The sequence below is a fragment of the Benincasa hispida genome, unplaced genomic scaffold (assembly GCF_009727055.1).
Source record: "Benincasa hispida cultivar B227 unplaced genomic scaffold, ASM972705v1 Contig425, whole genome shotgun sequence".
Classification (NCBI taxonomy): domain Eukaryota; kingdom Viridiplantae; phylum Streptophyta; class Magnoliopsida; order Cucurbitales; family Cucurbitaceae; genus Benincasa; species Benincasa hispida.
The window spans coordinates 586,171-658,259 of NW_024064845.1; the positions used below are offsets into that span (position 1 = coordinate 586,171).

Genomic DNA, 72,089 nt, shown 5'->3' on the forward strand with positions numbered 1-72,089 from the left:
TGCTACCTTCTACTTCAGCTAACTCCTCAAAGTAGTAGCAACTATTGTAGTCAACTACAGAAAGCTCCTTCTTAGGAGAAATTGAAAGAAACAAAGCTTTGGGAAAGATGAAAATTGCATAGAGACGATGAAATTCTCTATGCAATTTAGAGTGATGGTACCCAATCATTTCTTCTTCGGGCTTTTGTACTTGAGATCCTTTTGCTCTAAATATTGGCACCTTTGCTTTTCTTTTTCTATTCATTTTTTTCCATACTAAAGTTATGATAGAAGATGAGGGTTTCATTGAATGAATAGATGAAATCAAGAAGTAGCCTCAATGGAGTTCCAATGCAGATGTCTTGTTTCCAAGTTCAAGAAGCCATTAATTTCAAGAACACAATGATGAGATAATTCGATAGTCAAATTAAAATTATAACATACAGAAATTAGTATCATTAGCAACCAGTATAAGATAACAATCAATATTAAAGTATGACCATTATCAAATAATAATTAAACAACAATCAGATAATAATTTGTATCATTAATAATCATCATCAAATAGTAATAAGATAACAATCAAATAGCAATCAGTATCAGATAGTAATTAGACAATAATCAAATAACAAATGATGGCGATCAGATAGTAATCAAATAAGAATCGATATTAAATAGTAATTAGACAACAATCAGATAATAATCGATATCATTGGCAACTAGTATCACATAGTAATCAGACAACAATCAAATAACAATCGATATCATTGGCAATGAGTATCAGATAGCAATCAGACAGTAGTAATCAGACAACAATCAAACAACAATCAGTATCATTGGTAAAATATTGTAAGCAAATGGTAACAAATAACTTATCTTAAAGTAGAACATGTGTGTGTTTCACTTTATTGATATTTCAAATATTTATTTATAGTAAACTAGACATCAATAAGTCATTATTTGAAGTAAAACATGAATGTATCAAGTATATCAATCGTATATCTGGAATAGACTCATTATACTTCTTATATATTGGCTTATCAAGATGGTAAAAATAGTGAAAAGTTTAGAAGTATCAAAAGAAACTAACAAGGAAGGTGATTAAGAGTGGAAAAGTAAGAAATTGAAAAGTATAAAAAAAAAAATTAAAATTAAAATTAAAATTAAAAATTAAAAACCCCATATATACAAGTAGGCGAAAACTCTCCTGTAGAGAATTTGTAGTTGGAAGACAAAGAATGTGCATATCAATAGGAAAAGTAGAGAGAGACGTACTGAGAGTGTTTTGTTGCCAGTTTTGCAAAATTAAAAAATATGAGACATGGACTCAATTTTTAATAATTATTTAGCTTCTATTGCAACGGTCCCTCTCGAGCTTACCTCTTTAGCCCAAAAGAAGGTATGCGGATGGCAGATATCGTCCCTTTGTGATACCTACTGTCCACTCTTACTAGTTTTTCTTAACAAACTCACACCCAAGGAACTATAACAACAACCCTTGGCTTAACTTATTTTATTATAAACGATATAATGTTTACACAACCCTAGTTCCAACTTTAGATAACACTAACTCCTAGTTTACAAAACTCACAATAACAAACTTAAGTCCGGAAGTGTGGCAGGTCTTGACCTCAGCAGCAACTTGGAACTCCACTCTTGCGCTACTTAGAGGAGAAGGGGGGGAGGCAAAACATATTTTTTTGAAATTCATTTGGAAAATATTTACATAGACAATCAGTCATACAACATTACCAAAATATAAAAATTTAACCAACCCAGTCTAGTAACTGAGATAATACTAGCATGATCATGTATTTTTTAGGGAAATCCAGTTCGACCAAATGCAAGTTCAAGGAAACAATCCCAATACCCAATACAATCTGCCGAATGTGCACATGTCGACAATATTCCGTTAGACATACTCGGACACACTGACAATCCCAGCCAGATGTCCACGAGATATGCTAACATTTCTAGGCTACCATTTATGTTTCTAGTCAAATCATTATAAAACATTCTTTCAAGTGAAACCAAAGTTAAAACAGTCATCCAAGTAAAAGAACAAAAAAACCAATTATCAAAATCCAAGAAATCATATTTCTGATCATGCCAAGGTTTTCAAAACCATACACATATATAACCATATATGTATATAGATTCAACCAAAACATTTGAAAATAAACCATTCATAGTTCTCCAATAAGGGTTTCCCTTTTCTCCGAGTTCCCTAGTTTCCTCGTATTTTTTCCTAGATCCTGAGCCTATATTATTCCGCTAATCAGCTTATAATCCGATAATTAGAACTAAAGTAACCTTAGAATACCTTTTTGACCCTAAACTTAGTTTACTTACTCCAACGGGCATGAAAACAAGCTCCATATCAACTCAGGACAGATGTGAGCGCAGGGAAGGTTAGGGCAATTGGGCGCATGGCATCTCTCTTAAACACCTTGACTGCTCTGCTTAATGCATGGACATCAAGTTGGGTGCATGGTCCAGTATGCTCAACGCATAGGCCACCCCCAAAAACTCTAATTCTCTCCAATTCCCTCCTTTTTAAGTCTTCTTTGAGGAAACTTGAGTTATAAGGTAAAATGAGACCTCCTTAGGGTACTTATAGGCGTCCAAGTTAGTTGTTGTCATCCTCTGCGTGCTCACAATGCATGACACCTCATGTGCATGGAAATCTATGTGTCAACACCATGCAAGACCCAAGGCAATACTTTTTGACACCTCTTACTTGTATGCAAGACTTAGATGTCTTCACCATGCATAAGCCAACACATAGCTCTACCATGAGGTGTCACTTCCACACTTTAAATGCCCTCCTATGCGTCCACCTCCTTCTTGGCTCGACCAAGACTTCATTTGGTTGAGCCATGTATCTCACCTCACTATCAATTCGACCTTGATCCCCAAATAACTCAAGTCAATGCATGTTATCCTCATGTTGGGCGCATGGTTGCCTCACCATGCGTTCAACTCTACTTAAATTGTTCTCCCTTTGCTCTTATTTTCTTCTCACAATATGGTTTCCTCCCATGAGAGTTCATAGCACACTTTTACTCATCTCCAAGTCCTTCTATGCGTCCACATGGCCATCTATGTGCCCAACACTCCAATCTTTAGGATTTTCTACACTTATAGTGTCATATGTTGTCCAATACTTAGTCAAATTCTCCCCTTTGAATACCCTATACATTACTAACCTTACTCTATGCACCCAACCCTATTTTCTCTTTTGGTTGTGCATATAGCTCAACACATGGTTCACTCAACATTTAACCAACTCTTCCCCTATGCTTTCACCCTATCCCCCAACTCAACACATGGCTTCTTATGCTCATAGCATAGCTCCTCATGCTCATAGCATAGTTCCTTATGCTCACAGCATAGCTCCTCATTCTCATAGCATAATTTCTAAGATGTCTTTTATGCATCCAAGGTAACTTTCTTCCCCTTATAACTAGGGTTTCTTGGAAGTCTCCTATGCACCTAACTCACCTACATGCGTCCAACAGCATGCATCCAACAGCATGCGTCCATGCTAGTCTTCCTATGCTATGAGTTGAACTTCTTTATTTATGCTACGAGTTCATGCTACTATGTTATGACCTCTCTTGCTATGCTATGAATTTACCAACTACACTATGGCCTTTTCACTTATGCTATGACTTACTTCCTCAACCATGCTATGAGTTGAATCCCCCTATTAACACTTAACCAAAATTCTCCATTCTTTTCTATGCTATGGTTTCAACTCTTATTCTCATAGCATAGTTTGGATACTTAGTCAAATTTTGACTCCAATCTACTATGCCTCCAATACTTAGAAATTTTTTTAAGTACTTTTACTTACTCCAAGGCATAGTTTATGTGCTTAGCCAAACTTTTCCCTTCCAAGGCTTGGGTTCATCTCTTAACCTAAAGAATCCCGTGAGGGTTCGGGTGTTACACATATATTGCTCTTCCCAAAGCATGGACCTCAGTGACTACTGCCGCACATAAAAGTCTCTTATTAACTCCATAAAGTGAAGATTAAAAACTAAATCTAAAAATAATTATAAAAAACCATAAAAATCAATATTTTTAAGATCAAATATAAATTTACCATGTACAAATGATTTAATCTTTAATAAAAATTAAATTGGCAAAACTTTTGAATACAATAATAATAAGATCTTAAAATCAAAGATTTAAGGTGATGGTTACAAATGTTTAATCTTTATAATGAAAGTAAAATTATTTCGTATATTCATACACCCATATATCCATAAAACCATAATAATTTGAAAAAAAAAATCATGATAATTTGAAAAAAAAAATATTTGTATACTATTATATGTTAATAAAATACTAATAACCTATTTGTATTAAAAACAACTAATAACCTCAAATTCAAATCTTCCTCTCTAAGTTAAAAATAATTTTTTATTTGAATGATTTTATATATCTTGATTTCAAATTTTTATCTAAACCAAAAAATAATTTTTAAAAATTGTGATCTTTTGAAAAAAAAAATAATCATGATAATCCTCCTCTATTTAAAAGAAAAATAGAGACAATTGTCTTTAGTTAACTTTCTTTAAAAAAAATTATTGGGATGATTTGATTATTTTGTAAACTTTGATTTAAACTGATATTTAAAAAAAATCATGATTATTTCCTTATTTAAAAACAAATTTATTTGTCGATTTGATTACAATTTAAATTTGAATAAAAAATATTATTATTCTTTTATGCCGGCATAAATCCTTTAAATTTCTTAAAATTTATTCTCTTTTGATAGATTTGTAATGATTTGTTGTTTGAAATTTTTAAAGACGTGAATTAGTGTGTATTTACCAAAAAAAATAAAAGTAAAAAAAAAGGTATAAAAGCATGAAAATTAGTAAATTATTATAAACCAAACTTCTGCATTTAAAAAATAAAAAACTGGAAAAAAAAACTACAAAAGCATAAAATATAGAACAATCAAGTTTGTCCACCTCTTAATTGATTGAACTAAAATATAGAACAATCAAGTTTGTCCACCTCTTAATTGATTGAACTTTGACAAATTTATGTGACCTTAAAAGCAAGAAGATTGAACTTTGACAAATTTATGTGACCTTAAAAGCAAGAATAATCACAAGAAATAAGAACATGTTAAACAAAAATAAATAAGTAAATGTGATATCTCCTTTTTGATCTAATGCTTCAAACAAGAATTACAAAAAAATTAATAATAAATTCTTTCATATGTGAGAACGATGTTGCTATTAATGAAAAAAAAATACCATAATACTACAAACAAAATTTCTAGTAAAAAGATTAGAGAGCATACAAAAAGGGAGAAGTTGTTTGAAAATTAGAGGTTTAATTTAGTTATTTACATAGAAAATGATGGATTATTTTTCTTTTCATAACCTCTTTTAGATTTTAGATTTAGATAGATTTAGATTTTAGATTTAGAAGATTTAGATATAGATAATATATAAATTATTTATTTGTTTATTTTTGTCTAAACTACGATAATCCTTTTTAGATTTTAGACATTAAATAGGGCACATCTTTTATTATTATGATTATTATATATTTTTTTAATATGTGATGCCAAAAAAAATAGGGTGAAGTCTTTTTTGTTATTATTAGTTAATTTAACGTGTGTATAAAGATAGGAAAAATATATTTTTTAAATTTCGCGTGAGAACGACAAAAAAGGAGAAATTTTTTTTAACCATTCAAATATAAAATTATCTTAGATATCTCTGTAACCATCAAATAAAATATAACTTTTCTTTTCTAATGATAAATTAATGAAATAAAATATTATAATTAAAGGTTAGAGATAACCAAATTTTAAATCAACCTATTTAATTTTTACGTGAATGATATAAGAATGATATAATTTTTTAATGATTTAAATGTAAAATTACAACATAACCAATCACTAAAAGAGGCAAAAGAGGAAAACAAATGTTTCTCCTCCATAATCACTAGATAGTATATATATGTGTTCTTACGGGCTCACAATGCGTTTTGACAAACTTTTTCTCCTTGATTTTTTAGTATAATGAGATAGGAGATTCGAACCATAAACTACTCGATCGTCAATACACCACATACTCATGCTAATTGAGCTAAGTTCATTTTACTTTCTCCTTCCTTTTCATTGACACATTGATATAAAATAAGTGTCAACTGTCAACTAATTTTTTTTTTATAATTAAATTTATAATATAATTTCCTACTAAAGTTAAATTCACATTCTATTTCAAGATATAAAATTTTCATGCATTGATCAAAGTCAAGAGAACGACTTCAAGTAATAAAGATGTTGCTTTAACTTTTATGTTTACTCAATAAATTTTAAAATATATATTTTACTCGATAACAAATTAATCTTTAACTAGGTTTAAAACTAATCTAAGTCTTATATATTTGATATGGTTCAGATTCTCAACTTTCAGAATCAAACTTTTCAAGAATAAATATTTTGGTTTAAAAAATTCAAAATAACTATTTTTAACTAAATTTTAGAAAATATATAATTATTTTAGTCTTTAACATAATACAATATCTACTCATCAATATTCATCTTAATTAAAGGACAATGATTAGATACAGTTCGTTTTCATTTTTTTACCCACTATAAATAGAATAAAATAATTCATTTTTTAAAAAAAAATTGTCACATGACACATTGTTATTGGATGCGACGGGAAGACTTCCAACGTCTGCTTGGAGAATTACAAAATCCAGGGGCATAAAATATAGATGTAACCTATCTTTTTCTTAGCCAAATGCCATAGCATGCATATTGCTTCTTTAATAAGTTCCGTAATTCAATCTCAAAATAATAATAGTAATAATAAGTTCCTTCTCAATACAATAATACACATTTTTGAATTCATGCTATCCACTTAACAAGAAAAAAGTAATAAAGATAATAAAATGAAAAAGAAAAGGAAAACTAAAAAAAGATTATTTTATGATTAAATTAAAATTTTAGTTTTTATGGTTATTTTATGATTAAATTACAAAAGTACAAATTTGGTAAAGATTCAGTTTCGTCACTGTGATTTTTAATGTTTCAATTTAGCCGATAAAATTTTTGAATTAGTTTTATTTTGATCTCCATGATTTTCAATTTAGTCTCATTAGTTTCAAGAGCTTTAATTCATTCCTTATGATTTCAGTAAAATATATATATATATACAAATAATCATCTTTACGGTTATTTTTTATTTTTATGCAGTAATCATCTATTTGGATAATTATGTTAGTTGGTCAATCCAAGCATAACTATGTTCAACCTCTCATCTCCTCATCTCCATCTCATTTAGCCCGTGGAAAAAAAAATTCTTCACCTTAGTTCCATGGGTTATAAATGAAAAAAAATATACATTTTCTTAAAAATGAAAACCAATCAAAGCTAGAAAAATTTTAATTATAGATTAGAATAAGCTTTTTAGGTATCTTACAACATTTTCCCTCTTTTGTACAACTTTCGTTACTTAACATGTGAAATAAAAAGCGAGGCAAGTAAAGTTGACATACCAATGCATTACCTAACGTATTCAAAACAATTAAAAAAAATCGTGGAAATGGAAGATCGAACCTTCAACCTGTACAAAGGAAGGTTATGCAGTTAAACTATGCTGACTCTGGCCATTAAACACAAAATTAAGAATGTTAGAGACAATTGACTCAAGATATCTGATAGTATGATATTATCCATTTTGAACACAACCCTCGTAACTTTGATTTTGGTTTCAAACAAAAAGTCTCATATCATTGGAGATAGTTGGTCTCTCTCATAAACTCATGTTAATCTCCTTATTTAAATATGAGACTTTGATGACCTAGGAAGCACAAATACTTCTGATTGAGCAGAGAATTGGTATCAGATACGAATACGTCCAGATACGCGACAGATACGTGATTTGAAGTATCTGATTTTTTTTTTATTTTTAATTTTCAGATACGCGTATCTGCTTTCTGATACATGAAGGGGATACGTGGGTCAATTTTTTGTTTCAAATTTAAGTTCAACCTACAACCCATTTTATTTTAGGGCATGTTTAGGAGTGATTTTAAAATCATCAAAAATCACTTTTTCTTTTTATTTTTAAAATCACTCAAAAACACAATTTTAATTACTCTAAATTAATTTAATTGTCAATTTTACACTTTTAAATGTAATTTTCATATCATCAAAATTAGTTTTGAAGAATTATACATGTTTCATGATGATTTTAAAAATGACAAAAGTGATTTCAACCATTTTAAAATTACTTCCAAACATAAAAGTCCACTTAAATTGATCAATCCAAAACAAAATAAATTAAAAATGATAAAACATAAAAAAAAATTAAAAAAAACCCAAAACGTAATTAAATCTTCATTCTTCCCATCTCTCTCACTATTTAAATCATGATTTACACCTCCTTCATTCCCAACTTCATTATTCAATCTTCATCTTCTACTTCTTTCCTACCGTCTACTCTAGTCACTCAACAATCACTTGACGTTATTGGATTTTTTTTTCAAGTTTTCACTCTCTTCTTGAATATATTCTAATCTAACTTAAAATATGTATTATAGCAATTAATTAAACATTATATATATATATATACACATATATCTTCAACGTATCCGTATCTTAGTATTTTAGAAATTAACGTATCGTCGTATCGTATCATATCCGTATCATGTATCCGTATCTGTGTCTGTGCTTCTTAGTTGATGACATTCTCAATTTTAAAAAAAAAAAAACTTTATGGAGTGTTTGTTTCAAGAGCTAGGCTTGGGATGGGTAGGCATCCTAAGCCTAATCCTTATTTGGGATAAGGGTTTAGGAAGGCAAGACTTCCTACCTTCTTTCTCATGGGTTTGAATAGTAAACACTATTCAAACCCATGAGTTACATTTTTTTTTCTAATTTAATTTAGGAAGTTTGTCGGCCAACTTTCGGATACCACTTCTGGAAATTGTTGTCGGCCAACTTCAACCACAACTTTTGATGACCGTCGTCGGCCACCTTCGGTCACCACTTTCAGCAACCCTGTCGACAGACTTTCGGCCACCGACTAGCCACACTTCAACCGTCATCGGCCAATTTTGACCACCAACTCCGCGCGACCACTGTCGGCCAACTCCAACAACCACCGCCCACAAATTTTTGACCACCGACTCAGGCCAAATTTCAGCTACCACCGGTCAACTTTAGAAAACGTTGATAAAAACACTTAGTATATAACAAACAAAAGAAACTTGTATATAAAAATACTTATAAGAAAGAGTTGTGAAACACATGTTTTTTCTATTTTAAGTATTTTTTTAATCAAGAGTGTTTAAATAAATAAATTTCAATTCGTTTCAAACCGGTCTCTTAATTTAATTACAATAATATTTTTTTAAATAAACTTTGTCTTTCTTCTAGTTCTTTTTTCATTTGGAGTTTTTTCTTTTTAATTATTATTATTTATTATATTTTTAAATTTTCCCTTCTTTGCTTATATGTTTCCTTTATTTTAGAAGATTTCATTTATTTTTTCTATTTCTCCTAGTTATAAATCAAACACTACAAGAAACATCCCTTATATGTTTTTTTTTCATATTATTATTATTATTATTATTATTATTATTATTATTATTATATAGACACATTTTAAATAAAAATTGAATAGAAAATAGGGCTAAAAAGTAAATTAAACTAGATTTTTGTATAATTAAATATATTTATTTAAACTATATGTATAGAAAATCTTAATTTAAATTAGTATAATAGACAAAAGTCTATATAACATTTTATTTCAAAATCTAGTAAAATCAAAATATCAAATTATTAAAACCTATAAGGCACTTACACAGATACAGATATGGAATATGGATACGATAAGATACGTTGATACGTCAATTTCTAAAAAACTAGGATACTGATACGTTAAAGATACATTTTTTCATTAAAAAAACTCTAAAATATAAGTAAATTTAATATAAAATACTAAATGTAATCCACTAAGTCTACGAAAAATCATAAAATGTCAAGTTAACAACAATAGTACAAAATACAATATAAACATTGAAATACAATACAAAAAAAAAACATTAGAGATATTGAAGTATACTAATTGTTGAAAATAGGGTTATTAACCTAGGGACATTTATGTAATTGTGTAGAGCCCTAGGGTTTTCTTGTTTATTTATACAGTATGTCCTTGTGTATTCAGTGTATCAGATAATAAGAAAAGTCTTTATGTCGTAGTTTTTCTCCCTGTACTAGGGTTTCCACATAATCTTGTTGTTCTTCTCTTCCCTTCTTTATTTTTAACATGGTATCAGAGCTAGGTGACGAAACCCTAGCCGTTATGGAAGAGAATCAACCCCAATCTTCTATGTTCAGTCCGAGGTTTTGCGTCGGCCGATCCTTCTTCCTTCACAGCCTGACCCGATGGTCCTTCCACGTTCAACGCTCGAAATCTTGAACAGCCCGGCCGACCAGCACCTGTTTCAACCATTTGTAGTTCAACCCGTTACCCAGACGATGTGAGACAACGGTTGGCTTACATACAACAGCAAATTTCTTATTTGGAAACAATGTTCAGTGCAAATTTTCAATTGGTTTATTCAAAAAATCCGGTAAACTCATTACCTATTGTGTCTAATGTTTCCTACTTATCTGGTTCGATAGGTAATTCTGTAGGATTTATCGTAGGGGAAAAATTAAATGGCCAAAATTATTTCTCCTGGTCCCAATCAATCCGGATGGCCTTGGAAGGGCGTCACAAGTTTGGATATTTTTATAGTGATGTATAGGGTCCCTCACCGGTTACTACTAGTACTTCTTTTAATTGTGATGTGTGTATCCATGCCAAGCAACATCGTGTTTCTTTCCATTCTCAGCCTTACAAACCCTCGAGTCCATTTTCTCTTGTTTATAGTGATGTATAGGGTCCCTCACCGGTTACTACTTCCACTGGAAAACGATGGTTTGTCACATTTATAGATGATCACACTCGTCTCACCTGGATTTTTCTTCTTACTGATAAATCTAAAGTGTCCTCTGTTTTCCAACAGTTTTACACAACTGTCGAAACTCAATTTAAATCAAAGATTGGGATTTTAGAAGTGATAATGGGCGAGAATTTTTTAATGCCTCCTTCAGGGATTTTCTTGTTTCTAAGGGTATTGTCCACCAGAGCTCGTGTACTTACACTTCGCAACAAAATGGAGTAGCTGAGAGTAAAAATCGGCAGCTGGTTGAAGTAGCCCGGTCTCTTATGTTATCTGCCACTCTTCCGTCATACCTCTGGGGAGATGCAGTTCTCACTGCTGCTCACCTCATTAATCGGATGCCCTCTCGTATCCTTAATCTTCATACTTCTTTAGAATTGTTTAAAGAGTCCTTTCCAACTACTTGATTGATCTTTGATGTTTCTCTTCGGGTTTTTGGTTGTGTTGCCTTTGTTCACTCCCATAGTCTAAATCGCATGAAATTTACTCCTCGTGCTTGGAAGTGTGTCTTTGTTGGATATCCACTCCATCAACGTGGATATAAGTGTTATCACCCGTCGTCTCGGAAATACTATGTCTCCATGGATGTCACCTTTCTCAAGGATCAGTCGTTTTTCCCTGTTAGTCATCTTCGGGGGGATAACATAAATGAAGAGACTAACTAGTCATCTTATGCTATTCCTTTAGAGTCAGCGTCCATTCAAACCTTGTCTAACCCTAGTGCTGAGCATGATAGTCTGGTCCTTCCTACCAATCAAGTTCCTTGGAAAACTTACTACAGGAAGAATCTCAAGAAGGAAGCAGTGTCACCTGTTGAACCAGAACTATCGGCTCTAGTGCAGGAGTCAGACCTGTCATTAGGTCTAGGTACGTATATTCCTAATGATGTTGATATATATATGGAGACTAATGAAGGCAGGCAAGACAAGGGGGAAAGTAGCAGTAATACTAAAAGAGTGATAGAAGGGGAAACTGCAGAAGATGAAATGATTGAAACTGCAGAGAATGAAATGATCCTTGCTAATGATGATGTGGAAGATACTATTGAAGTTTCTGATACACAAAAATTCAATCATGGTGAGGAGCCTGGAGAGGTGAAAGAACATGATGCATCACTTGATCTTCATATAGCCTTGAGAAAAGGTACTCGTTCATGTACTAAATACCCTATGCATAGTTACATGACGTATAGTAATCTGGCATCCGAGTTCAAAGCATTTACTACTAGCTTGGACACTGAGGTGGTTCCAAATAACATAAGTATTGCAATGAAAAAACCAGAATGGCGGTCTGCTGTTATGGAAGAAATAAAAACCCTGGAAAAGAATAGAACCTGGGAACCGGTGATTTTGTCTGAAGGGCACAAGACAGTTGGATGTAAATGAGTGTTTACTATAAAGTACAAGTCAGATAAGACAATTGACCGGTACAAGACTAGACTCGTTGCAAGAGGCTTTACTCAAACCTATGGAGTAGATTATTCTGAAACTTTTTCACCTGTGGCTAAACTTAACACGATTCGAGTGCTTTTGTCAGTTGCTGTGAATAAAGATTGGCCTCTACACCAACTTGATGTTAAAAATACGTTTTTGAATGGGGAACTTGAGGAGGAAGTCTATATGAGTCCCCCTCCCAGGTTCAAGAATTAATTCAAACATAAGGTGTGTAGATTGAGGAAGTCACTATATGGATTGAAATAGTCTCCGAGGGCCTGGTTTGACAGGTTCACAACTTTTGTGAAAGCACAGGGATATGTTCAAGGGCATTCCGATCACATTCTTTTTATAAAAAGATCAACATCAGGGAAAATAGTTGTTTTTATTGTCTATGTTGATGACATTGTTTTATCTGGGGATGATGATGTTGAGATCACGAGGCTAAAAACAAAGATGGCCAGAGAGTTTGAAATTAAAGACCTCGGGAAGCTAAGATACTTTATGGGAACGGAAGTGGCTCGCTCAAAAGAGGATATATCAGTTTCTCAACGAAAATATACTCTGGACTTGCTAAAAGAAACAGGTATGACTTGGTGTAAACCTGTTGACACACCAGTAGAATACAATGCGAAACTCGGTGATAAGAATGATAGAATTCTCGTTAATAAAAAAAGGTATCAGCAGTTAGTTGGAAAGTTGATATACTTGTCTCCAACAAGACCAGATATTTCTTATGCAGTAAATGCTGTGAGTCAGTTTATGCAAGCTCCTTGTGAGGATCATATGACAGCAGTTGAACGTATTCTTCGGTATCTGAAAGGAACTCTTGGTAAAGCCTAATGTTCAGGAAAACCGATAAACGATCTGTTGAAGCCTATACTGATTCTGACTGGGCAGGGTCTGTTATTGATAGAAAATCGATGTCTAAGTATTGTACGTTTGTTTGGGAAAATCTAGTCACCTGGAGAAGTAAGAAACAAGGAGTTGTTGCTAGAAGTAGTACTGAGGCTGAGTATTGGGCCATGAGTTTAGGGATTTGTGAAGAAATCTAGTTGAAGAAAGTATTATCAGATCTCTAGCAAGATAATGAGCTTCCAATGAAATTGTTTTGTGATAATAAAGTTTTCATCAATATTGCAAATAACCCAGTTCAACATGATAGAACTAAACACATAGAGATAGATAGACACTACATTAAGAAGAGGTTGAACAGTGGAAACATATGCATCCCTTATATTTCTTCAAACCAACAAGTTGCTGATGTACTTACAAAAGGGTTACTGAGACAAAACTTTAATTATTGTGTAAGCAAGTTAGGCCTCGTTGATATCTATGCTCCAACTTGAGGGGAGTGTTGAAAATAGGGTTATTAACCTAGGGGCATTTATGTAATTGTGTAACCCCTAGGGTTTTCTACTGTCTATTTATATAGGGTGTCCCTGTGTATTCAATGTATCAAATAATAAGAAAAGTCTTTATATCGTGGTTTTTCTCCTTGTACTAGGGTTTCCACGTAATCTTGTTGTTATTCTCTTCCCTATTCTTTATTTTTAACACTAATTAATAGAATGCAATAGATAACAAACTCATATTGATCGAGAAGAAGAAGAAGATTATTAGAAGGAGATGTATGAAGATAAACGAAAAACTTTTTTGTTGAATTGTTGAAGATATTCAAGTTGGATTATATTTTGGAGACTTTGTGGGGATTCAAGTGTGAAGATGAAGAGTAATGATTCTAGGTTTTGATCTTTTATTATTATTTTTTTCCTTTTAGTTTTGGATTGGGACAATGAACCTTTTAAATAGGCCACTTAGTTTTTTGTTAGGAAATATTTGATGAGTTGCTTATCTTTTTTCTTAAAAAAGGTCGACATAAAAATAAATACGTCAAATCACGTGTCTTTGGGAAGTATCTATATGGATTTTTTTCATCGCATAAAGTATCTATGCTTCCTAGGTTAAAACAATAAATTAAATAAAATTATTTTTAGTAAAATCCATATTCTAAAATTCAAAAAACAAATATTCTTCTAAATTTTTTAGATTATTTAAAATTTACTATATTAAAATAATTAAGATGACAAGTTTGAACTAATCTAAAATCTAAATACGGATTAAATACAATAAAATATTTTACAAACTTAAGATTTATAAATTTGCACTTAGGCTTCCTAAACCTGCATTTCAAACACAGGTTTTTAAACCAATACTTCTAAAACTTGTACTTCAAATACAGTTTTCTTAAACTTAGGTTAAACCTCTCAATCTATTCCTAGACTTGATATTTCTAGACTTAGCATTCCAAACATGCACTACAAACGCCGGCTTAAGAGCTCATGAACATATTTTAAATTAAGAGATAAGGAAACAAAATAAAAATTAGAGAATTTTAACCAAAAAAGACAAAGCATTCATCGTACCAATGAAGGCACAGTGTCATATTCACAGGAAGTATATTCGAATTGGAAAAGCGAGCGTCGAATTTGCACCATCCAGATAGCGAGTCACAGCTCACGGGCACGTTTATCCCTTCGACTCGATTCACTTTCTTTCCCCACTATCGTCACTCACAATGCTTCCTTTGCAGCAATTCATCGCCCTCCTGCTTCTCTTCATCTTCGTCTCCTCTTTTTCCGCAGCCTTAGCTCAGAATCATGAGGACCCAACAATCAGAACCATGGAAGCTTTCTCCGGATACCCTGTTCACCATCCTTCCTCTTATGTCTTCTCAAACCCCATTAGTTCTCTGTCCGTTGATTCTGATACCTTAGTGAAACAGGTACGGAAGTAAAATGGATTTCAATCCTACTGAGTTTTTAATCGGTTGTAATTATATGTTAACTTAGTGAGTCCATTTTGATGGGTTCTGATGAATTGTTTTGCGGATTTGGGTATTTAGATTGAGGAGCTTTCTACTTTCTCGGATTCACCAGCCCCATCGGTTACCAGGATTCTTTACACTGAGAAGGATGTATTGGCACGAAGGCATGGACTCTGTCTATTCAGCTAATTATGTATCTAACCCAAATATACATTTACTGTAGAGAGGACATTTCCATTAGGTGAACTCAATTTGTTGCCTCATAATTTTTTTATTTTCTAATACAAAATGGAGAATAATCTTCGGTTAACATGATCAAGTTCAATGAAAGGCATTGGTGCAATTTTGTCAATCCTTTCGCAAGTGCAGTTGATTAATGGTGTCTACTTTTATAGCTGATATGGGTGTTTTTTTAGTTACTTGGAAAATAGCATTTCATAGCATTAGATATTACGAGTCCATCTCAAAACCAATTGACAAAAAGAGGAGTAGCCCATCTATCTTATAAAAAGTGTGAAATCCCATGATTTTTCCAAATGGGATACTCAACATTATTGAATTGCCATCAAAATCCCAGAATCTCATGCTATTCTTCTCCCAAGATACTATCTGAGTTAAAGGAATGTGCTCTGTGCACTTATTTCAGAAAAGTAGAATATATAGTGATACCTTTGTTCCACTATGTGCTTTGCCCTTACTGCTTTCTCTGCTTCCAGGTTTGTCAAAAACTTAATGGGACTATCTGGTCTCTCTGTTCGAGAGGATGCCGTTGGTAACATATTTGGTAGATGGTGAGTAAATCTGCAACAGTCACCCATGTCATTTTGTAGTATCATGGATAAGATCGATGTTATCAAAGGTATTTGGTCTTATTTTTGTACGGTTGATGGACTATTTTCTTGTTTAGGGATGGCTCTGAACCAGAGCTTCCCGCAGTTGCCACAGGTTCTCATGTTGATGCAATTCCATTCTCTGGGAAGTATGATGGAGTTGTTGGTGTTTTAGGTGCTTTAGAAGCCATCAACGTCTTGAAAAGGTTAGCACTCTTGGAAAAAGTTCTCAAGGGTCTTTAAAGCTACAAGTTTTGGTTGTTACCAAGGACAAGAAAGTAGAACTTTGAACTGAGTTCTCATCCAGTCAAATTATTAAAAATGCATTGATTTCTTTTTTGTCCTCACAAACACGTAACTAAGTGCTTAAAGTTCAAAATTATTCACTGGCATTAAAGAAGAATGTGGAAAGACACTGGTAAAACAAATAATTCCAATTGTAATAATATCTTTGTAGCTTTCAAAGTGTTGAGTTAGATTTTTTCAGGTCCGGGTTTAAACCTAAGAGGTCTCTGGAAATTATCTTTTTCACCTCTGAGGAACCTACACGCTTTGGAATCAGCTGCTTGGGTAGGTGAGAATCATTACCAATCCAATCCTGTTAACTATAAATGAAGATTATATTCAAATAACAATCTTCTACTCACTCTTTCTTTGGTGGGTAGCCGCTTGTTGGCAGGGAGTGATGCACTTGCTAAAGCCTTGGAAACAACTGTTGATGGTCAGAATATATCTTTCATTGATGCTGCTAGTTCTGCTGGCTACTTAACTGATCCAGCTCAGATATCAACTGTGTTTTTAAAGAAAGGAAGTTACTCTGCTTTCCTTGAATTGCACATAGAGCAGGGTCCCATTCTGGAGGAAGAAGGTATGTCCTTTTGGTTTTAGTTCCTAAAATCATCTGATTTATCATATATGTTAAACGTCATATATGATTTATTAGTTAGATACATCTTTAGGAAATTTGAACTCTTGTGAGTGACATTAAGCTCCAATCTAGGTATATCTATAGGAGTTGTGACTGCAATTGCAGCTCCTGCTAGTCTGAAGGTGGAGTTTGAAGGCACTGGTGGTCATGCTGGTGCTGTACTGATGCCATATAGGTGATAAATCATAAGAAGATCAATATTTCTTATCCAGACTAACTATAATGCCTACACATCATTATATTAAACTGTATGTTGAAGAGTTCCCAAACCATGTGTATTATTTTTTTTTTTCTCTTTAATTCTGCATATTCTTTCGTTCATCACAAAGTCTTCAACAATCGAAGGGGTTTATTTCTTTTTTTCTTCCTGTTCACTTAGAGAAACATAAATTTTACATTAAAAGGAGAGCTATGCTATTATTTGATCAAATTGACACTGAAAATTTCAATGTAAGAAGAAATGACGCTGGACTGGCAGCAGCTGAGCTAGCACTAGCAGTTGAGAAGCATGTATTGGACTCTGGATCCATCGACACTGTGGGTACCGTTGGTAATTCTTCTTAACTAGGCGTGAACTATTCCATGTCCTAGCATACTGTATCTACCCAACCCACCTTGCAAAACATGACATTCTTAACTTTCATGTTATACTACTCATGTTGCAAAACATGAAAGTGATTAAAACTTCTTTTCAAGGTATCCTGGAGCTTCATCCTGGAGCAATCAACAGCATCCCAAGCAAATCACATCTGGAAATAGGTCGGTGTGTTGCTGTAACTCTTAATAACTCGTCATTTTAAGCCATATGATAATTGTTTATATCTTCATTTTTTCTCCTCTGATAAACAGACACCAGAGACATTGATGAAGAGCGTAGAAACACTGTGATTAAGAAGATTCATGAATCTGCCGATGAAATAGCTAAAAGGCGACAGGTCAAGCTATCAGAATTCAAAATTATTAACCAGGATCCGCCAGCACATTCTGAGAAATCAATAATAGAGGCTATGGTTTCTGCAACGAAAGATCTCAATCTCACACACAAACTGATGATTAGTAGAGCATACCATGATTCGCTGTTTATGGCCAGGTAACATAACAATTCTTTAAGTACAAAATTATTAATTTCTCAGGATCCTATAATTTGAAAAGCACATCCCTGCTAAATGATATTGATTCTGAAGGTGGGAAGTACTCTCTTAATTATTTTAGAGTTCAATTTAAACTGGTCTAGAGAAAACTAAGTAGAAGAGATTAAAATAACATAAAATAACACTCCTAGCAATTTAAAATAATACTTTGCTTCAACAGATTCACAATATGTTTAATGGTATACTTCTGTCTCCAAGCAATTCAGATTAACAATAGCTAGCAAAACTTTTGCATCATTCACTTAGATACTTAATCCCATTAGAAAAAGGTAATGTTTCTTTCTTTCAATGGAACAAATTGCTGAATTTGCATTTGCACTACCTTGCAGGGTATCCCCAATGGGTATGATATTTATTCCTTGCTATAAAGGTAATAATCTACTCTGATATCCTCTAGTAAATAGCACAAGTTCTAGATATCATTTTCGAGTTACTGGCAGACAAAACTTTTGAAAGCACCTAACCTATATGAGTCAAGCTCGTGCCATCAAGAAAATTTGTGTCTAATTTCATGCTACTGCATTTGCAGGGTACAGCCACAAGCCAGAAGAATTCGCCTCACCGAAGGATATGTCAAACGGAGTCAAGGTATTGGCCCTTACCCTTGCCAAATTGTCGCTGCAGTGATATCCTTATTCCCAATTCATGTAAAATTTGTTTTGTCTGAAATGTACTTTCTTTCAGGTCCTTAAATATATTTGTTCCTTGTGAATTAGCTTACAATAAAGTTTGGATCTTTCTCCCATTACTGAATTTGCATATGGATGCTTGGTGGGTGACTTCAGAATTAAATGATTAGTGTGTGAGTGCAACAGAGAGAGAGAGAGAGAGAAGGGATCAGTCTGTTCATCCAATTTTGTATGCAATTAGAAGTTGGTAGTTCAATTACAAAGAAAGTTTCTCTACATCCAATCCTTAAGAACCTCGTTAGGAGAAAGAAGAGGAACTCTTCTCCTTAGGTTCTATTAGGATTGAATATGCTTCGACTAAAAGATCTACAATTCACTCGATTATTCCCTAGCAAACCTCTAATTTCCCTTATAGAAACTCTGGACAAAGTAGGCAAACAAGAAGAAAAGCCAGATCCGAGAATGATACTATACTACTAACAAAACTTGTATCAAGAATCTTCACTTGTTGGAGCAGTCGAGATGTTCTTGATCTTTTCTGCATTTACCAGTGCAATCTCAATCTAGCAAAAAAGATTAAAAAAAAAAAAAACATCATTAAGCCAACGAAACATCCAAAAATTGCACAATAATCAGACATATCATCATTAGTAGTAAGTAATAACCTTAGGTTTCATAACCAGCTTATCATTTTCCCCTTTCTTCAAACTGACAGAAGATATCGTCAAGGCTGCACAAATTTCCAAATATTAGATCATGTTTAGAGAGTGCCTTATTCCCAAAAACAAATGAATATGGCCAATGGGGTTCGATAAATTTTCATACTCTTTTGAAATGCCAATCCATTCCTCTTCAGAATCTCGGCGATCGTCACTACAGTAGGTATAGCTGTATGATGAATTAATGAATGGAACTCAGCCCAGTTATGAACATCGAACTGTAAACCAATTATGAAAAAAGAAATGGATTCAAGAACTCATACCCATTCCTAATGCAGAAAGCTCAACTTCATTGTACTGCTTAATGTGCCGCTGCAACAAATGAAACATCAAATCAATCAAGATTTTGAAAGCTTAATGAAGAAGTTGATTCAACAGAAAGACGCAGAGGATCTTAAGGAAGCAAGAAAAAGAATACCTTAGAAAGATTGTAGTAGTAAAAGAACGGCTTCTTGACATTGGAAACCTGGATTTGATTCCTCTTCTTCTTGAATTCCGTCAGAACAGCAATCTCCTTAACCTCACCATCGTTGGCAACGACGAGGAGCTTTTCCTCCTCACTGCGGATTTCATTCTTAACCTCAGGGGTGCCTTCTGAGACGACCATGCCGGACTCCATTGCCTAATCTCTCTCTACAGAGTAGTGCGCAGAAGGAAGGAAAAGATTCTACTTCTAATTGTGAACTTAGGTAAAATGGAATCGAAGTGCACCCATTTATAAACAATTGTGAAGGCGAAGAATGGGCAGGAAATCAGAAACTGGCGGACGCAATGTTCGTTGCGACGGAGGCGTTTGAGCGGTTAAGGTCTCAACGGTTTCGTTAAGCAGCCGTACACCGCCAGTTACTGCGTTTTCCGGCGATGGTCCGCCCCTCGAAAAATGAAAGCGACGGAAATTAATTTTAGGATTAAATTAATTTTGAAAAATAGAATAGTTTAGATATATATATATATATATATATATATATATTTTAGACGGTTATGTTTAGCAACTTTTGGTTACAAGAGGTTTGATGCTTGTGTTGATTTATAAAAATTTCAATTTTATTTCAAATACATGATTACATATTAGTTTAGCTAAAACAGCATAGTTTAACATTTATGTCTTAGTGACCAAATGACTACGAAATTTATAGCTCAAATCTCTCGCGTATAAAATTAGTCTCTGTGTTCCTCTCTCTCATATATGAAAAAAGTTAATGGGTAATTTGAAGTATTGTTAGTAATATTAAACTAATTGAATTAGTTATATGAATTTATTACCAAAATTTTGAAAGTTTTCATTGCTTCCAACCACTTGCTCCCCACATTTAAAATTCATTATCTTTATAGTCTCTGCGGATGCAACCTCAAAATTTTAGAAATCAAACTTATAATTTAACTAAGATAATTTATATAAAAGAAGTTGAATACAATAAAATCTAAGTTGTAACACAAATATCCACATATAGTTTCATTTTTTTTTCTCGTAGAAACTAATATAGGTATATGATGACAAATTATAATTATGAGATAATAGGGGTGGAAACGGTTCGTTTCGGTTTGGTGGTCAAATCGAACCGAATCGATTTTTTTAAAATGTGAAATCGACCGGTTCGGTTCGATTTCAAATTCGATTTTGGCATTTTTAAAAAATCTATGTTATATTTTTTAATTAGAAAAGCGGTTCGGTTCGGTTCGGTTTTAAATTTGGCTTTGGTTTTAAATTTGGTTTTACTCTTTTTAAATATATATTAGTTAAAAACGGTTCGGTTCAGTTTTAAATTCGATTTTCGAAAGTGAAACCGAACCGAACCGAATTAATTCGGTTTCAAAATTTCTTCAAACCGGATCGAACCGCATGTTTCGGTTTCACTGAGTTTTCGATTTGATTCGGTTCAATTTTTAGAAACGGTTCGATTGCAATTTGAATGTTCATCCCTACGAAGTAAATATAAAATATAAGAAAATTATGAAGATTGTTTGAACGTGAGAAATGATATGGGATGATGGATTACAATTTCCATATCAAAGGGAGGGGTCCCATTGATGTTTTGTTTATGCTTTGTTTTAGATAGATTTTTTTTTTCTTTTTCCATGATTACGTTACGCCTCATTATGAAAAGTCTTTTGAAGCAAAAAGAAAAAGGGATTTCCATAAGAGCGTAAAGTGCCCTAGTTGTTGAGGTCTGTTTTTCCTATTAATCAGCTGAACATGTCTTTTCAAACAATTTGATTTGATGATACATTAAAAGGTTCATACAATGTGATTTCAATTCTAATATTCGGTTAAGTATTTTTCCTTCAATAATTTAATTTCAAGAAAAACGTCCGATATTGTTAATCTGACTATAGTTTAATTGATTTATATATATACTCTCAACTAAGAGGTCAAAGGTTTCGAAAGAGAGGAAGAAATTGAAAATTGATTCTTATACGTTTTGGTTGATGGTATAACGTGTTGACCGATTGAGTTATATTTAGATTGGCCAAACCAACATTCGAATCTTTTACATTTCAAAAATAGTTTTGTAAATATTGTTCGTATGTGGAGTAGGGAGATTCATATATCTAGTCTTTTGTAAAGTAGGTAGATAATTCATACATCTTAACCAATTGAATTATGTTCAAATTGACTAATAAATCTTGTCTTATAACAATGTAATTGTGTAAAAAAAAAAAAAAAAAAAAAAATTACACTATGACAAAATATACATACCATGACACATGCACAGTAGCACATTTGGAGGGAAGTGAAAAAAACAGTCAAAAAGCTATTACATACTTTTTTTAAATTCATGACAGTTTTTTGTGTCACAAATTAATGACGGTAAAAAAGAGTTATTCTCTCTCTTTTTACTCTATGCCTCTGCTTGAGTTCTGAAATTTTCAATCCGATTATAAAATTAGGAATTATAGAATGCAGCTATGTTTAGAACGACTCTTTTTGTTTAGGTTTTTTTTTTTTAAATTTCAAATTTAATTATGGAATTAGGGATTGTAAAATGTAACCATGTTTAGAATACCTCTTTTTGTTTAGATTATTTTGAAATTTCAAATTTGATTCTAGAAGTTGTTTCCTAGTTTAGTTGTCTAGATTGTTGATTGTAAAAGTTGAAATTTGTTTACCTCTATTCAACTTTGATCAAAGTTTTAGAATTGAGTTCTAATCTTGAAACCTTATTATTATTATTATTATTATTATTTTTTTTTTTTGTTTATGAGCATTTATATTAGTTTTAGAAGCACAAGTGGAATCCTACTTTATTTGTTTAATGTTAGTATGTTGCTTGTTTTACTCCATTAATTATGATATGTTGCATGTATATCTTTATGAATTTTATTATTTTGTAATCAGCTTTGCGTTGATTATATTATTGTGATTTTGGATGATAGGCATGATACATTTTACTTCTAATTAAGTTTGATTATATATCAAGATTTCTAATTAAGCTTTAAACTCTTTGTTTGTAGTTCCAAATTGTTTCACGTGTTTGAATTGAGTGTTGTACGAGTTATTATGAATGTTATATATTTTTCCTATGTGACGTGAATGAAACTTTTGTTAGGTTGTTAATAGATGAAAAATGTAATGGCATCAATATTTTGAACATTATATCGCGTTTATGTTTAATAAGTTGGAAGGATTGAAAACATTGAAAAGGTGTAACTAATGAATAATGTTATAATTGTTGGCATTGATATAATGAGTTGAGTTCTAAAATGAATATTGTTTTTCTTTACTAGAGATTGGAGAAGCACAATGAAGCGAGAAAACTACCAAGCAAGTATGTATGTGTATGTATATATATATATATATATATTTTATTGGGATAGTGCTTAACACTTAGTTGTATTTATTTATTTATTTTTTTTGTAAACAACTCAATGGAAGTTTGGTTACTAATTTTATCGTAAATAGTTTCCTTGTATTAATGTTACAAACTTCATTGTTATATATGAAAGTTCATATTTATGCTTGCGTACATATTCTGTGTCAAAATTGGATAAATCATAGGTGTAATAATAGACATGAAACAAATATTATCCATGATTAAAAGTATTTGTTGACATTCCAATGACATTTAGAAAGTGTTACAACTAAGGAATTATTGACACTGTAAATGTGTCATTATTAATGTTTTTGTGACAGGTTTTTAATGTCGATGTTTAGTTGACAGAAAAAGTCAACTTTTATGACATTTATTGACAATATTAAATTGTCATAAAAAAAATCTTATCATGATAGGTAATAAATGTCAACAAATGCTTATTGTCCACTAAATTGAAAAGTCATGAAACAATCAATAATGATTGATTTTTCATGTGGCATTTATATACTTTCCTTTCGGGTATATTTAAAGATTAAAAAAAGAGTCAAAGAATGTGATAATGACATTTTTCTAGAGTCATGAGAACCCATTTTTGTTGTAGTGTTGATCATATATGGCTTGAATTTTCTTATGACATGCTAATTCATTACGCACAACTTGACTAATAAGACACTCATTACCATCCAAAGATTGGATGGTTTATCAATTCCTCACCTCCAAGATAAATCATTAATGTAAATGATTAATTATGTATTTTGGTAACCAAAGATAATATAATAATGGGAAATTATTTCAAATGGAAAAACGGATAAAAATATTTACAACATACAATAAAATTTTAGAACTATCAATGATAGATGCTGATAGACACTGATAGATTTTTATCAGTATCTATCAGTGTCTATCATTGATAGTTCTAAAATTTTGTTATATCTTGTAAATATTTTAGTTTATTTTTCTATATTTAAAAACAATCCTATAATAATTGTATGAAAATTTAGATAATGAAGTGAAAAAGATACCAACTACCATCTTAAAGTTGGATGGTTTGGGTCTCATTTGATAACTACTTAAATTTTTGTTTTTGATTATTTTTTTTAAAAGATTAAACTTACAAACACTACTTTCATACTATAAAAATTTATTTTTTGTGTTATCCCATTTAAAAAAATGAGTTTTCATAAACTTATTTTTATTTCTAGAATTTGACTGTGAATTTTGGTGTTTTTAAAGAATGGTAAAAAACTATAATTAAGATCTCATTTGCTAATCATTTGGTTTTTTTTTTTTTTTTTTTAGTCTTTGAAAGTTAAGCCTACAAAACCCCTTCCACCTCTAAATTTCTTATTTTTTTATCTACTTTTTACCCATATATTTCAAAAACCAAGCCAAATTTTGAAAAGTAAGAAAAGTAATTTTTAAAAACTTGTTTTTGTTTTTAGAATTTGGTTAAGAATTCATCTACTTAAGAAAGATGTTAAACCATTGAAAAAAAAATGAGGAAATAGACAAATTTTCAAAAATAGAAAACAAAATGGTTATAAAATAGAGCCTAAAAAATTGAAAGAAAATAAACATAAATTACAAAACTAACAACAAAATGATTACTAAAATATGGTTACTAAATGAGAAATATTATAGATTTAAATGGTAACCGTCCGTATCCTATTATTTTAATGTAAGTTAAACAAATAAAATGAAAAAAAAAAAAAAAAAAAAAAAAAAAAAAAAAAAAAAAAAAAACCATTTTGCAATAATCGTTCATGCAAGCAAATATAAAATTCGTATTAAAACCACTATATGAAAACCAAAAAAACGTAACATTATAACCCTGTTATTTTTAACTTGTTGTTTTAAAATGATTTGTTTGTTTATTATTCATAGTTTTACAATATAATTATAAATACACTTCGTTTCAAATATTTATGTTGGTTGTTAAAATTTGGCTGAAACTTTTGAAAATGAAAAATAATGTATGAACACAAATTTTTACCAAGATTAATATTTACAACCTAAACTCTAATCCAAGTAACGAACACAAGTTAATTATATAAATTCAGGTTGTTTTTATGCTCAAACTTTATAAAATATATCATAAGCCAAAATATGTGGTAATTAAATAAAATATCTTGTTGAGAAAGAGATCATATGATGAATGGTGATACCAAACTTAGTAAGTAGGTCATTAAAGGGTGCACTCTCACTTTTTGTTCCAAAAATAACCTTCATTGACAAAAGCAAAGATTGTTTCAATGCAAGGGATCTGAAAATTGCAAACAGTGCCATGTGGGATTATTTATTTAGCCTTAACTTGGGTGACTATAATTAGGTCTTTGTTCTTACCACAATGTTACACCCATTCTTCCTCTATTTTTACCACTTCATTATCTTTTTGACAGATATGTATTTAATTTCCTCACCCAATTCTTAATTAATTCATTTATTCTCGTGACTATAGCCTCTTATTTGTAAATGAAAAAATAACATGTCATATAGTTGCATATTATATATATAATATGTAACTATATACAATATATATAGTCAAAATAAACATAGTTCAACTAGCATCAAGTATGTACAATAACCTCGAGATAACTCGAGATAAAAGATTCAATCTCCTACCTCACATATTGTGTGTATATATGATCAATAAATGCATACTTCTATCTTGCTCAATCATATTAGGATCTCAATGTTATAGATATCTAAGCTTAAAATACCAATATTTGATGACTAAATCTAGATTTGAACCATGACAAGAAGAGAAGATCTAGTTCGAAAATTATTTGGGCTTCATCTGATTTTTGGTTTTTAATTTTAATTAAATTTAAATTTTATGCTAAAATCTATATCAAGTTTTTGAAAGCTAAAAGATGTACTTTTTTAAATTTATGTTGTTTTCTTCAATTTTGGATATAAATTCAAATATTCTCTTAAAAAGGGTGAATTATAAAGAAATGATAAGAAAAAACAAACACGATTTTTAAAAATCAAATATTTATCAAACGAAGTCATAATTTTTTTTTAAATTTGACTAATTTGAATAATTCACACGCATTTTGAATATTTCCAACGTAAAAATTACCAAAATGTATAAAGTCTAAATAGTTATCAAACGATGCATTTGTAGAAATAATCACTTAAACCAATATTTGAAGCAATGTTGGATTCTTTAATTTAAATTTGAATGGGTTGGTTCACAATGAAAAACCAAGTTTAGATCTAGTGAACTAATCTAAGAAAGAGGTAGCTCATATTTACTCTCATACACTTTCTAGTGATTCGTGTTCACACAATAATATTAATAAAAGAATTTAAGTAGATCTCACAAATAACAATAATAACCATATCCAAAAGTAAAAATAGAAGCTCCTCTTTTTCAAGTACGGGAAGCGAGACAAGACTTATTTTTCTTTTTTCTTTTTGGGTTATGATAAAAGTGCTTGTCTTATTAACCTAAAGAGAAGGAACACAAACAAGATATTAAAGTACTTAATTCATGCTTTAGAGTGAATGTTTGTTTGTGTGTGAAAAGCTACGATTAATAACTGTTGTATATGGGAACTTTTTTCTCTTTCCATTCCCCCTCTCACGTATATAAGGAGGCCCCCATCACAAACTCTCTTAATATGCATGGCCATTTCAATATCAAATACTTTCGATTCTTTCTCTCGTTTTCTCCTCGTGTCGAAGTTGTTGAGGGGAATGCTGTCTGGTTCGAGACCCTTCGCCCGATCATTGTTGTACATGGTGGGAACGATTTCGGACCAGGCTTCATTCCCCCTAACTTGAAGTTCATCAATACAAAGCGCGATAGATAAACCAGGTAATTGGGTAATCATATAATGTTGTTTTATGATGATTTGGTACATAATGTGTAAATGTTTCTAATTTGTGATTCTTCTACCATATATTTTCCAAATTATTTCATCAGCTTTTGCTTTATCTTTGCCTTCAAGTTGGGGAAACCCACAATGCGTGTTAGGTGGATCCATTTTAATTCCTTTTGTTTTCACATGGAACAAGATATGAAAACCCTAATTTTGTTTTTAAGAGAATTTGGAAAAGGGAGGAAGAGAAGAGAGGAGGGATATTCTAAGAGTTTTGTGTTTCAAAACCCTTTTGTTTGTATGTTTTAAGTTAACAAACAAAGATTTAGAAAGTTTGGAAAACACAAGTGAAAAAGATGTTATAAAATTAGAAAAAGGAATGGGTTTTGGGGAGAAAATGTAGAAGAAAAAGAAAAGTTATAGTCACTAGATCATGGGGGAATTAATCTTTTGTGTTTTGAAATGTTGCCCCAAATAAATTAGCTTTGCTTGCAGAGAGTTACAAAGAATAATATGAGAGCTGATGAGGAGAAGAAGGCTTTGAGCATCCTTTCACTTTATGTTATTGCATGAGAGAGAGAGAGAGAGAGATTTTATTATTATTATTATTATTATTATTTTTGGAGAGAAATAAGCAATCAAAGTAGAAGTTTGAATTCAATTTCCTTTATTGGTTTTTAAGCTCAAGACTGTCATGATAACCCATTTTGCTTGGTTTCTTGCTCACTCCCCACTTTCTTAAACACCCCTTTGTGGGTCAGATTGAAGCTTCAAAACCTTCCATTTCTTATGTGGTTCTCTTTTTCTTGCCTCATAATTACTACCCTTTGAATCTTGAAATGGACACACCTTATATATTTCTAGGTTTTAATTCTTCTCATCTTACCATTTTATTCACATACATATATGGAGAAAATTCATTAAAAAATATGTTTAAATGAGGTTTATAAATTTTTTTTGAATATTTTTTTTTTTTGACAATATGTGAAATGGAAGAGTCAAATCTCTGGCTTTGAAGTTATTGTATATAAATTTTGTGTCAGTTAAACAATGATCGTTTTGACTTTTTTGCTAGTGGGTTTATGAGTTTTGTACATAGGTTCATGATAGAGATTCGATAGAAGTTGGGCACAAGGCCATTTTAATTATGAGTCGGAGAAATGTAAATATATTACTGTTGTGGTCCTAAAATACTTTTCTCTATACCATTTTAAGAAATGCAATAAAACTTCTATTTTAAGATTACTCATGATTTTCATATCCAAAGAGAGAACTTTTTTTCTTTGGTTGATTATCTCGTGGACAGTGAGAGATTCAAATCTATGACACCCTAGTTCTAGTTATGTAATGATTACCCTAATTTTAGTGAACTCTTTTATTAGTTTATTAAAAATTATTTAATATTTGTTAAAATGTTTTGGATCAATCATATGATTTTTCAAATGACCAAGTATGGGTCTAGGATTAAAGGGATTCTATATATAAACCCACTAATCCCGTCCGTTGGAGCTTTTGTATATATATTGTTTGATATTTCTCCCTAATAATAAAATTGTTCTCTCTGATGGTTCTCGTGAAGGTAATTAACACAATATTAGTGAATGTAATGGAGGTCAGTAATGCAACATTTTCAAACTTTCATGAAAATTTAAATGCTATTTGAAAAAAGTCTAAAAGAAAGGTTGGAAGAAAATGTTGATGAAGTAACCAAATGTAATTTCTAAAAAGAGGGGAGAGAAAAGGTGCAAATTGAAAGAGATTTAAGAGAAAAGGAAGCCAACTACTAATTAATTCTTGGGTGCAATTTTCTATATAGTTGGTTTAGTCTTTTGCTTTAAGTTTTTTAAAAACAAAATAAAATGGCCACATGGGATTCTCAATATAGGTAGGGGGAATAGAAACCTCTATATATATGTACTTTCATAATTCTCTTGGAGGTCAAAAAGATGTGAAATATACTTCCATGCTCTGATAAAGCCATTATTTGGGAATTCCTTCTCAAAATGGGAAATGGATTTCTTTTCCCCCCAAACACTACTTTTTGTGAGATGCCTTTCTTTTTTTTTTTTAATGATTTGACCAACTTGAAAATTCTCACAAAAAGCATTCTCATTCAACATGGAAAATTTCAAGACAAAAGCTTATAAAAGATTGTTTTAAAAGAATGGGGGGGAAAGAAAGAAGAAAGAAAGATTGGGATTTTGTTAGGCATCACAATCAAAAAAATATATTTTTCTTTTCTTTGTGTGTGGAATTTTCCATTAAAAAGTTTCATGGGGGAGAGAACTTGTTCTTGGGTCCTTATGTATGCTTTGAAGAAAGATTATTCTTTTTAATTATGAAAAAAAATATACATGCCAAAAGAGAGTAAAGTTGATTTTGTAAGGATTTGTTTTATTATTGTGTTTTCTTTTTTCATTTTCTAATAAATATGTGCTTGGTTATGTATTTTGAAATTTCTCATTTCTTTACTTGATAGAAATGATATATAACTAATTAACTATATAAATAAATTAGAGTTTCATCAATCTTAGTATAGTTAAAGTAGTCAAAGCATTAAACCTTTAATCACTGAGTTAGAAACGACATAAATAATGCTCTTTTTATAATAAATCAATGATATGCTCTATCTATATATTCATAAATAAATTATTTTTAGAAAAATTTTCATAGATAGAAAAATTGTCAAACTATTTATAGAAAGAGAAAAAAAAATATTGATAGTGTAACAACCCCACCTCCTAGGTTTATAAAATAAAATAACATGACTGCTTAAGTATATAGGAAACTATTCTGCCATTATCTCAAGATCTTAAATCGTTCGATCCGGGGTACAATTCAAATGCGGAAGCCCGCATTCTGATTCTAGTTCCTTTGGTACTGTCACGGATTCCTCTGAATTCCTCTTGTCAGAGTATCCTCCATGAGTAGAGAATGATGGTCCATGGCTCATACAGCTACTATCTTGCCTTGATACATGAATGAACGTGAACCCGTTGACTCACTCATGTCTAGCAGCTCGTAGGCACACCGTCAAACATGAAAAATAACTCGGGTATGTACAGACGTTAAACTGCCCTATTGGTCTATTCATGCATCACATACATAATTTTAGTACTCCTCATAATAATTCTAAAACATAATGACAAAATCATGCTTCAATAGTCTATTAAGTAATAGTACCACTTACCTTGACACGAAGGCACCGGTAATAGTACCACTTACCTTCGACTTGGTAGAGATTTTTTTTAACACACTTAAATCAACCTAAAATTGTGGTTTGATCCAAGACAAACTCCAAAACTCGATTTAATCTGATCATGAATTAAATCCAAAATCAATAACTTAATTTTTCGACTATTACTCTCGATCTAAAAGAATAACCATCCAATAACTCACCAAAAACTTACCTAACTCAACATAGGCAGCGGCGGTCGGCGAACTCAACGGTGCTGACCCGAACGACGACGAAACCCAGTCTAATGCCGACTGAAACAGTGGCTGCACCGGTCGGAAGCTAGGACGGTTGTGTGCGTCGACTTGTGGCTGGGCGCGGTGGCAGAAACGGGTCTGCACGGGGGCTGAACGGCTTGGGCGGCGCTGTCCTGTGAACGCCAAAGGAGGAGACGGCTGTCGACAGAAACCCACGTCGGCTTCAGATCCGCGAACGGCGGCGCGCAAAGGTGGGCGACCCGAACCGGCTGGGGATCCTCGGCGGTGTGGCTAGATGCGACCGGTTTGGGGCGCTGAACGAACTGGGAAAACGAAAGCTCTTCGTGGAGAAGGCGGCTGGCTTCAATAGTGGTAGGCGGGACGCAGGCCGGCGGCGATGGTAGGCCGCGGCTAGGGTTTGGGTGAAACGGGAAGAAGAAGAAGAGGGGGGTCGGGCGGCTGATAGAATGAGATTATTTTTTTTATTTACTTTTTTTTTTCTTTTCTACCTTCTACATATAAAACAAATTTAATTATTTCCATAGATTATGGAATCTCCAAATGCAAGCTAAAATAAAACTTAATTAATTTCAAATAATTAAATTATATTTCAGCTTAGTCAAATACATAAATCTCATATTCCAATTTATCCAAGTAGTCCAACATAAAAATAAAATTTAATTACAAAATAAATCGGTGTTGACACTGATAATCTATCCGTGATAGATTTCTGCCAGTTTTATTATTGATAGACATTGATAAACTTTTATCAGTCTCTATCAAAGAAGATTAAGTTTGGAGGCCCATTATCCTATCTCATCGATTTTAATTGTTTGTGGACCCATTTTCGGAACATGTTTTGTATCGCATATCATTTTCCTTTCGTGTATCGTATATTATCTCAATGCTTAAACATGCTCGATCATATTTGATCGTTCATTCTCAATCAAAAACTCTCCAAACATCAGAACTCTCCAGACATCAGAATTTCCCAGATTTTATATCATCTAAGCGCCCCAAACAACCCCTAAAATTTTACTATTTTGTATAAATAGTTTCCCTATTTTTTTATTTTTGAAAATCCTCATTTATAATATTATATATATGTATGAGCGAATTTTCTTTTTCACCCCTTGGCCAAAGCCTATAAATTTTAATGTTAAAAATTTGTAAGATCATTAACTTAAACTATAAACTTGAACTCAAACAATACAATAGATTAGAATCTCTTTTTTTTTTCTCAAATAAAATCTTAAACTTCTTTTAGGATAAGAAAAATTGAAAGTGGAATAAATAATGGTGCACGTTTTGTTTACGAAGAATAAATGATGCACTTAATACTTAGTCAACTCAAAACTAAATTATAAAGTTACTCTTAGTCCTAACCCACGAGTAAATCTAATAAAACAAACTATCAAATAAATAAAATTCAGGGCTAACCAACAAAACACAAGAATAACCATAGAATTGCCCGAATATGGAACCAAGCATAGATAATAAAAGCATGACAACAAACGTTAGTAGTTAAATGTGGTTGTCAAACTCAACAATGACATGTCAAAATCAATGGCTAAAAAGAAAGCAATGCATTAAAAATATATATTAACTACTTCAAAGTCACGTTTCAATTTCTTATTAAATATAATTCATACATTTTCATACTTTTAGTTTCGACTTTCATAGAAGTAATATTTTATTTTTTTAACTTTAATTGATAATTTTTTTAACTCATAGACTTTCAAATTTGTAATAATTTAATCTTTAAACTTTAATAAGCAGCAATATAGTCTCTATACTTTGAAATTTGTAACAAGTTTGCCAATCATAAAAATCTCTTCAAAAGTAAGTGTCCACTTTTATTATGTAATGATTTAGTTTTTAGAGTTTATTAAAAAAATATATATGATTTTCTATCAATTTATTGGTCTACATGTTTGAGATATTTAATTAAATCTAAATAATAATTTCCACTATAAGGATTGAATCATCACAAATTATAAAGTATAGGAACTAAACTAATACTTATTAAATTCAAGAACTAAACTGTCACGAATTTGAAAATACAAGGACAAAATCGTTGTTAACTAAATTTTAGAGACTAATTGATACTTTCATATAAGTTCAATAACCAAAAATTGTTTTTAGTCTAAATCTTTCTAATTAACTCACCGCACACTACTATCCTATCTAATTGATCCCCTTAACTTTTAATTTTGTGTATAGTATATTCATTAATTTTAAAAAGTCCAAATTTCAAAGACTATATTTATAATTTTATAATTATAAAATCAAATAAACATGAAAATCAATGTTAAGAGACTAAACTTTTAATCTAGTGGCAATTTCAAATATAATAATTAGGCCCAAAGTATTCATAAATATATAGCACAATATCAAAGAATTTGCAAAATATAGCAAAATTTAGATTCAGCTCTCATAGTTTATCAATGATAAACCATATCGCTAATAAAAATTTACTGGTGATAGACTTAGGCTGTCAGCAATATGATCTATCACTGATAAATTTTGTTATATTTGTAATTCTTTAAAAAAATATTACTATACACTTAAATATTAACCTTAAATTACTACTCAATGTATTTGCCCTCCCATTTTCAAAATGGGCTAGTTGCATAAATGGAATTCAAGTCCAAAATAATAGAATATGTAGTACACAGATAAAATAATTGCATATATAGAACAAAAAATGGTAAAGGACTGAAAAGATCATGCCTAGTCATCATTTTGCTCACTTCTTCCCAATTTTTTTCAAATTGAAAGCTATCACTGATAGCCTCTAATAGCTACTATCAGTTGCTAGATATCAGTTTCTATCGCTGATAGTTGCTATCAATTGCTATCACTGGTTGCTATCAGTGGTAGCTTTCAATTTGAGAAATATTACTACAATCTTGAAATATTAGTTTTTAATTTGCTATTAATTATCAGTGGCTATCATTGATATACTTTCATCAATTGGAATCAACCTTGAAATAATAACAACTAAGGCTATCAATGGATATCAATAATAGACTTTTATGAGTAATTATCAACATTGAAAGTAAACCAACAACTTTGAAATATTGAGTTATATTAATGATGGAAAACTATTAGTGGCTATCACCAATAGACTTTTATAAATAATTATCAACTTTGAAAGATTAACACAGTAGCTATCACTAATAATCTTCCATCGTAGCTATCACTAGTAGCAGCTATTAGTCTCTATCAACTTTTATCAATTAAAATCAACCTTGAAATATTTACACTTAGAGCTAGAAATGATATACTTCTATAACTAATTATGAACTTTCAAAGAAATTTGATATATATATTTCACCTAACTTCTATCACTAATATCACTTATATTGTGGTTATCAGTGATAACTTCTTTCACTGATAACATCACATCACTGATAAGATGTTATCAATGATCTCACTGATATACCATGCTATCAATGATCTCACTGATACCATGCTATTAATGATCTCATTGATATCATGCTATCAGTGATAGCTCTTTATCATCAATAATATACTATCAGTGGTAGCTTCTATCACCGATAACGTGCTATCAGTGGTAGCTTCTATCACCGATAACGTGCTATCAGTGGTAGCTTCTATCACCGTTAACGTGCTATTAGTGGTAGCTTTTATCACCGTTAACGTGCTATTAGTGATAGCTTTTATCATCGATAATGTGTTATCAATGTTAACTTCTATTACCGACAACATGCTATTAGTGGTAGCTTCTACTACCACTTTATTGTCCATTTTTTGTCCTTTACAAACATTCATATCGTCCCTTTTTTTTCCAATACCTCTCAAGGGCATTTCTGTAAAAATAACAAATAGCCAAACCAAACTATTCTTCTTCGTTTGATTTTGTAAACAAATATTACGGTACATAAATATACAAATATTTCAATTTGTGTCATTCATTTGGTTATGCATGCCATTGTTTCAAGTTTATTTTTGATAGACATCATACTCTAAAAGTCCTAAAAAAAGAAAAAAAAAACTATTGACCTGTCTATATCGTTTGCGTTTCTCATTTTTTGAGAAATAAACTTGTTTAATAACTATTCTAGTTTCTTATTTCAAACTTTTAAGAAATGTTTCTAAAAATGGTGCAAATTTGTGGATTAAAAAAATAGTTTCTTTCAAATCCATTTTCATTTGTTATCTATATTTAATGTTTCGTTATTATAATCAAACTTGATGATTAGCTTGTTGGTGTTAAGTCACTTATGAATTAGGTAAAAAAAAAAATAAAATAAAAAAGAAGTAAAAACTGGAGAAGTGAAAGATTTTTTTTTTAAAAAAAGAAAGGTAGCAAAAATCGGAGAAATGAAAGAAAAAAGAAAGGACGAAGCAAAAATCGTGTAAAAGAAAGAAAAAAAAAAGGAAGAAACAAAAACTAGAGAAAGAAAATAAAATTTTAAAAAAAGAGAAGAAAGTGAAGAAACAAAAACCAAAGAAAGGAAAGAAAATAAATATAAAAAAGAAAGAAGAAAGTATACAAAAAGATAAGATAAGAAAAGACAAAATTTAAAATTAAAAAAAAAAAATCTAAAAATTAACTAGTTAATACTTCCAAATATTTTAAAATTGTGATATATTTTTAAAATTTTACCCTCATTTTACTATCGATTACAAATATCCTTTCAAAAATTTACTCTCCAATGCGTTAAAAGGCCTGTACAGCACAAAAGTGCAAAACCACTGGACCTTGGGCCCGAGGCGGCCCAAGAAGTTAAAAATCTACCTCACGTGTGAAAACTATCTCAACCAAGCTATTTCCTTACAAACCCACCACGCGCTAGTCACGAGCAATTACATACACGTCCAATCAACGGTTCCGATTAATATCCTCAAGCTCCCAATCAACGGTTCCGATTAAGTTTGATCGTTTCGAACACGCGCCAGACTTCCTGTACAAACAACTCAAACTCATCAACGGTTGTTATATCGCCACGTCATACAACAAATTACCGACCTGACAACCCGTCTTTCTCTCTCTAACTTTCTCTCTCTCTCCTCTTTCTCTGAATGCGAATTCCTTCAGGAATCTGTCTCGCAGAGGGCAGAGCCTGGTGGAATTCGATTACTGAGAGAGAATCAGAGAAGACGAAGCGCAGAATTCATTGTTAGTTTTGGATGTAGTAGCTTCCATTCTGTTCCAATCGTTTTGGAAATCGTCTCATTCTCTTGGCTGTAATGGAGGAAACTTTCTTCGATCTTGTGGAGTTTCTCAAGAAGCCCTCAATCGCCGAAACATTCGTCGACATTTTGCTATGTGCAGTTCCGATCTGGCTCGCTGTTATGATCGGCCTCGTCATCGGTTGGTCCTGGCGTCCTCGCTGGACTGGATTGGTTTTCCTCGGCTTTCGGAGTAAGTTTAGATTATTGTGGACTGCTCCTCCTGGATTTGGAGCTCGGCGACTTTGGTTGGCCTTCACGGCGCTATCTGCCTTCTCAGTCTGCCGTACTCTTTGGTCCAATTTTTATGGGAAGAGGAAGGCACCACCGGTACCGTTGGCCCCGGATTCTCCGGCGCCATCCACGTTGATGCACTCGGCGGAAGGAAGCGGGGATGTAATTGCGTGAGTATGATATTTACTTGGTTGCGTATAATGTATATATATTTGTGGTTAGTCACTTAGATGCCAAGCTTTGAATTCTATGTGTAACTGATGGTATTTGAGCTTGTTGAATTTGGAAATTTTGACATTCGTCTTGACTTCGTTACTGACATTAATGGTGTGCCCCTTGTTTTGCCTGGAGAACTTCTTTTCATGTTGACTGATCAAGGCTTAGTCATAAATTTTCATTAATAGAAACAAAATTTTACGTTCTAATTTCTTATATATGGAAACGTAAAGTTCAATTTAAAAAAAAAAAAAAAAATTAAAGGGAGCAAATTAGAGTAGAGAACTTTAGCATTAGCATTTTTGTTATAATCTTTTCATCTTAGACGAAGCAAGAATGGGGCAATTGCTCTCTTCCATTCTTGATTTGCTCCAACCTGATTGAGTGGTTTAATATGAATGCTTTGGGTTTGGTTGGACAATCTCTAATTAATCCCTTAGCTTAAAAAAAAAAAAAAAAGATAAACGAGTTGTAATCATGTTATAGATGCCATCGGATAAAACCGTTTCTCATGAGAAATTATCTTGTTCACTGCTCCAGCAATAAAGAGGAGGGAAAAGAGCAGGATATTGTCACGGAGAATGATTTAGATCACCTATTGCAACTTCTTGAAGGAAGGAATGGGGATGCAGAGTGGCAAAGTATGATGCAAAGGTCGAACCCAAACTTTGCATATGAAGCTTGGCGCCTTGAGCCTGAGGTATTGAGACTATGAGAATGGTAGCTTGTATTTCCTATCTTTCACATTTTGCTATACTTCGATTAGTCTTTTGTCATTTTTCAAAGATCTTGACTTTGCACAATTCTTCTTTATATTTGCTTTTCAAACCCTTCCCGTTAATCCTTTTTCCATCTCAGGAACTCTTTTAATTTTTCATTAACAATAGAAAGTGAGGAAATGGAGAGGCCCTCGAACCAAGGGAGCTTACAAAAAGGACTTCAGCTGGTGCAAGTCGAAATAGAGGGGGAATCACAGATTTCAAAATTGTATGCCAATTGGAGGCTACAGTAGTAACTTAATGGGATAGCATCTGATAGAGTCATGGCTTGATTTTTAAATCTGATGATGATTTAGCGTAGAGGTTTGCTTGCATCAAGAAAGAGGTGGTTTTGGTACACCAGTTAGGGCAGCTGCATTATGGAAAAATTTTCTACACTTAATCATTTGTGTTAGTTTTTCCGAAGCTTTGGTCCAAAATGAAAACCTAAACTCTCTTTGAGCCCTGTTTGAGTGTTTTCAAAATTTCAAATCACAAATTTGGTTCTGAAATCTTTTTGTTACAACATTTTCATGTTTGAACTCTAGCATGGGTCCTTTCTACCTTTTGTGTGCACATATAACATATAGCATCGAACCATTGTCTATGGGGAATAGGTATCTTTATCGAATAATTGTTGTTAGCTTTGTTTGGTGCAAGCAATGGAAATCATAACCTATCATGCCTTTGTGTGTGTTGGATTTTTTTTTCCATACATTGCATTCTCCTTGTTTTCCTAACTTCAGCATCACTTTTTTATTTCTATTGTTTTAGATGTATATTAAGTTTCGACATCTTTTCTTCTTCCTCTCATCAGAACAGACCAACTGTTTATCGTAGTAGAACTGTCTTTGAAGATGCAACCCCAGAGATGGTTAGAGACTTTTTCTGGGACGATGAGTTTCGGACTAAATGGGATCCCATGCTTACGTATTTCAAGATATTGGATGAATGCCCTCATACGGGGACCATGATTGTTCACTGGATTAAAAAGGTTTGTAGGACAAGGGAGATGCCTGAATATATTTGTTGTATAATATAATTAACTATTTTATAATTTATGAGAGTTAATGCCTCATTATATATATACCTTTTCTGCAGTTCCCCTTTTTCTGCAGTGATAGAGAATATGTCATGGGTCGAAGAATATGGGAAGCTGCAAAGACTTACTATTGTGTTACAAAGGTAGATATTACAACTTGTTTGAGGAGCCTTCTCCTGCTACTCCATGTTGCTTGCTACACTTTCTTTATTTGCTCTAGCCAACCTCTGTTGCATATTTCAATCATGTTTTAGATAGGTTCTATTATTTATGCACCGTCGTTCAGTCTAGCATTGTTGTATATCTGGACTGCCATTGTCTGAACTTTGGATGGTAAGCAGACTATTGGAAACATGTGGTATCAGCGGGAAGAAACATATCGAAGAAATTAATAGTAAATTAGCATCCACTTTTCAATGCTCAAGTTCAGCCTTTATCTATCGGATGTTATCACAATTGGTTGTATGTCCTGTCAAACCCATTTTAGAGTAAAGGGTTTGTATGACCTATAATAAATAGTAGAGAATATCAAATGTAGTCTTCCTCAAGTCCTCTCTGAAATTTAGGGCCTATTTGTTAGAGAATTTGAAAACTGAAATTTGAAAACAAGGGATCAATGAAAACAGAGTTATATTTCATGTTTTCAAATATGTGTTTGGTTAGATTCAAAAATTGAATTCTAATTTAGACAATTGTTCAAAATGTGATTGATACTATATATTTATAAATCATAAACTTGTAGTTATCCACTAATATTTAGTCGACAATAAACTATTATTAATTTTTTTTTAATATGATTTATGTTTAAATAAATTATATAATTATTATTTTGTAGTATTATATAATTTATAATACATTACATAATATATATTTATAATTTTTTAAAACATGAATTGAGTTTATAACCTGACATATTGTATTTCTAAGTGTTTTTATTTTTATTTAATAGAATTATGCATTTTAAAATTTAATATTCAAAATTTGAATACAATGAAAACATAAAAAAGTTGTTTTCAGAATTTGCACGGTTTGGATTACAGAATTCAAAAACAATTTTCATAAACAAAATTTGAATTTTCTGCCAAACACATATTTGTTGAATTCAGTGAATCTGAAAACATAAAACAAAATCTGGATTTTCTACCAAATAGGCCCTTAGTGTTCTTGTTCTATGTTCTGTCTTTTTTTTTTTTTTCTATTATTGTTATTTTTTTGCATCCGACCATGGGCATTCCAAAGGTTGTTCAAAGTAAAATTGATGGTAAGCTCATCTCTGATGTATAAGCATTTCTTGCTAACTTGCATTGTTGAAATATGATTACATATCCCTGTCCATTTTGACATTTGCTCTTATTTTTATGTGGCTAAGTTGTAATCTGAAACTTTACTTCTGTGTAGGGTGTACAATATCCAAGCTTACCCAGACGTGACAAACCCAGGCGTGTGGATCATTTTTTTTCGAGTTGGATCATCAGGGCAGGTGAGGATTAAGAAAAAAGATAATGCGTTACTTCCTTTTTCTGAGAATTGCAGGATTTCATATGAAAATTTGTTTTGATGAATATCTTAACTCGTTGAATTTGAAAATGAATGCAGTGGAGTCTCGTAAAGGAGATGGAATAAGGTCTGCTTGTGAGGTTATCCTTGTGCATTATGAAGATATGGGAATCCCCAAGGATGTTGCTAAATTGGGAGTCCGTCATGGAATGTGGGGAACTGTCAAGAAGATCCACTCTGGTTTCAGAGCATACCAGAATGCTAGGAAATCAGATATTTCTGTTTCCAGAAGCGCACTGATGGCCAGGATCACCACAAAGATTTCTTTTGACAGAAACATGGATTCCTCCGAGCCAGAGTCGGGTGAAGTACGAACTCAAGTGGTGAGGAGGAAGCTCCAAAATGATGCTGGCATAGATTGGAAATGGATAGTCATTGGTGGGACAGTGGCTGTAGTCTGTGGACTTCGAACCGGTGCAATTGGGAAGGCCTTGTTACTTGGGGCAGGACAGAGAATGGCTCGAAGGTGAGAGATATCAAAATTAGGTGCAGGCACTGTATTACTATGCACTGTGAAGGTGGAGAAGTTTCTTACAATAGGCCGACACATCAACCATTATTGAGATTAACAACATAAAACCAATTTTTCTGAATGGCTGTGATAGAGTGATCCTCTCCATGTACAACTTCCATATTTCTGACCTAGCTTTTACATCTCTCTTTTGCTTAAATGATTTAGTATGTGCATTTATAATGGAACTCAGTTGAGACTTGAAGCAACTTTTACGGCTAATCAAATCTTGCGTGTGTTTAACTTTAAACTAAGTCATGCTTCTTTTCTTTGAAGCATGATTTAGGATTGTGGATATGTAAATTAAGGGGAGGATCTCGTTTATATATTAATTTATACATAATAAAGTTTCTTGGACAACTTGTTCATTCTTTTAGGCCTATTCTATTATCAGTTCTGGCTCAAGATTATCAGAATTCCAGCTCATAATTTATTGAACATACTGACAAGAAAGCGAGAGGAAAGAACAAATATTCTGACGGACAATAGACAAGGCAGTGAACAAACGTAGTACTCATTTGTCTGATTGGATCAGGACACAGCTCAATCAGTTGGAGATGTTTTTGCTTCAATTATTGTAATCATTAAATGATTGAAAAAGAAATTAGTGAACTGAAATTCTGGATTCTAGCAAATCCTTATGAGGTTAGTTCATATTTATCTTGTATTTGAATTGTGCAGAAGAGTGAGCTGTATTAATTAGAGTTTATGAATCAAATTTATAAATCGTCGTCTGCGGGCATCAATAATTTTCTTTCTTTTTTTTCTTTTATTGAATTGACAATCATTATACGAATCTTTTAAGAAGATATTATCATTTTCGAAACGACAAACTTCTCGGTCGACTTTTGTTCTTGGTCGGCTTATTACTAAAAATGCCTTGATTAGATTAGATATAATATTTTCGTGCAATTTATAAGAGAAGGAAAGGACATCAAGGTTGGATTGCTCTAAAGACTGATGTTAGCAGTTGAATGAACCTATGTACGTTGCATGATGACTAAAATGGGCTTTATTCAGAGGTGGATTGATCTTGTAATGAGATGTGTGGAATGGGTTAGTACTTTTTGAGTTATGGTGGGTGGCTATAATTCATTTTTGTGCACTCCAAATATAGATATACCACATATAATTCGATTCTTCACAATTTGGTACATAGTGTGGAAAAGGATTAGATCCAAGCTTTGCCATTAGGCAATTGAAAGAGTGTGTAAAAGCAGGCATCAAATCAAAGTGGTGATGGTCCTTGACAACTAGGGAATGACCCAAGAATTTAATATGATAGAGGGAAAGGAAAATGGTGTCTTTGTGGAGCCATTCAACAAAGACAAAACTGATCAGTCCCAAGTGTCTGCAGTGTCCCATTTGATAGACAATGTTGAAAGAGACAGTTACCCTCATTTTTTCTTTCAATCTGCAAAATGTACAAGAAAAATGGACCTCAATGGTGGTTGCCATTGTGATTGTTCATGGCGGCTATACCCCTAAACCAACCAAAAACCTAATAAATGGGGCTTTGGATTTTGTGCTAAAATGAAGGGGAGGGTCCCAATTTCCAACTTCACCATTCAACATCTCATTTCCATTTGTCAAATTGCTTGTCCTTATCTTTTCTTTTTCCATTTTTCTCATTATCATCACATTTTGAGGCTAATCATCTTCCTTTCCATATCTTAGTGATGGCTTTTGTCGCCAGATATTGTCTCTTCCAATAATTCAACAGCCATAGCCATTTACTTGGCCAGCATTTTTTTTTTTTGTTTTTTTGGAGTTAATGCCATGGTAACAAGAGTTGGGTAAACGAACCTAAGGAACATTACCTACCATATTGGAGGTGGAGGATTTTCTAGCTAAATTATTGAGAACCAATGTTTGTGAGCATAGGAAGCCAACATTAGAGCAACTAAGTTACAACAATATAGTAGGTCCAAGAGGGAATCATAATAAAATGTTAAACCTCGTTAGCATATTTAACATTTTTTGTTATTAAATTTCAAATGATCATAGAAATTGTTTTTGTCCGAGAAGAGAGATCATTTTCTAGAGCTTTAGAGGTACCTTCACAAAGAGCAATTGCTGAGTTAACTTAAACCTTGAAGGTTAAGTAAGTGTAATCATTTAGTCCTAGACATTTTGAAATAAAAAAAAGGGTAAAATTTTGAATTATCATTGGAAATTTCGAATTTTCGAAAAATTGGGGGAAAATCAAAATTCTACCCCTACCAAAATTTCAAGCCTATTGAAATCTCGAAATTTCGAGATTTGATCGAAATTTGAACTACGGTTCTAAAGAGAAAATTTTCTATTATATTTAATTTAGGTATAGAATACTTTAATCTTTGATATGGTAATAGATGTCTTAACTAGTTGAGTTGTATGAATAATAATGTTGGAACACTAAAATTCATTTACTTGGATTTCAACCTTTAATCTATTCCATTCCATGAGATGACTAAAGAAAACTACTAAACCAATGGCTATGAAATAGAATGTCGAAGCCTTTCGAAAGCGATTGGTCCATTCGCATATTCATACGTATTCGTAATTCAATAAATTCTAAAGTAATTCTCTTCTTAAATGCATCATTTCCTTTTTTGCAACCAAAATTTATATTCATTGTGAAACATCAACAAAGTTCAATAGGTTAAAATATTAGTTTTCCTTTAGTGTCATTAAAATTTTAACGTGTGTTCAACGAATGAATATTGTGATTTTATAATTAAATAAAAGAAACGATGTGATTTAGAAAAAACATGAAATTTATATTTTTCTTCAAAGAGATATATGAGTTAGAGAGAGACATTTCATAGAGAATATGTTTAAAGTGAAGGATAAAGTTTAGTAAGAGATAAGTTGGAGAGAGAGGTCATAAAAGATAGAATATTAAACAATGTGAGCCATCATGAAAAGAGAGCATTGCACATAAACTATTGTTAAATTTTGTTAGCTAGGTTGAGCAATTAGATCTTTAATATCATTAAGTAAATTTAGAAAAATACGAGACACCTAAGTCTTGTTAATTTTTACGATCCAATTCTTGATTTTTAGATTCTTTTTGTTTATAAATATTTTATGAATGAGTTAATTTAATTTTTAATCATATTTTCTTTACTTCTAACTCATTTAAAGTTATGTAAGATTCTAAATTTAGTACGTCGGATAGTTTGAATACATAAAAAACAATGTAAAATTTTATTTAGACTCAACTTCTTGTTTTTCGGATGAATAAAGTTTTATTCATGGATTATGTGATGGATAAATAATAGTTTTGGGAAGTTTTTTTTTTCTTTTAATTTTAATTTCAATCAAATACATATAAAAAATAAAAGTAGTGGAAACATATATGTGGTGTATATTAGATCCTTTTATTTTCTAAGTTATTGATTTTGGACCAACCCCTCATTAAAAGTCTTTCGCCAATTGTTCATCAATTGGTCCATCAGTCTTCAATTTGACACATTCCACTTCAGCTTCTCATTACTTTATGCCCAATGGTCATATTTGTTAGGTTTAATTGTTTAAATACCTTTTTATATCATTTTATTTTTGTCTAATGGTTCAAATTTTAGTTTATGTATGTTTGGGTAAATCTTCAATTAAGTTCGTTAATTTTTATTAAATTGGTTTAATAATAATAATAATAACAAAAAGTTCCTACATAAACAGGTAACAAAAAGTTACTCATCAAGAAATATGAAAATATAAACAAATATTACTGATCAATAAATTACTCACCAGTGTAACTTCTTCTGTGGTCGTAACAATACCAGAAGTGTCGGCCTCTAGGATGTCAGACATGTCAGCCTCTGTATGTAGCATGGTGAGTAAGGCAGACATGTCGGCCTCTGTTTGTGGGACGTCGGCCTCTATGGGTTCGATGTTAATGGGTGATGTTGTGGTGGTATCGGGCTCTAGAGGGGGTATGAGAGTAGGTGAAGTGGTGGTATTTTGAGGCTCTACAGGAGGATGGGAGTATCAGAGGCAGTCGCATCAGTGATAGCAGGATCCCGAGATGGGATGGGTGACCTTGTCGTCTCCTCATTCACCGTGAAACCCTTCAATTAGTAAAGTAAAATGATGAGTTCACGAATACGTAAAAACATAAAATGATAGTAAATGCAAACCTTGTACATAGACTGCAACAGTGACAGGATAACCGATAATTGTCCTTTCATGTCTGTCATGTTTTTCTCCATATTGGATACACGGCTATCTAAACTCGATATACGGCCATCCAACCTCAATAGTGAGTTGTCAATGGTCCGCAAGTACGAATAAATAGAATCGTTAGGATTGGTTCCCTCCCTTTAGCACACTCAGGACACTCTTCATCCATAGATCGCTCTTTCTGGGAGTCTGCAAGATGGACATCAGGTGGGTTCAACTCGTCCTCATCGTGTACGTCCCCCACTACATCATGGAATATATCATCACTAGGTGTGTATGTCCCTCCTTCCACCCTTCCGCATTTAGCATCCTCATGCTCAGAATGCTTGTGTTCATCCCCTCCCTCCACCCTTCCACATTCATTATTGTCACCTCCACGATGATCATCCCTGTCACTTTCAGAACTACCTCCACTACTCGACCTATTGCCACTTTCAACACTATTATCATCGACACCTGGATCAAATATAGGTCGTCTGTCCACTAGGGTATCCCGAAACTTCCTCTCAGCGTCTGTCATGATAATACCCTCTTTAACCTTTATCTGTATTAACAGTCCAGTAAACTGGTTAGTGTCAATTTAACAACCAAATAAACATATTATGCATAGAGTAAACGTATATTGTTAGACTCGAATATCTCTTTCTCTCTCGAGTACTTTGAAGGACACTGAGTGGGAGCATGACCATGGTAATATGCGAGGCAAAGCCACCTTGCTCCTTCGCTCCGTAATGTTGTCAGCTATCGATGCAGCTAGGATCTCGTACGTCCGTACCTAAATAAAATTTAACATATATTAAGAACAATAGTAGTGTTAAATCAAACAACACGATTATTATGATTAGCAAATTTACTTGGAATGCTTGTGGAAATCCACGCAAAGAGTACTTCACAATGTAATTTTTATTTCTTTTCACCTTCATCTTGTATAGACTATTCTTATCATTCAATGCAGTCTTTAGGGCAGCGAGTGTTCTATCTCAAATAATGATACCCCAATCAAGACTGTTGTAGTACTCTATGTTTTGAACGTCCTTAAAACGTTTGAGGTCCATTGCATTTTTCTGTTTGTTCTTTTCCATCATTGCAACCTCAGTATAGTAGACTACTATGATCTTCACAGCATCCTCATCATTTTCAAACTCCAACTCCTTGTATTTTTCTTCAAGTAGACGGACATGTAAGATGTCCTTCGTCACTCGATTACCAAAATACTTGATTGCAAGTTCATACGAGGACTGCTCATTCTGATCAACTCTTGTTGGGGATCGCCACAAACCAGTCATCAACAAAAAATCATCCTTCGAAAAGTGATGAATTTTCCATAAACAGAGAATGACATTAAGTCAGATCTCATTCTCTTCACTTCTCTCGGCAAGATATGATGGATAATTGGATGTTAAACACCATGTCAACATCTACAAATCACCCAAAAATTGTTCTCTTGAACATGTCTAACTGCCTTAGGGTAAGCTTCTCCTTCACAATCTTGTTTGCATTAGCAATGTGGGTCAAGCTCGTTACTTGATCGGGAAATCGGTTGGCTACGGGTATTCTGAAACGTGTTACCATTTTAAATCACTTCTATATAATAAAGATTCAGTCAGTAAACTTCTTCAGAAAAAAAATTGTAAAAAAACATTATGTTTAAATCTCGTTGGTATCGCTCTCGCTGGTATCGCTCTCTCTGGTGTCGCTCTCTCTAGTAACTCTCACTTATCTCACTCACATTCTCTATTTTTTACTCGTCTTCAACCACAGAACACATTGAAAACCATAAAAACAAATAAAAAAAACCATAGGTTCACAGTATTTCTAAACCCCAGAATGACCCACCATTTCTGGTGTCGCTCTCTCTAGCATCACTCTCGCCGATTTCACTCTCACTTATCTCGCTCACAAACTCTTTTTACTCGTTTTCAACCATAGAACACATCGAAAACCAAAAAAACAAACAAAAAAACCATAGGTTCACAGTATTTCTAAACTCAGAAGACCCACAAAGCCCCATTACCGATCAGTTTAAGACATTTTCAGGCACAGATTGAAAGATTTACTGATCAAATTCGATTTTTCGGCGACAGTGCAATCATTTGCAAGCTCAAATGATGGATTCTAAAGAGTTTTTAGTTTATGAGCGATACGAAGCCGTTAACCTTGGGAAATTTGAATGAAGAGTTTTTAGTTTTGGTTGGTTTTCAGTAAAAAGGTAAGAAGACGAAGAGGTAAGGGCAATTTAAGTAATTTGGTATGGTGATGATGTCAGTAGAGGGTCAATTGACATTATTTTTTAAAAATGGGTCATTTGACATTTTGGACCCAAAAAATGGGTCATTCGTACAAATTTCCCAGGAAGAAAGCTTGTAGGTTTGATGGAAAGAGAATTAATTTTTACTATAATGAAAAAGTATTATAAATATGATAATTATGTAGATGTCCATGCATAACTTCCATAGGTTAAAACTCATCCATTAACCTCTCCAATCAGTCCTCATAATTATCTTGTCCCCTCTTTATGTTTCATTCTTGTAACCATCATTCTCATGACCCTATAAATAAAGGTTGTAGAGATCATTTGAAAACACACCACGATTGAGCATAATACATATGTTATCTACTTTTTTCTCTCAATTTCTCTCTTATATTCTTATGTTTGTTCTTCTCTCCTCTTTATTTTATAACACGTTATCAACACGAGTTTCTACCACTAAAATGTTTGTAGAAGTTGAAGTTGGTTCACTAGAACACCAAGAATGTTAAGAACCCTCTTGAATAATCTACATATTTTCAAGGTATTTAAAACTAAAGTTCAAAGAATGTGAGTATTCTATTTTATCTATATATATGATTTATGTGTTTGAAATTTGATTTATTGAATATTAGATTTTACATTTGATCTAATCAAACTGTAAAACTCATACAAAGTTTTATGTGAGCATTAAAACTAAAATCTTCAGTAGTGGCTTGAAGTAGACCCAGACTCTCCAAGTGACCCTTAAACACTGTAGCCGTGAGAGCCTTTGTAAAGGGATCAACAATGTTGTGCTTCGATACGATCTTCATGACTATCACATCACCGCGATGCACAATCTCCTTGATCAAGTGGTATTTCCGCTCTATATGCTTACCCCGACGATGACTCCAAGGCTCCTTCGAATTTGCACCAACCCCGCTGTTATCACAATAAAGAGTGATAAGAAAATCCATATTTGGAACAACTTCCAAATCAAAAAGGAATTTCCTCAGTGAAACAGTCTCTTTAGCTGCTTCACAAGCTGTTATGTATTCAGCTTCCATAGTGGAGTCTGTGATGCATCCTTGCTTGATGCTACGCCATACTACAGCCCCTCCATTCAGAGTGAACACTGACCTCGATGTCGATTTTTGAGAATCTCTATCGATCTGAAAGTTAAAGTCCGTGTATCCTGTAAGGAGCAGATCCTTATCTCCATACACGAGCATGTAATCTCTCATTCTCTGAAGATACTTGAGGATTGTCTTGACCATTGTCCAGTGATCAAATCTTGGATTGGATTGATACCGACTGATAATTCCTACTAAATAGCAAGTGTCGGGTCTAGTACACAACATTGCATACATTAAGCTTTCTACAGCTGAAGTATAGGGAATCTGTCTCATTTCCTCAACTTCTTGAGGTGTTTTAGGACATTGATCCTTAGAAAAAATGATTCCATGCCTGAAGGGTAACAAACCCCTCTTGGAATCCTGCATCCTATACCTGATCAACATTTGATCGATGTACGATGCCTGAGACAATGCTAACCTTTTGTTCTTACGATCCGAAATGATCTGGATCCCTAGAACATACTGTGCCTCACCTAAATCTTTCATTTGGAACTGAGCAGCTAGCCATTTCTTAAAGTCAGTCAGATACCCTACATCATTCCCAATGAGGGGGATATCATCCACATATAGTAATAGGAAAGCTACTGAGCTGTTGATGATTTTCTTATAGACACAATGCTCATCAATATTCTGATCAAAGCCAAACGACTTAACCGCAGTGTCAAATCTAATGTTCCATGATCTAGACGCTTATTTCAGCCGATAAATGGACCTATTAAGCTTGCAAACTTTTTACTCTTGATCTGAAACGATGAACCCCTTTGGTTGAGTCATATAGATGGTTTCCTCAAGATTACCATTAAGAAAGGCAGTCTTGACGTCCATTTGCCATATTTCATAGTCATAAAATGTGGCTATGGACAGGAGTATCTTGATAGACTTGATCATGACAACAGGTTGAGAAAGTTTCCTCACAGTCAACTTTCTAGACTTGGGTATAATCCTTTGCCACGAGTTGAGCCTTAAAGGTTTGTACCTTTCCATCTACACCTATCTTTTTCTTATAGATCCACTTACACCCAATAGATCTTACCCCATTAGGCAGATCAAAAGCTTCCAGACGTTATTGAAGTACATAGACTTCATTTCCTGGTTCATGGCCTTAACCCATTCATCCTTATCAACATCCTCTATTGCTTTCTTAAAAGACAATTGATCCTCGACCCCATCATTCAAAATGACGTTCTGGGCTTCAGTTAAACCCATGTAGCGATCCGATGGGTTCATAACCCTCCCACTACGTCGAGGTAGTCTCAAATCTTAAGCTGGTTGACTAGATGTACCGACCTCAATAACTCTTGTTGATCTGTCAATCTGTTCAACAATCCTAGTTGAACCCTCAGCAGTCTTAATGGTACTAGAAATCTCACGCAAAACGAGCTTACTTCGTGGCTTATGATCCCTCACGTGGTCTTTTTCTAAGAAGATAGCATTTGTAGAAATAAACACTTTATTCTCGCTCGGATCATAGAAGTATGCACCACTCGTTTCCTTGGGGTAGCCTACAAAGAGGCAAACTTTTGAACGCGGTTCCAACTTCTTTGGGTTAGTCACAAGCACATGTGTCGAAAAATCCCAAATCCTGAAGTGGCACAAACTACCTTTACGGCCTCTCCACAACTCAAAAGGTGTTTCAGAAACACTTTTCGAGGGAATGTTGTTCAAGACATAGTATGCAGTCTCCACTGCAAAACCCTAAAACGAGTCTGGAAGATGAGCATAACTCATCATAGACTGTACCATGTCCAACATGATTCTGTTTCTCCTTTCTGATACACCATTCTATTGAGGTGTACCTAGGGTCGAGAGTTGGGACGCAATCCTATGTTCTATCATATAGTTCTGGAATTAGAGTTCCATATATTCTCCACCACGATCAGATCGTAGTGTTTTTATCTTCTTACCTAACAAGTTTTCAACTTGAGCCTTATACTCCTTGAACTTGTCAAGGGCTTCAGACTTACGTTGCATTAGGTAGAGATACCCGTACCTTAAATAATCATCTATAAAAGAGATGAAATATTCATACCCACCTCGAGCTCTAACATTCATCATACCACAGAGGTCTGAATGTACAAGCTCCAGGGCTTCTTGGCTCTGTAGCCTTTTTAGTAAAAGGTCGTTTGGTCATCTTGCCTTCAAGGCATGATTCACACACCGACAAGGAGTTTTCTTCTAAACTCTTTAAAAGTTCACTTTTCACCAACTGCTCAATCCTATTGAGGTTGATATGACCTAACCTTAGATGTCAAAGATGGACGTTTTCTTTAAAAGAAACCTTTGGTCTTTTAGTTGTTGTTGTCGTACTGAACATTTCAGTGTTAAACAAGGCTTTTATGACTAACGACCTTAGTACATATAAGTTACCTTCCATTGAACCATAACCAATCTCCAATCCATTCTTGAAAATAAACACTTTATTATTAGAAAAGGAGACGGTATACCCTTGTTCAATGAGACAAGAAACTGAGATTAAGTTCCTCTTAATATGAGGAACTACGAAAACATTATCAGTAACAGATAACGTTTCTTGAACAAATAACTTCAGCCTGCCTACAGCAACAACTAAAACAACCTCACCAGTGCCGACTCGTAGAGTCATCTCTCCTTGTGGAAAAGTTTGCCAGGAACTGAATCCTTGGTAAGAGGAGCTGATATGGTTGGTAGCACCCGAATCAAGGATCTAGGCAGAATCATCATTCTCTACCAAACATGTCTCCAAGATCAATAAATCAGATTTACTGTCTATCCTCCTCTTTTGAAGAGTAGTTAGATCAGTATCACAATAACTGACACTACTGGTTTTGTCATCCACCCCTTTGTGCTCGAAAAGTAAGAACTAACGTTTAAACAAATCTTGCAATAAGTCCATGATCTCGCCTGCAATGACCATGTTCTCAAACCTTTTGGCCAAAACATCAGGTATGTTAGCCAAAATGTGAAGTCGGGCCAATGAATTAGCCTTCATCCACACCTCATATGCATTGCGAACACTTCGCAGTGCATCAAGGGTTGGGACTTGAGGACATTCCTCAACCATGACAAATTTGAGGTCGTTTGCCACGAAATAAATTTTACACGATTCTTTCCACTGTATGTATTCGGTCATATTAAAGGCACTAAACGGAAATACTAATGAGTTGCTGAAAAGAAAAACACATTGACCTACGTTAGGTTTTAAGCAAATACCCGTTGTAAGAAAAACAACATCCAATAAGGTTTTAGCAAAACTAATATGAACCCCGTGTGACATCTAGTTTCGCAATGACGCTTCAAAACTTTAGGACAAAAGCCACCGAAGGGAGGTCAATTATCCCTCCTCTGAATTGAGAAGTTCTCAACTAGTCATTAATACTAGAACAACTCTTGTTCCTATAACGACTAACCATCATTCATTTGGTCAATAGACCATTAACTTACTTAAAAACCTCCTGTAAATGTGACCCGCCATTTTAGGCCCTAGAGATCTGCCTCAAGCAACCAATCCGAAGGGAAAAATTTGATTGGGGAAAAACCTAAAGCGACTCTATCCATTTCTGGAGTTCACCTTGATCTTGACCAACTGCACAAAACCCATCCGAAGGGGGACGCTTCTGAGGTGCCACGAGGGAGTATAGAATGATCTCACGGTGTGAACCAATGACAGAGACTGTAGGACGTGTTGACATACACCCTTCACCCACTTACTATAAACACTCTCTCCATCCACCTTGATATTGACTCATACAAACACCATCTGAAGGGGGATGCTCTCAGGGCACCACGAGACCAACATGAATCTCACGGTGTGAACATTCAGGGAGAAACGTGAGTGAAATCATAGACATATCAGATACATCTCTTCCTCCCACTGAGTATTTTATAACCTAGGGTTTAGTTTACTTAGAAAAAACACGACTAAGGATTTTAACTAAGTGACTTTTAGGTTTGCCCAAGAGTAACTTTTACCTTGGATAGTAAAACAACTTTTGATCATCATCCATTAAACTCTTTAACGGAGTCTTTGACCAATTATCTCATGCTTGTAGAAAATCTATCTAATTCACCTTTCCAAGTAGGTTCCCAGGTAGGGGTGTTCAGTTTCCGTCAGCTTAAGAACCCCAGCCTAGATAGATCCCGTCTTAGACAAAAGGTCTCTTATAGATAGATTTAATACAAATTTAATCTTTTATGCCAATCAATTTAATCCTATTAAACCGATTTTAAAAGATTAATCTAGGTTACTAAACTCTTTAGAATCATTTGAACTTAGGTCTATCTCAATCCAATTTTAGAACCCTTTTAAAAAACTTGAGTTCATCCTAAGTCCACATCCAACTCTTTCTTAACGATTTTAGGTCTAATTTCCTTTATAACACTTATAAACGGAAACAACCAAAACTACAACGCAAAGCTAACATTTGTAAGACATTTATAACGATTATAAATAGCCTAAGAGTCATGCTCAATGCATTGTTCATTCATTGCTACTTCTTTTATATAACCCTTATACAAAACAGCAAAGAAAACAAGCAAAACATGCCCATTCACCCTTAAACTATAACACTTTTAATAAAAGAACGATACATGATAATGCTCACTGCATGTAAAATATAACTCTTATAGTTCATGATGCATACGCATGCTTTCATGTAATTTCTTCATGCAAGATTATAACATTTATAATATATGATGGATGAATGATTGCACAACCTAAGGTAGGTTTTAATCTATATGTCAAACACTTTGCCATATAAACACCATACATCACCTATATAATAAACAAATGTTGATGAACCAGGTAAAATTGCCTCAAATCCTCAAAACTAAAGCTAACTATTAGAAAACCAAGGAGTTTTCGATTCAATCAAGCGAATCGGGTCTTGAACCATTCGAGCAAAGCAATGCGTCTCCAACCATCATGCACCAAACACCCTACGATCGTCTACACGGAAAAACAAATGCTTCGCTCTATCGTTTACCATTGCTCCCAGAGCTAAATGTTCCTGTACCTTTTACTAAGCGATGAAGCACGAGGTACGCGATTGTCTAGCACCTCCGCACAATGCCAGCCTTACACGATCGTCTAAACGACATCTCCAACCATCATGCACCAAACACCCTGTGATCGTCTACACGGAAAAACAAATGCTTCGCTCTATCGTTTACCATTGCTCCCAGAGCTAAATGATCCTGTACCTTTTACTAAGCGATGAAGCACGAGGTACGCGATTGTCTAGCACCTCCGCACAATGCCAGCCTTACACGATCGTCTAAACGACTACGATGCAGTAAAGCACCATCGTCTAAACGATCGCTACGCGATAGAGTAAATGATTCACCCCATTGTTTAGCATTAGTTAAACAATCGTTTAGTAAATACTACACGATCGTATAGAAAAATCTACATGACCACTTAGATAAATCCCAACGATCATTGACCTGAGGCTACACGAAACGACCAACTCTTGGTCTTCTTCTTCGTTGAGAACTGCATCTTCATGCTTCGAAATTTCATCACGAACAACTCGACTAACTCAAACTCTTTGAATTGCAGACTCGATAGCATGTTAATTACGCCAAAAAACACAAGGGCCCTTACAAATTAACACTTTGTAATTCAAAGAAAGCTTTAAATAGAGGCTACTAAACCCGTAAACATCCATCAACGCCATCCACAAATGCATTTAAAAATTAAACAAAAATACAGAAAACCCACCACGACTGTAAAAGAAGTTCAAAACATAATTGAAATTTGAAATATCAAAACAACCTAGCTCTGATACCAATTGAAGAAAATCGGACACGAGAATTTCCATGAGCAGCGGAAGGATCTTTCCAAATTTCAATCATATATGAACATTACAATTACAATCACAAACGGAAACATACGGTTATGCATAAAACAAAAATTATAGCATGATTCAATACATGATAAAGGGAGGGAATTAACAAACATTTGAAGGCTCATCTTCAAGTTCCTTGATCACAAACGCTTGATCACAGCAACACAGCAATACATGAACGTTCACCAATACGATCGCTACACTACACGAACACAGCGAACTCGAATAGAGCGATCATCAAGGTCACGAACACCCCAAAGACCGCAAACGACCTCAACAGAACCTCGACTGTTCGAGTTGAGTAAGACACAACCAAAAAAGTTACCTCGGTATTCTCGGTGTGAAAATCTAGAGGGTGAGCTCTGTGTGGACTTGGTTAGAGGTAGAAAACCGAAGGAAGAACAATCATGTAAACGATTGAGCAAGTGGGAGATGAAACAACCTATCGTATAGGTCGATGGCCAATCACTTAGTAAAATCTATGCGATCGTCTAGCAAAAGCTATGCGATTGTCTAGTTGAATGTCTATCGTGTAAAAACACTCCACGATCGTCTAGCTAACTCCAAACTGTCGTTTAGTAAATCTGATTTACTTGACAACTAATCCATGAGTAATTTCCGAGAGTAGAAATCTCAAATAAAATTTTTTGTAAATCTTACTAAAATTAGAAAAACATTTTTCTTTTTATCTCACGGTTACCATGAAACCACCAATAACCTCCCACTCAATTGGTTATTAGAGAAAAAGAGATAATTACCCAATAATTAATATTATTATAAATATAAATGATAACTAACTTAACATAATATATTTATAACTTATAGTTTTAATATTTCATCTCATGAAATATATAAACTATAGGTCCTTTTCTATTCCATGGCACTTAATGTAAATCTCATTTACATTAATCCTTCACTTGATGTATCTCATACACCATACCGATCATATCATATATAATCGAATTACCTCTTGTCAATTTGAACATCTCAAATCAACACCAAGAACTGATCCTCAACTTGAATCCATTGAGCTACCAAATGGACCTTATGAACCTGTAGCTCGAAGCTTCAACGTTACATGAATAACTGACTAAACTCTTTCGTCACGGGATCAACCATCCATTAACTGCCAGACACTTCACTAAAGACCGACAGCTGAACTCTCCTTACCACAAATATATCATGTGTCCATCTTAAGCAATCAACAGTGCAACAACCCTTCACAAATCGCTTGTAAGTACAACTCGACCAATAATCGTTATGCCTTTGTATTTACATCTAACTCCTTAAGTACCACTGAATCCTCTAATGAACATAAGTCATAGTTCTACTATGACTGAGTCCTCTCTTCCAAAGAGAAGCTCTGTCCACTATGTTCAAGCCCCGAAATCAGCCCTTAAGGGAGCAATCTATCTACTTACCCTTGCTTCGAGGAAGGAATGAATTCCATCTTGTGTAATTGAGTTCCCAACTCCCAGATCAGACAAGTCCCCAAAAAGGTAGGCATGTTGAGTTGGCAATCTGGCCACTCGCACCCATACTAATCAAAGGACCGCCCTCAAAGGTAGGAGTTCACAAAGCACTTAGGATTGAGGTCATGTCACCTATGGTCGTTTAGGTAAGATGTAAGTCTCCAATATCAACAACGTTATATACAGAGTCTAGTCATCTCATGGTTCGGTCTTTTACAAACTCTTTGTATAGGACACCCCCACTCACATGTCTCCACATGAATGGTCAGAATCTACCATCTGTAGTAGTTTACAATACTTGCAAACCTCTACAAAGTGGGTCGTATCCGTAGTGTCACCAGGATCAGGTATCCCACCTTAATCCTTATACTACAGACCTATTTAGGTTATCACTTAAGGCATGATCCACTTATCTCATATACATGCTTAAGTTTACATAAGATAACCATGGAGCTTTGTTTATTGGATATGAGTAAATGCCAGAATGAAATAACGATTATTTTATTCATAAAATAATGTGTATAATTACAAACAATGAGACTCCGAGCGAATTAGGATACCAATCCCAACAGGGTTTACATTCTTTGTTGGCTAATTTAGGACTTTGCATTCTTTGTTGGCTTAGTATAAAATTAAAGAAAAATCTTTTACAACTATTAATTACTTTGCATTTAAGTGAATTAGGTTATTGTTTGTCTCCAAGTTTCTCAAGCATATTGAATTTGTTTAGACATATACTTGTTGGACTCCAAACCCCACTCTCCGAAAATTCACACACTGTATATGTGCATGGGTCTTCCTCACAATCTTTTCACATTGATGAGTATTTCATGATTTATGAGTAAAAGTTAAATTGTTAGAGTAATAAAATTTAGGTTTGAGAAACTCAAATAACCTTATTTTGAGTGGTCCAAAATAAAAAGATATTGAAAATCAAATATTTATTGACTTCACATTTTTAGTTAAATTTTATATGGATATGTCAAATATGCTATATAGTTTTATGTGTATGTTTAAAATTGTTATATAAAATATGTCATTTAGATTAAAATTTATCATAGACTGCAAATCATACATCTAATTTTTTTTTAAATATAATTCATATTTTTGAAAGATCAGATTAAGATGCTTTCTGAATCAATTCATATTCCTATATCTTTGAATATAATTATTATATATGAAAAATTAAATTAGGATATATGTTTTATTAATTGGATTGCATACTTCTGGATAAGATTTGAGTTTCTTTTAAATAAAGGAAACATTCTCTTATAATAATATTATCTTTTATTCCTTAAGATTCTCTTTTCATAATATTATTTTATCTTTCAAATATGAAAATAAATATTCAAAATTATCTTTAGTTTTATTTGCAAAGATTCAAGATATTAAAGATTATTTCTTAAAATGAATTTGTTTTAATAAGATTAATAATTCATTTAGAAATCAACTCTAATTAAAAGATTAATGAATTAGAAATAAAAATTGACCGAGGGAACTCTATCTAAGGATTGTTCTGGCTAGACTGATGTATTTAAGCTGATCGTAAGGGAACACCTCACCTAGAAACTAACCTAGGGGTTGAATTAGTCTTTTTNATAATTGACTATATTTCTTTATGGCAAAGTTTGAAAGTTATGCATAATAGCTAATTACTCTTCCTAAAGCTAATTTTGATTTAATACACCTGAAGCCACTTAAATCAATTAATGCTCATTGTTTTTGTCTTGCACCAGTAGTTGCACATATCTTAAATTAATAAGTATTAGCAGTTTGAGAAAGAAAGTTTGAAACATTGTGATGGATATTCATCTAATATCTTTTGAGGTTGAATAAAACAAACGAGCAAATGTTTCTATGAAAAATAATGAATTTCAACCAAATAATATATTATCATTCCCTGAAGTGAATTTTTCAATATTTAATCATTGAGGTCGGAATCATGTTAATGGAGGAAGAAGTAATTATTCTATTAAAACCAAACACATATATAATGTTTGAACAAAAATTTCATTTTCCAAATGTGATGCAAAAAGAGACAATAATCTTGTACTTGTTGTACAATAAGAGTCTTTTTGAAAAATTAAATTCCTTATTAATGAAAAAAATGATGTATGGAAGAAAACTTTGAGAATTTATTTGAATCTCTTGAAGAGATTATCTTTTTAACCCCTAAATATGATATTATTTTGATGTTACAAGTTTCTTAAAATTTTCTAAAGGGATGATTATTGTTTTTTACCCACTTGTAGATGAGATATTTGAATTTTCTTTTAAATCTCCAAAAGAGAATAAGAATAAGGAAATTTGTAGAATGTGTCTTTTTTATTATAAATAAATAAATAAATATTATTTTTTAAAACTAATTGCATTTATAGAATATTTTGGAATATCCGGTTGAATTTTTTTATTCCTAAAATACCCTCCTCCCATCCGTCTTCTTCATTCGCGTGTTTCTTCGATTTTCTTGGTCTCCGCCGTCTTCTTGATGCTCGCTTTTGAGGTAGTCTGTGTTTTTTTTTTAAGAACAAAGTACAAGACATCTATTAGTTGTTCATGCCACTAATATGCTTTTAGAAAGGGTTTCCAAGAGTGGATTTGATCATTTTCCATGTGTTATGTCTTCTTATTCTCCAATTAATGATGATTTCAACATTCTAACGGATGTTCATATTAGTAGCTTATTTTCTACATTGGATTTGAAATAGAGGGATACATTTGTCAGTAAGAAAATAGTATCAAGGTCTTTTTACTAATTGCTATAAAGAACAACTTTGAGTTCAAGACTGTGAGATCAAGTTCTAAATCAATTGTATTAAAGTGCTCACAAGATGATTGTCAATGGTACGTTCGTGCATCTCGTTATAAGGGTGGAGAACTATGGAAACTTAGGAAGTATATTGCTAATCACAGTTGTTCTATAAATGCTATTCAAACTTCTCATAGATCATCATCTTCATCATTGATTGGTGATTGTATGATAAAAGATTTTAACCCTTGTGACCTTTTGTCTCCAAATGATATTATTCTTGGGAATGTCCTAAAACTCGCAGTTCGTAAATTTGGAAACGTATTCTATTTATCAATAAAAGTATTGTTGATGTATTTTTCAATAAAGGTATTATTGAAATTGCATTATGTTATAAAATCCAATAAACTAACCCATGGCTATAGTATGAATACTTTAAGTTTATGTAGAGACATAAAAGAGGATCAAGTTATAGTATATAGCCTAAAAGATCTATAAGTATATGGATGAAATTGGGTACCTCATCCTAGGAACACTATGGATGCGGCCCACTTTGTATACTGATACAAATTGTGTGATCCGAAATCGTTCATATGGTGACATGTGAGTGAAGGCATCCTATACAAAAGATGTTTGTAAAACCAGACCACGAAATAGTCATTTTCCTTTATAGCAATTGTTTAATGTTAAAACTGACTATTTCAATTCGATGACCTAAGGTAACTCAATCTTAATCCTGAGCTAACTATGAACTCCTGTTTATTCGGGATCATCCTTTGATCTGCATAGGTGAGAGTAGTTCAACAACACTACTCGATAAGCCTCCCATTTTGGAGATAAAATCGGATAGATAGTTGGGGACATAGTCCTGCAAGAAGAAATTCACTCCTACCCAATTTAGGGTTATTAGATAGGTTGTTCACTTAAGTAACTAATTCTTGGCTTTGAACAAAAGGGTCCCGCCCTCTCATGATAGAGAGGGACATACTTTATTAGTTGGACTATAAACCAATTGTTCAATAGAGGATCAGTGGTGACTTAAGAAGCAAGATGTATTTATAGAGGTAAAATGATAATTTTGACCTAGTTATAAATACGAACGACCTGTGAAGAATCGACTTACTGATTATGTGAAATTAAGTGGATAGAAATATATCTAAAGTGATAGGAGTGCAACTACTGAGCTGTAGTGGTATGTCTCGGTAGTTAACGAATATTGATTAAATCGGTTTAAAGAGTTTAACCAATTATTCTCAAATTGTTGGAGCTCATGATCTGTAGGTCCATAAAGTCCCTCTACTAACTCGTAAAAGATTAAACCTTGGATCAGAAGATTGAGTGAATTTGAAGTGTTCAAATTTCTATTTAGAGTTTGAATTTGAAATGTTCAATTTCAATTTAGGGTTTGGATACTTATATTCGATATAATAAACGTTTAATTTTGTTGAAATTAAACGTAATTGTAGAGTTCAAAATATTTAAATATTGATTTAAATATTGTTTACATGAATAGGATTCATGTTTGAATTAGGTGTTTTATTAATTTAATATTTGATATTAAATTATTATTTAATTAATTAAATTAAATTAATCCCAATTTTTAAAGAAAATCAATTTAGAAATTGAATTTAAATTATATTTAATTTAATTTTAAATTAAATATAATTAAGAAATTAGAATTTAATTGTGAAAGTAGAATTATCTCAAATTCACTCTTCTTCATGATTTTTTCACAATTCAACACCTAGGCCATTTAAATAATACATTTTGATGTGTCAAAATGTTGATATGTTGAGTGCTTGCATGAGTTAACATAATAAAACATTCAATTTTCAAAGATTTGAAGGTCATGCAATATGGAATTTAAGAAATTTCTGCACCTCAATCCTTCTCAATTTAGAGTTCCACCACTCAAATCCAAGGTTGAGGATAGAAGAGAAGTTCTTCTTAGTAGTCTACTGGAGATTTTGAGATCTAATTCGTGGAGATTGCAAGGATTTGAAGTGAATCTACAAAGGTTGTATATTTTTTAAACCCTCTTTGTTAAACTTGTTTTTTAGCCTGCTTCATACTCAAATTAAGTGTAATTAGAGTGTTTAATGATTTTGTTGGCTTTTGTTTTATGCACATTTACTCTATCAATTATGATTCACATGTGTACTAAATTTGGGGTAAATTTTAGCTATTATAAAGCTTAGAGGTCGAACGAATATATTATGAAGTCATTGAATGGTGATGCAAAGGAATCTTATGCCTTGATCCCATAATTTTTTACGAAGCTGAAAGAAATTAATCTAGGTTATTTTTTTTCTCATATCCTTTATATATCATTAAGCAAGCTTTCAATGAGTATGTAATCAATATTTGATGTTTTGTTTAACTGATATGGTCTATCACTGATAGGTTTTATAGTAAATGAGCATATCATTGATTTATCACTGATATTTGGTCTATTAGTGATAGATCTATTGTAAAACAAGATGTAATTGTTCTTTTTTTTTTTATTGCAAGTTCATTCTCTGCGTATGAAGCTGATTCTGAGCGACATTTTAAGTATTGTTTTATGGAAAATGGATAGTGTATTGAGGGATGGAAATATTGTAGGCCAAATATATCAGTTGATGGCACCTTTTTGAAATGTAGATATGGTGGAACTCTTTTAACGACGTCAATAATTGATGGTAACAGTCAGATTTTTTCTCTTGCCTTTAGTATTGTAGACTCCGAGAATGATGCATCATGGATATGGTTTTTTGAGAATATAAAGAGAATTTTAGGGAATTGAGAAGGTTTAGTTATTAAATCTAATTGACATTTAAGTATTCCAAAAGGTGTTCAAAATATTTTTCCAACTACTGAATATTATGTTTGTTTGCAATACCTTTTAAGAAGTTTAAAGTTGACATATAAGGACTCTTCTATTGATAATATGCTTTTTAGATGTGGAAAACATATATTGTTGTTGATTTTGAGTTGAATATGAGATGGATGGAGGCTATATATCCTTAGCATATGAGACCATCTTAGTAAGGTTGGTTTTGAGAAGTGGGCTTGTGCGTATTGTAGAAGGTGAACATATCAGATGATGACTACAAACATTTCAGAATCCTTAAATGCAGTTCTAAAAGAGCTTAGTGATTTATCTGTAGCATCACTACTCGATTCTATCAAACAACTACTTCAAAAATGGTATTATGATAAAAGTAAAGCTGCATATTATATGAAATTGTTTTGATTAGCTAGGCTGAGGGAAAGTTATCAACACAACATTAGATATCGAGAAGTTTCATGGTAAGAATTACTTATTTTCGTGACTAATATCGCAAAATCTATCAAAGATAGACTTCTATCACTAATAGATTCAGATAGTTGGATCTTAATTAAATTGTTGTCTATGTGTCATTTTTTCAGATTAATGCAATTAATGATGTTGAATTTCAAGTGATTGATGTAAGCAATCAATTTATGGTACATTTAGATTCCAAATAATGTACCGGTCGTGTTTGTGATCTTGATGAAATTCCATGTGCCCACGGACTTGTTGTTCTTTGTGGGCACAATATGGATACTTACTCTTTTGTTCCTAAGTATTTATTGTTAAGTAGCTAGATTTTATGCTATATTGATTATGTTTGTCCAGTTAAGAACCATGCTAATTGGAAGCCAACAGGGGATTGACATGAATATATTACCTCCAATTGTTAAGCGTGTCCAACAGGCCAACCTCGAAAACAAAGAATATTATCAATTGGCGAGTCAAAAAGTTAGACAAAGTGCAGTCGTTTTCGTGGTGCTGGTCACAACTATAGAACGTGTAAATTTCCGCCATTTATACAATGATGTGGCATTTACTATTGATGTGATTTTTATAGATGTGAATGTGTATGTTGCCATAATTTTTACAATATTGTAGGGTTTACCATGGGTGTGATTGTTATATTGTTCATAAGAACATTACATTCTGCTTAAAATATATTGAAGCTTTTTTTCCCATTTTTCTCAATAGTATATATATTCAATTTTCTTCTTATTCAATGTGAAGTAATGTCACTGAGTTCTATCACTGATAGACTTCAAGACCCATTAAAGAATACCACTCGTTTTAGTCTTTTTTGAACTTTTTTTCAATAGAAAGTATACAATTTTCCAACATATTTTTATAGAATAAAAAAAAATCAAATAGGGGCACACAAAAGTACTGCAATATCCACAAAAACACATAAAAACTAAGGTATGGTAGCCCACAAAAGTACTGCAATATCCACAAAAACTAAGGTCTAATGGCCACAGTATTAAACTAAGTCATAACTACATTATTACATCTGAGAGATTTTTAAGTCAAAACTAGGGGCATAATCCTTGATTCTAGGGAAATGTCTTGTTTGTTTTGGAGTCTTTTGCTTTCTTCTGGTCTTTTGCATTCTTTTGGTCCTTTGTATCCTTTTATTATTTTGCAATCTTCTGGTCATTTGCATTCTCCAACATCTTCTTTGATGGTTTAGGCTATCTTTTCGTTTTAATATTTTTAACATTCATTGTTGTATTTTTCTTTTCTTGAATAACCTGAAATATCAATACTTAATTATAAGTTTATAAATATATATTGAGTCTATAAGTCATAAAGCAATATAGGAAATGTGACCATTGATATACATTCATTTTTTTTTTTTGCTTTGTCATGCACCATTTTTTACATTTTTTCATGTCCATTGTCTTATTCCTCATTGTGTTCAATATTTGGTAAATATTATATTAGTGTATCAATGAAAAAAATTATAGAAGCTGCAATATACTTTTTTCATGATATAGTCTATCATTAAAAAGAAAATTAAAAAAAAAAAAAACTAGATTATGTTACTGTTGGACTCCAATAAATAATGACAATATTTTATCAGTGATAGAAACCTATCACTGATAGACTATAATGATCAACACACTTGAGGTCTAAAAAAACACACTAGCAATAACTTACTATTGAGCTAGTTAGGTACCTCTTTTTCCTTAGCAATAGTACTTTCTTCTATTTCTTTTTCTTTATCACTATTTTCTTCAAGTTTTTGTAGATATTAGTATACCAATAAAAAAAAATGAAAATGTTGTCAGTAAACTTTATATAGTCTATCATTGGGGAAAAAAAGTAAAAGAACTACAAGGCTTTAATATTGTTACCTCTTTCTTCTTCGCATAAGTAGTTGCATATTCAACTGATTTATCAACATCAACATCTATCATTTCTAGACTCAATGATGGAGGATGATTCTTTTTCAATGACTCTTGAGATTGTCTTTCACTTTGACATTTGTGTGGGACCTTATGCTTTACAATTTATGTTAGAGAATGTACCAATCTGAGAATCTCTTTTTGTCCCTTTTTAAGATCTTCAAAATCTTCACCGTGTTGCCTTTTTACATTTTCAATATTTTCTCCAATCTTTTTATTTTTTTTGGGCAACATATTCTCCTTCCTCCAATCTTTTCTTCCCCATCTCCAGAAATTTTTTGAAGTACTCCAATGACATTTCTTCTTCTGATGCAATAATAGGAACTATAGAGAGCTAAAAAAATAATATTTATTTAGTACTTTATATAGAATATCGTCCTTTTAAGAGTTTTGAAATACTCAAATAATCATAAGTAGGAGTTATCAGTGACATAGTTTAATGAGATCATATTAGTGATATGGGTTTATCACTGATAGACCTCGTTACTGGACCAATATCACTTATATGGTCTATCTATCTGCGATATATGCTGTAATATTGGTCTATCATTGATAAACTATGTCATTAATAGACTTCTTCCCTACAGTTATTTGAGTGTTTCAATAGATATAATACTTTTATCACTAATATTTGTCTATTGCTGATAGACCTGTATCACAATTACTGATGGAAAAAAATTAGAAACTTACATTTTGTTCTGAGAAGACGTTGTTATTAAGATCTTGCCAATCTGGTTGTTTTGTCATTTCCCAATTTAAGAATCTTGGGAAACCATTTCCTATTCTTTTTGCGAACCCCTCAAAAAGTTTAGGAAGTATTTCATATGCCCAATATGCTAAAACTATTTGGAAGCCTTGCAGATAGGCAGTTGGTTTTTTTTTACTCTTAATAGATTTCTTAAAAATAAAACTATAAGACAATCTTCCTCATGAATAATTCATAAACTTCTCCTCATCATTCAACGTCTTAACATGCTTCCAATCCACACAATTATGAGGTTGTTTTAGAATCAACAAATTTTCAAGTAAATAAAAATTGGCAAGTTTTGCTATTTTTCTTTCATCATTGCAATGACCAGTAAAATAGTTAAATGCACTCTTAATATTTTCTCTAGTGATGCTAATATCATTTCTAAATAATGTTTGTCTAATTTCTTAATCATTTTCTTCAATTTCATCTAAAACAACCTCAAAATGGTATTCATCATAATTTAATCCTGTAATCAAACAAAAATCCCTCAACCCAAACTCAACAATGTTATCTTCAATTTTGAAAAGGAGAATATTACTATCAGTAGAGACACATTGTCTTCGTGTTAGAAGTTGTAAAGGTACTTTGGACATTTTTAAACCTAGAAAATGCCTAAACGGTCCTTCCTTAAATAAAGACAGACACGTGAAATCCAAGCTCTTAATGATATCGTCTATCACTTCAAGCTTGACATAAACTATGACTTTCAAATGGAATTCCAACTTTCTTTAGGAATATTTTTTGCCTATTTAAACAAAAAATAAAATATATGTTATAAATATTCTAAAGTACATCTTAGAAATAAATATATATTCTAACTATATAGTGCATACCTTCTCTTTTTTTTTTTTACTTGATGGTTCTTCAAGTTCTAAGGTTCTTTTTGCCTCCTTTTTTGTTGTTTACTTTCCATACTTGTTTTCACTTATTAATTTGTTAATATAGTAATAAACACTTTAGTCAAAAAACTAAACACTTCAAGTTTATCAGTGATAGAGCTGATAACTGATAGATTTGAAGTAATGAAGTCTATCAGTGATAAACTTATCACTGATACGCTTCTAACATTGATAGACTTGAAGTAGTGAAGTCTACCAATGCTAAACTTATCACTGAGATGCTTCTGTCATTAATAGACTTAAAGTGATGAAGTCTATCAGTGACAACCCTATCACTAATAGACTTCACCATTTCAAGTCTGATAGAAACTTATCACAGATATACTCTAATCAGCAACATATTTGAAGTCTAAAAGCAAGCTAGCAATAGTCTATCAACTCAACAGAAATGAAACTACAATTTTCTTACTTTTCATGAAAAATAAATCTAATATATTTCAAGTCTATCAGTGATAGAAATTTATCACTGATAGACTCTAATCAACAACAAAAATAAATAAATATACAACAGTGAAATTATGCATTTACTTCATAGCAAACTCTAATCAACAACAAGAAAAAAATAAATAGCAGTAAAATTATGCATTTATTTACATTGCATGAAAATAAATTCAACATCCATTAAGTATATCAATGACAGAAAATTATCGCTGATAAACTCTAATCAATAACACCAAAGAAAAAACAGTGAAACTATGCATTTACTTACCTTTCATGGAAAACAAAAAACAAATTCAACATTCTTCAAATTTATTGGTGACAGAAATCTATCACCAATAGACCCAAACAAAAATACATTTGAAGTTTAAAGTACACAAATAACAATCAATCAATTAAACAACAGAAAAGAAACAAACAGCCATAAAACTACGTGTTTTCTTACTTTTCAATGTGATTATGCGGTTGATTTTAATGTTTTGATGGATGAATGGAACCGAAAAAAGATGCGTCGGAAGCAGATTGTTGTCGATGTCGAATGTTAAAGGGAAACGTTAGGGTTTTTTCGATTAGCAGATGTTAGGATTTTGGCATCACCATTTGAAGAAGATTGATGGGGTTTAAAGAAGATCAATGTGGTAAGGGTTTTTCAAACAAACAAAAAAAGAAACTAAACGATTACTGATGGATGGAAAGTTGAATCATCGATGGATGCAAGTCGTCCATGGATACGAATCATCGATCGGCTTTGGAAGAAGAATGTGGATTCAAAATCGTCGAAGCGTTAATCGAGGGATGAGAATGTAGGATTTGATCGTAGATCGTGGGCTTATTACATTTCCATGGGCTTTTTAGTCTTTTTCTATGGGCTGGACTCAAATTTGGCCATATGTGTGTTGTTGTTTTTTTTTGTTAATGCTATATTTACCAATAATTTGACCCAAAAGGTTATGTTTACAAGCAACTCTAAGTATAATATGCAGAGATGTACTATATGCTTATGTTTTCCAAAATTCAAATGCTTGAAGCGAAAAATCAAATATGATATTAAGTCTTGTAGATTTGATTAAAGATTTTGAAAAAGAAAACAATATTTTGCCAAAGGGGCAAAATTGACAATTGATATACTTTATTCTCTTGTAAATCAAAGAGAAGTTTAGTAAATTTGGAAGGTATATATTGTAATAGATATCATCTGAAAAGATTGATAATAAGAATAATATATGGTGTTTAGATACTATATCCATTGTCTTCTATGGGAAATAATATTGAAAAGTTATGATTTTCCTTCTAAATTATATCCATACATATTTATGTAGTTGAAATTGAAGGATCCCAATGAAGGGTCCTTGATTAGAAGCCGATCTACCCAAATCCCATTCTTACAAAATTGAAAATTTTTATAGAGAACAAAATAAATCATCCATTTGATTCAACAATTATATAGCATACACGTAAATTTATGGAATAATTAAAAATAGGGTTTCAAAAACTCTTACCTTTGAAGAAACTTTTCATGTATCCTTCTCCTCTGTACAAATCACAAACTGTGAAATCCAAACGGGCCAAATGGACACTACCACTTGGGAATCTCAGTATTCTCTCATGAGAATTTAGGAGGTGTAGGCTCTGGTAAATTTGGATGGTGAGAGAGGAGGAAAGATTGAGAGGAAAAGGAAGGGAAAATTTTTCTTTAAGATTGTTTTTAAAAAAACACAGAACACTTCTGTTTTTACAGGATCAAGAAGAAGAAACCCCTTTCTCCATCAGCCTACTTACTTGGGTGGAGAGAAAAAAAAGAAAAAGAGAAGGGAAGTTAATTTCCTCCCAAAAATAAAATTAATTAATTTTTAAAATTAATTAATATAACATATATATGTATATAATAAATAATTTATTATACATATATATATATATATATATGTATGTATGTATGTATAACTATATGTTATATCACATATAACATATAATCTATAGTTCTTATATTGTAACAAATACAATATAGCCTATAGTTTCAATTTTCTCTCATTAATGGCTTTTAATATAAATCATATTTATATTATTTTTAATTATATGAATCCAATTCATATATTAATATTGAATTATATTCAAATATTTATTTCCTCTCATAAATACTTATTATAACGTACCAAATACATTATAGTAATTATAACACATATAATTAATATTTAATTAATTATATCATATATAATTAATTCCCTCAATTAATTTGAACAATTCAAATTAATCCAAAAACTGGTTCTTATTAAATCTCATTGAGCTACCAAGGGGACCTCATGAACCTATAGCTTGAAGCTTTAACGGTACGCGAATAATTAATTAAACTCTTTAATTAAATTATTCACCATCCGTTAATTGTCGAGCGCTCCACTAAAGATCGATAGTTGCACTATTCGCTCTACAGATATATTTATATATCCATTGAATATAACCAATCAACAGTATGATGATCCTTAACAAATTGCTCGTAAGTATAGTTGGACCAAAATTATCGTTTTGTCCCTATAGTTACATCTAACTTCTTAATACCACTGATCTCTCTAATGAACAATAAATCATAGACCAACTATAATGAACCCCTCTCGGGCTAGAAGAGGGTGTGGCACCACATTGTTAAAGCCCCGGAATCAGCCTTTGAGGGAGCAATTTATCTACTTGCTCCGACATTAGGGAAGGAGTGAATTTCTTCTTGTGTAGCTATGTTCCCAACTCCCCAATCAGATGAATCCTCAAAATGGTAGGCTTGTTGAGTCGACGATCTGACCACTCTCACCCATACAAATCAAAGGACTGTCTTCATAGGTAGGAGTTCACAACTCACTCAGAATTCAAGTCATGTTACCTATGGTCATCCTGGTGAAATGTAAGTCTCTATTATGAACGGCGTTATATAATGAGACTAAACATTTCGTGGTCCGATCTTATATAAACTTCTTTTTATAGAATATCCTCACTCACTTGTTTCCACATGAATGATCAAGATCAGATCATTTGTAGCACTTTACAACAATTGTAACACCTACAAAGTGGGTCATACTCATAGTGTCACCAGGATAAGGTCTCCAACCTTATCCATCTACTACAGACCATTTAGGTTATCACTTAAACATGATCCACCCATATGTCTCTACATACATATCTAAGCTACAAGATAACCCTGGATATTAGTTTATTAGTTTGTGGTTAATGCAACTAATTTTGAAATAAAATATCAAATATTTTATTACATAAATAAAATATTTGTACAACACAATTACAAACTATAGGACCCTACGAGATTTAGGGTATCAACCCCAACAAAAATATATGCAATAATGAACCTAAAGTTCATTGATCCAAATATATTTTCGTTTGACATGATGAGTTTGGGTCAATAGTGAAAATAATGATTGAAAATATATATTGACATCCATTGAAGAACTAGAGATTCTTCCATTAATAAATCGTCATCTGTCACGTGTTCTCAAGAGATTAATTATCAAAATTTCACTTACTAACATTGAAATTAAACTTTGCATACTTTTGGAACAAATTCATGGTTTATGATTTTTGTTGGTGCATCCAGTTGATGGTCACATATATACTTATTATTTTGTTTTGATAATGCTAGTGAAGTTTTCATCTAAAAAATTTGATAATTGATTGGGATAAGTGTTTAACATCATGTAGCTTATGTTCAAATAGTAAAACTTCTAGATCTGTATGAGATCATGTTCTCGTGAATGCTCAACCAATGACTAATGAACTTATGACCAGAAGCTAAATATATTTCATCAATATATGCAGTAAACGTTTAAATTGCTCCACAATAACAATTAAGATGATGAAGTAATTAAAATCTATGTTGAAATTGATTTTACATCAATTACTTTGAACCCCTGACGGGTGGATTACTTACTACACAATTTAATTGTTATTAATGAGGCAAAATTTCCAACATTAAGGGGAAGAATTAAGGAAAAGTTGAAAAAAAATAAAGTGAATAAAATCCATAAGTGTTGTCTCATCTTGATCATCATACAGACCACTTTGAACTAAAAGTTTAAAAGATAATTTATTTGTAAAATATTGCAAATCAGTGCTAGATGTATTTACAGAACATTTACAGTTGCAAGCACATGACCAAGTTATACCCCAAATGCAACAAGTTGTCAATGTTAATGAGTTTGCAACATGCCTAAAGCATGATAGACAAATGGACTCGAAAGATAAAGATCCTCGAAAAAGTAGTTAATTAAAATAACTCAGTTAAGAATATGGGTATTTCAGAAGAAATCATAAATATGAGTATTCATGAGAATCTTGAAGTAAAAGAGGATAATAAAGACATCTCGATAAATTATATGTCATGACAAGAAAAAGATGGAACCATACCTAAATAAGTTGACAACATTTTTGCATACAATTTGCTCACGATATTATTTATGAAAATGAGTATTATATACTCAGATATATTGAAAAATATCGTGACATAGAAAGGATTGACTTATGTGGAAAGAAACAATCCAATAGTAATAATTTCATTTTTCAATCGTGAGAACTAGTAGTTCAGGCATTAGAGAATATCATATATGTGGAATACAAGTGAGTATTTGTAAGAAAAACAAATAGAACGGGGTCGCAATATATAAAGCGAGACAAGTTTCACAATAATTCTCGCAAAGAACTGGTATTGATTATGAGGAGACATATTATCCTATGGTGGATACAATACCATGAGATATTTAATTTATCTAATTGTGCATGAAAGGCATAACATGCATCTTATGGATGTAGTTATTGTACATTTATATGAATCTATTTATACTATATCCCTGAAGGATTAAAAGTACCAAAATCATATAAGTAAAATATTAGAGAATGATATATATGCTGGATTAAAATCCCAAGCACAACGGAAAAAATTTCAAACCATTTTCAGATTTTAATAACAAATTAACAGAGGAAATAAAATCTAGAAACTCTTACTCTCGTTGACGACTCTGAAGGGCTTTACCAACTTTTTGGATCTACGATCTTGATTCCTCTGCTACAAAACAAGTGAACACCACTAAAATGGTTTTACAAGTATTCTCCTTCGACTAGTGAGGTAGAAGGAGGTGAGATCCTTGGAGGAAATTTTTCTACAAAGAAAAATCTCAACGACCAAAGCCAGATAGAAAAAACTCTATGTTTCACACTTTTTTCTTCTATAATGTAGAGCGAACTAACTAAAGAGAAGAAAGTTACGGGAAGATCTCTCTCACTCCATATAACTCCCCAAGTTGGGGAGTTTGTTATAATAAAAAAATTTTAAATCATTATTTATTTAACCAATAAATTAAATCAAATTTAATTTATTTAATTAACTAACAATAAATTCATTTAATTTAAAAAATACATTTAACCAAAATTTAATTTATTACAATAAATCAAATAATTATTAATTAATTAAATTAATTAATAATAATTAAATATATCATATTTAATTAAATGTGCATTTGAATCATATTCTAATACATCTCTCTCTCATAACCTATAGCTTTATTTCAATTAATTAAATTAAATTAAAGTAAAGTAAAGTAATTAGTTATTTAATTATTTAATTAATTGATCACTAAATTAAATATCACACATTTAATTTAACCTTATAATTGAATCATATTCAATTATGTTTTCTCTCATATTACCTATAATTTTAATGTATATCTAATATGCATTAATTTTAACTTATAGTTTTAATATGAATTCTATTCATATTAAATTTAATATGTGAACCCCTTCAAATATTTAATTCTCCCATAAATTAATTTTTTAATCAAATGTAAAATAAATTTACATTATAAAGTTTAACTAAAATATAAACTTTATATTATAATGTATCACCATAAATTATATTCTTTCCCTTAGTAAATTTGAACATTCCAAATTACTTTAAGTATCTCAATATCCTTTATGAGCTACCGATGGGACCTAATGGACCTACAGATCAGATGCTCCAACGATATGAGATTAATTGACTAAACTTATTAGCCAAGTTAATCAATATTCGTTAACTGTGGGTACACTCCACTATAGACCTATAGTTGTACTATTCTCACTGCAAATATATTTATGTGTCCACGAATATTGACCAATGACAGCAAGCTAATCATTCATAAGTGTTCGTAACACTAGTTGGATTAAATTACATTTTACCCCTGAGTTACCTCTGTATCCTTAAGTACCAATAATTCTTTAATGAACAACATGTTTATGGTCCAACCATTAAACAGAAACCCCTCTCGGGTCAATGAGAGAGTAGTGCCCTTTATTCAAGTCCCAGAGATACCATTTAAGGGAACACTCATCTACTTACCCTAGAGTTGGGAATGAGTGAATTTCATCTAATGAAATTATGCTCCCAACTCCCTACTCGGTCTTGTCTCCAAAATGGTAGGCTTATTGAGTCGACAAACTGGCCACTCTTACCCATACAATCAAAGGACAATCCCTCGTTAACAGGAATCCATAATCCACTCAAGATTTGGTCTAAGTTGCTTAGGTCATCCTAGTGAAATAGAAACTTAACTAGTCAACGGAGTTACATCTAAAGGTTACTATTTCGTGGTTTAGTTTTATGCAAACTCATTGCATAAGATATCCCCACTTGTATGTCCCTTACAAGAATGCATTGGATCATTGCATTTGTATCAAATACAAAATGGAATGTATCCATTGTGTCACTAGGATAAGGTACCAGCCTTATCAATATACTATAGACCCTTTAGGCTGTATCTTGAATACTGATCCCCATATGTCTCCACATACAATTTAAGACTCATACAACAGTCTAGGATGTTAGTTTATTGGGTTAAGGTTATTTAGGAAAGATAAATACAAGATAAGCAATAACTATTTATGGAAATAAACATCAATAACATTTTATTAATGATCGATCAAATGTTACCTTTACTGTATATGAGTTTTAGGACATAAAACTCAACTATATATATATATATATATATATATATATATACATATCATAGGGATTTTTATAAAACATTCCTAGTGAATGTAAAGTAATCATCTTATTAAATATTTGATGATAAGAGGGTATAAAAATAACCCT

At 32.4% G+C, this 72,089-nt stretch overlaps 3 protein-coding genes and 1 long non-coding RNA gene across 5 annotated transcripts; 2 read left to right on the plus strand and 2 right to left on the minus strand.

The window, feature by feature from the left end:
• The first annotated feature begins 14,885 nt into the window (after positions 1-14,885).
• On the plus strand, positions 14,886-18,897 carry LOC120069482 (ureidoglycolate hydrolase). Of its 2 annotated transcripts, XM_039021257.1 has the most exons (12): positions 14,886-15,198; positions 15,319-15,404; positions 15,957-16,031; positions 16,148-16,276; positions 16,558-16,644; positions 16,736-16,938; positions 17,071-17,173; positions 17,457-17,548; positions 17,695-17,757; positions 17,848-18,088; positions 18,479-18,519; positions 18,679-18,897. In XM_039021257.1, the coding sequence occupies exons 1-12, from the start codon at positions 14,992-14,994 to the stop codon at positions 18,774-18,776; spliced, it is 1,425 nt and encodes a 474-aa protein (XP_038877185.1). In that variant the 5' UTR covers positions 14,886-14,991; the 3' UTR covers positions 18,777-18,897. The 2 variants fall into 2 exon arrangements, with proteins under 2 accessions (XP_038877185.1, XP_038877186.1); XM_039021258.1 differs by lacking the exon at positions 14,886-15,198 and having other exon boundaries at positions 15,362-15,481.
• Positions 18,898-19,090: 193 nt separating this feature from the next.
• On the minus strand, positions 19,091-20,430 carry LOC120069484 (uncharacterized protein At2g34160-like). The gene is made up of 5 exons (XM_039021259.1): positions 19,916-20,430; positions 19,761-19,809; positions 19,604-19,666; positions 19,444-19,508; positions 19,091-19,341 (listed from the first exon to the last, which is right to left on the minus strand). Exons 1-5 carry the CDS (start codon positions 20,114-20,116, stop codon positions 19,270-19,272), a joined length of 450 nt encoding a protein of 149 aa, XP_038877187.1. The 5' UTR covers positions 20,117-20,430; the 3' UTR covers positions 19,091-19,269.
• Positions 20,431-29,813: 9,383 nt separating this feature from the next.
• LOC120069478 lies at positions 29,814-31,075 on the minus strand. The gene is made up of 2 exons (XR_005479552.1): positions 30,550-31,075; positions 29,814-30,453 (listed from the first exon to the last, which is right to left on the minus strand). It is a non-coding gene; the product is annotated as an uncharacterized LOC120069478 (long non-coding RNA).
• Positions 31,076-35,566: 4,491 nt separating this feature from the next.
• Positions 35,567-40,459, plus strand: LOC120069479. Its single transcript, XM_039021256.1, has 6 exons — positions 35,567-36,177; positions 36,764-36,923; positions 37,799-37,975; positions 38,083-38,166; positions 39,422-39,503; positions 39,620-40,459. Exons 1-6 carry the CDS (start codon positions 35,792-35,794, stop codon positions 40,048-40,050), a joined length of 1,320 nt encoding a protein of 439 aa, XP_038877184.1. The 5' UTR covers positions 35,567-35,791; the 3' UTR covers positions 40,051-40,459.
• The last annotated feature ends 31,630 nt before the right edge of the window (positions 40,460-72,089 follow it).

What these genes read in the sequence shown, in the direction of transcription:
- LOC120069482 (XM_039021257.1), top strand. Translation starts at nt 14,992, where the DNA reads ATGCTTCCTTTGCAGCAATTCATCGCCCTCCTGCTTCTCTTCATCTTC. An exon ending in GCCATCAACGTCTTGAAAAG is followed by an intron (nt 16,277 to 16,557) that starts GTTAGCACTCTT and finishes AGATTTTTTCAG; the next exon opens with GTCCGGGTTTAAACCTAAGA. An exon ending in TCCCATTCTGGAGGAAGAAG is followed by an intron (nt 16,939 to 17,070) that starts GTATGTCCTTTT and finishes GCTCCAATCTAG; the next exon opens with GTATATCTATAGGAGTTGTG.
- LOC120069484 (XM_039021259.1), bottom strand. Translation starts at nt 20,116, where the DNA reads ATGGAGTCCGGCATGGTCGTCTCAGAAGGCACCCCTGAGGTTAAGAAT. An exon ending in ACTACTACAATCTTTCTAAG is followed by an intron (nt 19,810 to 19,915) that starts GTATTCTTTTTC and finishes CATTTGTTGCAG; the next exon opens with CGGCACATTAAGCAGTACAA. An exon ending in TGGATTGGCATTTCAAAAGA is followed by an intron (nt 19,509 to 19,603) that starts GTATGAAAATTT and finishes AAATTTGTGCAG; the next exon opens with CCTTGACGATATCTTCTGTC.
- LOC120069479 (XM_039021256.1), top strand. Translation starts at nt 35,792, where the DNA reads ATGGAGGAAACTTTCTTCGATCTTGTGGAGTTTCTCAAGAAGCCCTCA. An exon ending in CTTGGCGCCTTGAGCCTGAG is followed by an intron (nt 36,924 to 37,798) that starts GTATTGAGACTA and finishes TCCTCTCATCAG; the next exon opens with AACAGACCAACTGTTTATCG. An exon ending in TTGTTCACTGGATTAAAAAG is followed by an intron (nt 37,976 to 38,082) that starts GTTTGTAGGACA and finishes CCTTTTCTGCAG; the next exon opens with TTCCCCTTTTTCTGCAGTGA.